This window comes from Quercus suber, unplaced genomic scaffold (genome assembly GCF_002906115.3).
Source record: "Quercus suber isolate HL8 unplaced genomic scaffold, Cork oak 2.0 scaffold_14, whole genome shotgun sequence".
In the NCBI taxonomy this organism is placed as follows: domain Eukaryota; kingdom Viridiplantae; phylum Streptophyta; class Magnoliopsida; order Fagales; family Fagaceae; genus Quercus; species Quercus suber.
Window position 1 is genome coordinate 383,222 of NW_027069479.1, and position 72,089 is coordinate 455,310.

The 72,089-nt window shown below is 37.4% G+C and overlaps 5 protein-coding genes and 1 long non-coding RNA gene across 6 annotated transcripts; 5 read left to right on the forward strand and 1 right to left on the reverse strand.

Annotated features, from left to right (window-relative positions):
• Positions 1–7,906: 7,906 nt before the first annotated feature.
• Positions 7,907–8,437, forward strand: LOC112008641 (pectinesterase inhibitor). Its single transcript, XM_024040973.1, has one exon. It carries the CDS (start codon positions 7,907–7,909, stop codon positions 8,435–8,437), a length of 531 nt encoding a protein of 176 aa, XP_023896741.1.
• Positions 8,438–12,842: 4,405 nt separating this feature from the next.
• On the forward strand, positions 12,843–13,370 carry LOC112008640 (pectinesterase inhibitor). The gene has a single exon (XM_024040972.2). It carries the CDS (start codon positions 12,843–12,845, stop codon positions 13,368–13,370), a length of 528 nt encoding a protein of 175 aa, XP_023896740.1.
• A 1,670-nt stretch (positions 13,371–15,040) lies between these two features.
• LOC136070766 (uncharacterized) lies at positions 15,041–16,198 on the forward strand. Its single transcript, XM_065781185.1, has one exon. The coding sequence runs from the start codon at positions 15,041–15,043 to the stop codon at positions 16,196–16,198; it is 1,158 nt and encodes a 385-aa protein (XP_065637257.1).
• A 483-nt stretch (positions 16,199–16,681) lies between these two features.
• On the forward strand, positions 16,682–17,722 carry LOC136070771 (uncharacterized). Its single transcript, XM_065781192.1, has one exon. The coding sequence runs from the start codon at positions 16,682–16,684 to the stop codon at positions 17,720–17,722; it is 1,041 nt and encodes a 346-aa protein (XP_065637264.1).
• A 12,968-nt stretch (positions 17,723–30,690) lies between these two features.
• LOC136070779 (uncharacterized) lies at positions 30,691–31,740 on the forward strand. Its single transcript, XM_065781201.1, has one exon. The coding sequence runs from the start codon at positions 30,691–30,693 to the stop codon at positions 31,738–31,740; it is 1,050 nt and encodes a 349-aa protein (XP_065637273.1).
• A 28,400-nt stretch (positions 31,741–60,140) lies between these two features.
• LOC112007505 (uncharacterized) lies at positions 60,141–60,862 on the reverse strand. Its single transcript, XR_010631748.1, has 2 exons — positions 60,481–60,862; positions 60,141–60,368 (listed from the first exon to the last, which is right to left on the reverse strand). It is a non-coding gene; the product is annotated as an uncharacterized LOC112007505 (long non-coding RNA).
• Positions 60,863–72,089: the final 11,227 nt, after the last annotated feature.

Below are 72,089 nucleotides of genomic sequence, written 5' to 3' on the forward strand. Positions count from 1 at the left end.
GGGCTTCTTTGGCCCGTTTGCTTTCTTTGGAGCCACTTTGTTATTTTGTGAGCTCATGGACCATTATTCCTGCTATTTGGGTTCACTGGTTTTTATTTTGCTATTTTATTTCCTCATACTTTTTTCATATTGTTGGGCTTCTTTTGCCATTGGGCCATTTTGCCAAAATAGGCATCAACAAAGTTCATATGAAAATATACATTATAAGTTCATATGAAAATATTTCGTGAAAATTAATCTTTATAGTTCATGTATAATACTCATTAGGTAATATTATACTTGAGAATTGGTTATATTATATGTTATTTTTTTTTAAAAAATGGAGAAATTACACTTTAACCCCTGTTGATGATCAAAATTTGACAAGAAAGCTCATTCCAAGAAAAGTAAGGAAATACCATAGGCCTTAACAAAAGAAGGCCAAATTCATGAACTTCGGAAGGACCATGAAGGCCCAAAGTCCAAAAAAGAAGGAAAAAGAAAGAAATAATAATAATAATAATAAGAAAGAAAAGAAAAGAAGAGGACCTAGACTTGGTCAGGCCAGAGGATATGCAGCAAGAAGAACATCAAGGCCCTAAGACCTTGATGTGTCCTTTTGAAGCCTTGAGAAGAGAATCTTGGCTAACACATGAGAAAACCAAGATGTATGTTTAGATTTCCAGCAAAAAGCCATTAAAAATCCAGCAAAACTAGGTATTATCTTTGTAATCCATAGTCCAAGCCCGTAGGATCCCGAGTGGATAGTAAGGGAGAAGTAGTTTGGTCAGTAAGGGAGTGGTTTCTGGTGAAAGAAGGATCCCAAAGGTTTCCCTTGGTTCATATATTTGCTTGGAATACATGAATCAATGGAAAACTCAGTTTCCCCATGTGCATGACACCTCCCCACAATTTTCTCTCAATTGTCATTTTTAACTAAAAATGTCATCCATTGCATTGAGTAGCCCACCCATTCCTTTGACTTTCCAAGAAGGAATCTTTCATTTATAGTTAAAGCCAAATGCCCCTTTTGAGTTATAATTGCCTAAATAAGTTAAACCTCTGCCCAATGCACTTTTTCAGGTTCTAGAGGACATGGTTTTACCCAGCAGACTAGGGATGTCCTCGCTCGGGGTACCAGACCATGTCCACTATAAAAGGAATACTAAGGCATAGCAAGGGTGGGGGTGGGGGGTGGGGGGGAGGAGAAAAATGGGGATTCAGATGAAAGGAAAAAGGAAGAGTTCAAAGGTTCAAAAGGATGACTTTTAGAGCTTTAATAGCCCAGCAAGGAAAAATGAACAATATAAGAGAGCCAAGGTGGAGGAATTCGTCCCATATCCTTAAGATCATTCAAAATATCACTTAGCCTCCAAAGAAACATATGCCAAAACATGCACACATCAGACATCACTCTCTCCCACAAAATCCTCCTTACCTAACTATCTTGGAAGGCAATGCCCAAGCAAAGTTACTTGGACTTGAGTTCCAAATCCCACAAGTCTTGTGCAAAAGCACTAAGTCTATGAGAATTGTGGCCAGGATCCTTGTAGCTGAATCATTCTCATGAAATTCATTTACATATGTGTATATGTATTAAAATGTATATCTTAATCTAAGAAAACTAACAATTATTTGAAGATATGTGTATTGTATAGTGTATTCTTATGGAGGACCTATAGAGGTAAAGGGAAAAGGCAAAACTCCATTACATATTAAGCATGGAGAAATATCTTATAGTTCAAAGAATCAGCATTTTGGGTTCCATGGATTACAGGCCTAGTATCCCTAGGAATCACGACATCTCGTTCGGGGTACCACGATGTCATGCTCAGGGTACCACGACATCATGCTCGGGGAACCAAGTGAAGGAACTCTTTTAAATGTTCACATAATAAAAGATAAACCTTAAATATTCTATTTCAATCTCCTTCTCATTGTGAATATTATGAATAATTATTTTACTTATTTTGTAAGAATAAAAGTGTAATTTTATGACACTAAAACACTTATAATGATATTTTATTGCTTAGGAGGAATCGCTTTTTTTTGCCTTGAGAAGCTTTATGTGACTTGCACACAAACTGGTTCATATAACGACCCTAATAGGCCGTGGAGAACCTTACCCAGTCCAACCATCCATCCTTGGAGGCCCAAGATCTGTTGTCATCAATGGACTTGGGTACTTTCCAAAAAAAAAGGAACCCACACAACCCCTTAAACTATACCTCATTTTACACGAATCCTCCCTAAACTACGAGAATGCACACTTACCCTCTAGTCTATACTCTCTTTTACACTGACTTACCTAAATTATAAAAATGCACACTTTTAACCCCTTAAAGTATACCCTTTTTACATTTACTCTCATAAACTAAGAAAATACACACCTACTTTCCTAAACTACTATCTATGGGATGATGTTCAATGTATTACACGAGTGATAGTCTAAGGGGGGGAGTGCGCACTCTCATAGTTTAAGGAGATAAATATAAAATGTGGTATAGTCTAGCGGATAAAGTGTAGTTTAGAGTGGTAAGTATAAAAGAGGGTATAGTTTTAGTTAAACTTGCTCCGTTTGTTTTGACGTTAATGTATTTTTCAAAATGTTTTTTTTTTTTTTTAAAATATCTCATTATACTATGTTTGGTGGCAATTCTAAAAATGAGTTGGAAAACTATTTCTTGACTTTCCTTATTTAGCTTAGTGTGAGATAAAATTGTTTTCTGGAAAATTTTAGAGAAAAATAATCTCTAAAAACCATACCCATTTTTTTGATACTACCAAACATAAGAAAATTCGAAAAATTATATTCTCATAAGGTTTTCATTGAAATAAACATAGTACTCTAGTTTCAAGTAGAGTTTTAGTTAAACTCTAATATAAAAGGTGAAATTATTATAAAAATAAGATTAGTTCAAAAATTAGTTAGGTTATAAGAGAAGAAGAATTATTGACAATAAAGGAGGTATATTATGATTGAAATTTGTCACGCTTAAAAGAAAAAAGAAAAAAAATAAAAGATGAAGAGTTAAAAAAGAAAAAAAAAAGTTCATATCAATAAAATGCAAAAATCAAAAAAGTAAAGAAAGAAAGAAAAAGGTTGGTATTAATAAATAAGCTTTTGCGTCTATCCAAAGAATTGATTAAGCAGTAGAGAAAAATGAAAAAATAAAAATTAAAAAAAAAAAAGAAAAAAAGAAAAAGAAAAAAGAGATAAGAACAATTAATCTATTGTTCTTATCTGAAAAATTACTGCAATTTGGTTCATCCACTTGTCAATTAAGTATGGTACCTATTTGAGCAAACATGACTTTTAAACCCAACATTTATTATATAATATAATATATGATATTTCAAAGATCGCTCCTTTCTCAAAAAAAAAAAAAAGAAAGATCGCTCAAATTTAGACAAATATCAACACCTTCCTTGTGGTATAATGTGGTTATAAGAATAGAAACAATGAAGCGATAGACATAACAAAACTGTACAAAATTCTCAAATTAGCCTACCATCCAAGGTCGGTTTAACTATATAGACAACTTAGAAAATCGTTGAAGGCCCCCCTCTATTAGTTAATATAATATTGATTTATTTATATTAATTTCTAAATTAAGGTTGTTTCACCCTTTTTTTTTTTTAAGCTCCCTATATTGGTTGGAAAATTATTGTGTACTCCTGGAGTATCATAAATACGTACTTCCTCCTCTCACATGAATAGTGGGTCCAACTAATTAAATTCATGGCAAGACCCCACATTTATGTGAGAAGAAAGAGTACACATTTATGATATTCCAAGAATACCTAATAATTTTCTTGGTTGGCTAATAGAAAGCACTTAAGGCATTGTTAATAAACACATTTACAACTTATCTTTTTAAGGAGCGCTAAGCGTACTTCAACTTTTATAGCTTATAAACTTATATGTCATCAATCACAATTGGTAAGTTAAATATTCATTTATAACATGGTTGAAGCTCACCAATTACGTTTATTGTTACATCAATTTGTTAGTCTTATGCAATAAAACACATAGTATCTTTAGCATTTACTTGTATTCTTTTTCAACTTTTATTCTTTATTCTTTATTCTTTTTTCCACCGGTTTACAACTGCTTCTATGAACCTATTAATTAGGCATCGCATCATTTTTAAATAGAACTTATAACATCAAATAATCAACCCACACGATTTCCTTGTTACTTTGTTGTACTTTAAAAAAAAAAAATTTAATTATTTTTTGACTTTTCCCGATAGCCATTTGTACCGAACTAATACAAAGTCATTATTCTAAATTAAATTTACGCAAATATTTAGATATGATTAAAATATATATTATTTAAGAAAAAATAGGATAAATATATACTTTCATAAGTTATCCTATTTTTTTTCTTAATTAATATATATTTTAATCAAATCTAAATATTTTTGTGAAATTAATTTAGAATAATTACTTTGTATTAATATTTATTTATTAACTTATGTGATAAATAAATTTTTATTCGTGAATATTTAGAATATGACACGATTGTGTCATTTAGAAAAGTGGCAATATTTTTTTGACAAATAAAAAAAAAAGTTTCTATTATTATATACTTTAAGTTTTATTTTAGTTAAATTATAAATTTCTATTACAAATCATGTTTCATTTGTTCAAAAGTATTTTATATCATAAATCGTGTTAGGGGAACTTGAACACAAAAACTTCAATATTGCATCTCAAAAAACAAGGAAATTAGATTTAAATAAAAAGTTACATTAAAAATTATTTAAATATTTAAATATAAAAAGGGCACAATTTAAAGATTTCGCCTTTAGTCCGAAAATTTGTTGAGCCGGGTCCTGTTACCACCACACACATGGGCCCACACTATTTGCAATTAAATTTTTTTTTATAGTACTACGAACACAATATTTTTCTCAATAATTTTACAACAAAGACTAGTTGACAAGTTGTTATTAGTTCTCATTTAAGTCTATTACTAACATCATCTTTTTACATACTGTTAAACATATTGCCACCTAGGCTTTGTTGTGGAAATTTTGATAAAAAAATTTTATACATGGATTGAGGTATAATTAAAAAAATATGAGTGAAGTCATGCATTTTTTTTCCCTAAAAAAAAAAATAGATATAGAAGAATTGTTTTGGATGATAATTTAATAAGAGAAATGATATACGTTTATAATATTTTCACAATACTTTCACTACAAATCCTAAGTGGCAGGTTATTAGTTGTTGTAGATGGGCAAAAAAGTAATTTGAGTTGTAGATTCAAATTAAAACAGATAATAACTTACTACATATGATTTGTTGTAAAAATATTGTGGACATAATACATTTCATTTTCAATAAACATCTTAGATAAGAGGTTTGGCTTACCTTTAGTACGTTTTTAACTAAAATCTTCTTTTGTTTTAATAAGAAACTGTCACATTATCTACTAACTAAATAAAAGGTGGAGATTAAAACTCACTACAACTTGCCATTGAATATTTAAAATAAAATGACATATCTAGTTTAAAAAAAGTACTGGAGGTAAGCCAAATCCTTAAATAAGAACCAGAGAATTTATGAATCTAAACAAGAACCTGTTGTTGAATGAATCTAAATAAACGACAACTAGAGGTTTAATGAATCTAAAAAAAGTAACCCCCACCCAAAAATGGTACTAGTTTTTATTACAGATAACCAGTTTGGGGAAATCTTATCTAACCAACAATAAGGCACTTGATAAAACTATCTAAAATGGAGAATCTTATCTGTACTAACTTCTAATGTACCCATAATTCAATACTACAAATATATAAGGTAAATTACATATTTGGTCCCTAACTTTTTCGCTACATGTTACTTTGGTCCTTGACATTTTAAATGTGTCAATTTTATCCCTAACTTTTTGGTATTGTGTCAACATGGTCCCTGCCGTTAAGTGATGGATAAAAATACTGACGTGACTAACTATCAAAATAAAATATTATTTTCATGTTACATAGACTATCACATGTATTCCAAATGGACTAATTAAAACTTACCATCTCAATTAAAAATCCACCTCAGCCAATATTAATGGCGAAAATGGCCTACTACCACTATTTAACAAAAAAATTAGCAATCTATCACTGTTTTGGAAATATGTAGGGATTTACCGCATTTTTAAAACTTGAGTTTGCTGTGAAACTTGAGTTCTAAAAACTCGAGTTCTTTGAAAAAATATACTTCAAATTTGCTGGAAATTTTTTTATGATACTGAAGTTCTTTGAACTCAAGTACTATGGAAAACTCGATTTCGTTAAATTCAAGTACCCAAAAAGTGGTAGATACCTGCATATTTTCGAAACAGTGGTAAATTACGACATAGTATGCAAAAATGTGCAATCTGGTTATTTTCGCCCGATATTAACAAAACCCAAATTTTATAAGCATTGTTATCTTTCTTCTCCAGATCTCCTCCTCCTCCTCTCTCTCTCTCCATGTAATCACCTACACCCTCCACCATCCACACCATTGGCAACCTCATGTTCCTAGACTTCGATAATGGGATCTTGTAAGAATCCAAGGAATGACATGGAGAGGGAGTTACCGAGTTACCATATGGGAAGAAGAGGAAGCAATGTTTGGTGGACGCAGTGGTTGAGGAGATCAAGTTGGGTAGAATCGTAATTAAGAGAGTGGTTAGACTGTGCAAAAAGCTAGGATTGGCAAGCCTTTGGGTCGCTGTGTACGTGTAGCTCAGCAAGGGTCTTTGGGTTGTTTGGCTGGCGAGAAAATGAAGGTTTTTACATAAAATATTTTTTTCAGTTTTTATTTTGATGGTCTGGACAGATCTATCATTGGTGTTATTATCTGGTTTTAATGAAAATCTGGCATTACATTTTTGAATGGAGAGGTGTAATGATTCTTGACTGGAGAATAAAAGCTTTATTTGGGAATTTTATTATCCTTGTGATATTTAAACTTTTCAAGCTCTGGATATGGATCTCAAGCAATCAATTTTGAAAGCTCTTAGCCTTTGCAGGAGGATTGAAAGACGAGTCTGACTTAGTCTGCTTAGAAGAAGAGTGTAGGCATGGGATAAATGATAATGCAATAATGGAGAGATAAAAAATTATTTTGGGTTCTATTAATCTAATAAAAATCCACCTTACTCTCACCTAACATTTTTTTAAAGTTTATGTTGAGATGGCAAAACACGTGACAATTTATGTTACATAAAAATAATATTTTATTTTGGCTGTTAGTTAGGTCAATATTTTCCATCCATCACTTAATAGGGATCATTTTGACACAATTTTAAAAAGTTAAGGACTAAACTAACACATTTGAAAGGTTAGGGACCAAATTGACATTTTTTTCGTTTTTGAGAGAGTTTCAACTTATGATAAAGAGCTATTATCAGAAGCGGACGCTATAAATAGAAACCAAATTGATATTTAACCTAAAGGATTATGACCAAATATATAATTTACACAAATATATATAAAAACTAACTAACCACATAGAGAACTATATAAGCAAATTACATGCTTACATGACTCATTAAATCTGACTAAAAAAAACATGTAAATAATCTTTTTTTTTTTTTTGAGAAGGATGTAAATAATCATTTGGCCATCATGTAATGAGTTGGACTGTTGGAGTAATTTCCTTACAATAACCAGCTTGACTTGCGGATTCATTTTTAAATTTGGAAAATTTTAAAAATGATTTGTGATATTTATTTTAATACAGTCGTCTTTTTTCTTTTTCTTTTTGAGGAGATACAGTTGTCAAGTGCGTAAATGGCGTGAGGCCTTACTCTTGTTGCCATGTATAACAGAAGGTAAATACCTTTCCAAAAAAAAAGAATGGTTTCTTTCCCTATAAAAATAATTTGATTTTGAGTCTTCTTCTTCACCCATCATCATCAACCTATTACATGACCAATATGGACTTCCAAAGTCATGTTCTAGTAGTGACTTTAACCTTTTACTTGCTCTTCTTGTTTTTCCATTCTCCGTTACAAACAAATGCATCATCATCAACTAAATTAATTGAAAATGTTTGCAAGAATACTATAGACAATGCCAACTGCTTAAAAGCTTTGGAATCTGATCCTCGAGCTGTAAAGGCATCTCGGTTGAAAGATCTTGCTAAGATTGCTCTTGAATTAGCTGTAGCCAATGCTACAGAAAGCAAAGCTTACATTGATGATTTGCTCACCAAAAACCACACTGAACCCATTAAACAATGCTCTTTTTGGTTCGAAGCAGTAGTTGGATCATTCCGCAGTGCACTTCGAGAATTAAACGAGGATGTTTTGAGTGCCAACTATGACTCCAAAATCGCTGGTGACGATGCTGATAGTTGTGAGAATGCCTTGGCTTTGGGAAAGGTTCAAATTCCATCCATTTCGACTAGAAACAATTACGCCAAGTTGTATAGTAGCATTGCGTTTGAGATTACAAATCTGCTTTGAAATTATTCTTTGAGTAGGAAGCCATCTATAAGGTGATGCAATGAAATAAGTGTGCATTTGGAATTTGTTGAAATTATTATTTTTTTTTTATTATTTTTTGCTTTGTCTCAATTTTTTTCTTCAAACAATAATCCAACTTTTAGTTTTAAAAAAAAAAAAAAATATATATATATATATATATATATATACTGGTTTTTAACTCTTTTTTTTTTATACATTTAATATAAAAGTTAAAAAAAAAAAACTATATTTATTGATAAACAATTGACCTCTTTAAAAGCACTACTCCCGGGGTCACAGACTCACTGGTTTTTTTTTTTTTTTTTTATATATATATAAATATTTTTAAATTCAAATTAAATAATATGAGAGTTGAATTTCTTATTACAACGACCAAATCTTCCAATATAATTGAAAGGTTGGGACTTGGGAGTGGGCTTGCTAATTGTCGATACCGTTTTTGTTCAACCTGTTAAATGTCGATACCGTTTCTGTTCGACCTCAATTTGCGTACTAAAATGTCAAATTAAGCCTTACAAATCCAAAAGTTATATTTTTATATGGAAAACTTCTATTTCAATTTAAAGAAACTGAAATAAAATCATGGAAACATGGGAATAGGAGTTTGAATAAGATGGAGTGAATTATATAATATGAAGAAGATAAGACTAGCCTCTTTGCAAGCGTATTGTGAATGGTAAAAAAATCTTATATTTTTTTCTTCTAATGGACAAAACTTTCCATTCATAAAATTTGGAGTTGATGCATTTTTCAATCACCAAACTCCCTAAGGAGTGTGATGAGATGTAGCACAAAATATAAACACATCAAAAAACACATAAATCTCATTACAGCTCTTAAGTATTTTTGTGATTGGAAGATGCATCAACCCTAAATTATAAGGACTGAAAAGTTGTCATTTTAGAAAAAAAGTAGAAGAGCCTTGAGCATGCACAAAGCACATGCAAAGAGTCGGTGTTTGTGTAAATATATATATTTCATATTATCAAAATAATAAATAATTCAAATCATAGCTAATAACAATCAATTGAAGAGATTATTTTTCTCAAGAAAAAAAAAATTGAAGAGATTAATCTAGTAAAAAGTGGTAAAAGTATACTAAAATTTCAAATATGTAATTTGTTTTCCCAAAAAAAAAAAAATCAATGTAAAAAGTGGTAGCAATATAAATGGAAAATAGTGTACCGCGCCATTTTCTTGATTGCTTTCATAAAAAAATTTCAAATTTCAACTTTCTTAATCTATTCTTTTTAGGGTTTGATTTACCTCCAGTACTTTTTTAATTGGAATCTCATTTTGTTTTAATGAGAAACTGCTACATCATCCACTAACTAAATAAAAGGTGGAGATTAAAACCTACTACTACTTGTCATTGTATATTTAAAATAAAAAAACATGTCCAATTAAAAGAGCATTGGAGGTAAGACAAAGCGTTATTTTTATTATTTAAAATTTGAGTTTATATAAAAAATTTAGAGCTTGAAATTATGTTAAAGTTTGGAGATTGACAGAAAAATACTAGTGGAGAGATAGAGGCAATATATTGAGATTTAGGGCCCGTTTGGTAAGAGATTTTTAGTAATATTATTTAAGTGTTGTGAAAATACATGTGGGTGAAAAAATTATTGTAGAAATACGTGTTATATTATTTAAATAACGAAAACTGTTGTTTAAACAACATTAACAAACAAGCCCTTATCGTTGTGTGTGTTTTATTTTAATAATTATTTTAACGCGAAACTACAGTAATGATCCCTCAAGTTTACCTTGTATGCGCAATTGGTCCCTCAAGTTTTTAATATAAGCAATATAAGTCTTTTTACTAACTGTTATTAATGGTGTTACTTATGTGACTAACGGAACAATGACTTGACATTTTATTTTAATGACGTGGCATATTTTTAATTAAAAAATTACAAACTAAAATTACACTTGAAAAACATTATTTAACAAATTAAAAAACTATTTTCTACTGATTGTAAACACCCCGTCACGGCTAAAAAAAAAAACAGAGAAGGGGAGAGAGGGAACAACAAGCCTTAGCTGCCCATCAAGCTCAGATACTGGACTGGGGTTCAATGCAATCACAGTCGGGTCATTGAAATCAACGTGTCCAGGTTGAGATGAAGCTGTTTTGGGATTCTAAATCAATAGTTCGTTGTGGACTCTTTGGCCAATTTGACAAAGTCCAAATCTTCAATCCCACTTTTTTTACTTTACTTTATACTCCACTAATAAATACTTGTCATATGTTCACCTAATTAATTAAATACTACTATTAATTAATAATTGTAGTATTAATAAGTCAATAATGATAGTATTTAATTAATTAGGTGAATATATGGCAAGTATTTATTGGTGGAGTATAGAGTGGAGCAGGAAAAGTGGGACAGAAGATTTGAACTCAATTTGACAAGCTTGGTGTTTTTCAACGCTTCTGGGTTTTTGCTTCTGGGGCCTATTCCTGACTAGTTCGGCCAAAGACTTAATGCACTCCAAGTGCTCGATCTAAGGTCTAGCTCAGTTACTAGGTCATCCCTCCATCGCTCGTGGATTGAGTACATTGAGGTATTTGTATCTGTCAGGTAATAACCTTATTGGTATTATATCTACTTCATTGGGAAATTTATCTGAGCTGTTAATTCTTGATCTTTCACGGAATTCACTTACGGGGTCATTGCCTTCTGGTTTTGAGTCTCTTGCCAAACTCACAAGGCTTGACATTTCTTCAAATTACTTAATTTGAAGCGGAGATGAGGAAATTGAAGGAGGATCTCAACCGTCGAATCCACAATCAAAAACTCGTCGTTGATATCCACAACATCCCGGACTCGTAGTGTTTCAGGTTGTATTTCAAGGGCTTGGTGAGCGAAGAGAGGGTTAGGGGCATAATGGTAAATGTGGCTGGTGCTGGGGCTACCATGGAGAAGAGAGTGTTGGGGTCGTGGCCAGCAGCATATAAGGAGAGATTGAGAATTGGAGGTGGCATATAAGCGTCACCTTTTTCTGTGACGATTACAATTGGTGAGTGGAGGAGTGCGTGAAGGGCTTGCGTGTAATTTTAGTTTGTAACTTTTTAATTAAAAATATGCCACATCATTAAAATAAAATGCCAAGTCATTGTTCCGTTAGCCATATAAGTAACATTGTTAATGGTAGTTAGTAAAATGACTTATATTACTCATTTTGAAAAGGGACCAATTGTGCACGCTTCAAACTTGAGAGACCAATTGCACGCACAGAGTAAACGTGAGGGATTAATATTGTAGTTTCACCTTATTTTAACTTTAAAATATGGGTCAACTACTTTTTTTTTTTTTTTTTTGAAACTAGGGTCAGCTACTTTGAGTTTGAGTTATACTGTTATATTGATTTTTTTTTTGAGGGGAAAGATAAATTTAATTTAAATTAAAAAAAAATGTCATTATATAAGAAGATTGAATTTCAATTGTTATTAAAGACAACTTGCATGAGTCAATTAATTTTTTATCCAAAAATAATGCCTTGAGTTCCTCATTTATGTATTTATTTGGTTGATTTTTTTTTATAAAAAAAAAAAAAATTCCACATATATTCTACTTAATTTTTTTTTTCCCAAAAAAATTTCCGTGATTCCCTCATTTATGATTAATCTATTTGGTTGTTTGATTTTTTAAAAAAGCAATATATATATATATATATATATATCATACTTATCTTTTTTTTTTTTTTTTCTTACCATACGGATCTTTTCTTTTCTATTCTTTTTTTGGAATCAATATTTGATTTTATCTAACCATCTATTAGGAAGGGGATATGCGGATATTTTCTTTTCTTTTCTTTTTTTGGAAACAATAATTGATTTTATCTTACCATCTATTTAGAAGGGGACAAACTAATTTTTTAGGGAAAATTTATTGCCTATATTTAAGGAGTTTATTTGGGAGGTTACGGGGGCGGTTCCCCTTTATTTCCGCCCGCAGAGCAAGACATGATTGTAATACAAATATTTGTGCTATATATACAAATAAATATATGTGTAGTGCAAGGCAAGAAAAGTGGACATATCCTATCCAAAAAAGAAAAGAAATGTGAGCCCATTGAAACTCTTATTTTATTTTTATTTTTTGGGGTTGAGAAACTAAACCATGCCAACCTTATTTAACTAACAACAAGAAAAGAAATACTCCATCTCCATCCATCTAGGCAACTACAGAAACAGGAAACGTTCCAATTAATACGTGATACTAATGATATTAATACAGTTGTCAAGTGCGTGGATGGCGCGAGGCCTTATATATATAATCGAACGTAAATATAGCTTTCCAAAAGCAGACGGTATATTTCTTTCATTATAAAGCCCTTTGTAAACTATTATTACTACTACTACTACTACTAATACTACATGGATTTCCAAGGCCATCATCTTCTGGTGGCTTTAACCTTTTCCTTGCTCTTCTTGTTTCTCCATTCTCCATTACCAACAAATGCATCAACTAATAAATTAGTTGAAGGTGTTTGCAAAAAATCTATAAACAATGGCGACTGCATAAATGCTTTGGAATCTGATCCTCGAACTGCAACGACATCCGAATTGAAAGATCTCGCAAAGATTGCTCTTCAAATGGCTGTAGCCAATTCAACCAAAAGCAAAGCTTACATTGATGATTTGCTCAACAAAAACCACACTGAACCCATTAAACGATGCTCTTTTTGGTACGGCGCAGTGGTTGGATCATTCCGAAGTGCACTTGACGAATTAGACGTGGATGCTTTGACTGCCAACTATGACGCTAAAGTCGCTGCCGACGGTGCCAATATTTGTGAGAATGCGTTGGCCTCTTCTGGGGTTCAAGTTCCATCCATTTCCACTAGAAACAACTACGTGAGGTTGTACAGTAGCATTGGGTTTGAGGTTACAAATGATCTTTAGTTATAAGGTGTGCACGTACGTGATGCAATGCAATGCAATCAAACAAGTGTGCATTTGGAAGAATTTGGTTGAAATTAAAATGTTTTACTTTTTGCTTTTCATTTTAGCATTTTTCCTTTTCTATGATTCAGACTGCACTAGCCCATGATGTATTGAATTTATTTTACAATTTTCTTATGTAAAAACGAAAAAAAAAAAAAATCTCTTGAAATTTTCTTAAACCAAAACCTTATGAAAATTAAAATTTCCTTTTTAGTTATGTTTTTCTTTATTAAACCTTGATTTTAAATGTTTTGAATTTGGTATGAATTTTGCTAAACTAGATTGCCAACATGCAAATCAAACCTAGTTAATGAGAATCGAGCAATCTAAATATATTCTAACAATTTAAACTTATCCTAATAGGTATTATATATGCTATTTTTTTTAATACCAAAATTGAAATTTTAATTAGTTCAATTGCTTTTTTGGATAACTATGATTTTTTTTTTTTTTTACATTGAATTAATTAATTTTTTTAATGAAAGGAGTTTTTCATACTTTTATCAACTTGTTTAGTAAATTAATAGGGAACAAATATTTTGTTGGGTGGAGTTGGCGAGATTTGGTTTGTCTTAGAGCTCACCGTATGTTAATCTCCAATAAGAAAATTTTGAAATCAAGTGGAAGAATCTTTTTTTTTTTTTTTTTTTTATAAATAAATTTTTATTGAAAGAGGAAAAGACTAACAAAGACAGTCATCTACCGTAAGAACCTCTAAGAGAGTTTCAAGCAGGCTGTGATGATGAAAGCAAAAAGACTTAGACAAAAGATACATCCTAGCTGCTTTATGAGCAGCAAGGTTACAAAGCCTACTAGTCCAAAAGATACATCCTAGCTGCTTTATGAGCAGCAAGGTTACAAAGCCTACTAGTCCAGCGAAAGGAACAAGAAACAAACACCTTTTTCAAACTTAAAAATTACAATTCATATTTGAAATGGAGAAAATACACGCTAGGATACCTATTGTGATTGTACGGGCCGGCTACAGTCCGTGAACGTAAGAATGGACGAACCCGTCATTTGCACGGGCCCTTAAGTGGACGGATTTCATGTGGACGGACCTGATATGGACTGATCGAAGAGATGTGGACTGGTTAGCCATGGGCCTGTTGGGCCCCTTTAGTGGGGATATTTTGGCCCATTCTCATAAGGCCCTAAACAGAATCCTTGCGCTACTTGGACTCTAGAAATCTCATATATTTGGTAAAGATCTTCCCTATAAGGAGAAGATCTGTCCATCACATTTGGGATTCTACAAGAGGAGTCCTATAAGGAAAAGACTTCCGCGCCAAGGAAGGGATGTTAACCTTCTACTACTATAAAAGCCCCAATACCCTCACAAACCAAGGTACGCATTATTTTACCCTCTCTAGCACTCTAGAGTTGTGAGAATACTTTCTGACTTGACCTTCGGATTGTATTTGGCCGGCACCACACCGGTGCCCTTTGATAGGTTTTCTTCTTTGTCTTGTGTAGGTTAACACGCGAGCGTGAAGGCATTGTGTTACTCATTTGGTGAACTTCTCAGCTTCATCAGTTGGCGCTGTCTGTGGGGAAACGTAAGAAGAAAGCGGTCAGACGTTGCTTCATCCCTGAGACAGAAGAGTTGCATGGTGCTCACTCGCTCGATGGCAATAACCAACGACATCCAAGGAGAGGAACTACCTGCAACCGCACTCGAAAGACAGGTACGGACCCTCACTGCGGCCGTGGAGCGTCTCACCAAACAAAATAATGACCTAGAAGAACAACTGCGTCAAAGAAACACAGCACCCCACAACCAGAGGGAGGATCAAGAAGGTACCAGCCCCATGCAAAGAGAAAGAGAAGGGCCTGAAAGGAGTAATGCCCCAAGCAGGCCAGAACGACAGAACATGAACCTCCCATCCCTCACGGATGCGACTCCTCCGCCTATGTTCACGGAGGTGCAGGCGATGAAAGAACAGATGGAAGTCATGATGAACGCCCTAAAGGGACGAGTGTCCAGCGACCTGGATGACCTAGTGAACCGGACTGACTCTCCATTCACCGGCCCCGTCAATTCCTTCCCCCTACTACACAAGTTCCAGATGCCACAAATAGAGAGCTATGATGGGGTCAAGGATCCTCTAGACCATTTGGAGACATTCAAGACCTTGATGCATCTACAAGGGGTACCGGACGAAATCATGTGTAGAGCCTTCCTAACCACACTGAAGGGTCCCGCGAGGATTTGGTTCAGTCGGCTGGCACCGAACTCCATCAACACTTTCAAAGAATTAAGCGCTCAGTTCACCTCACACTTCATAGGGGGACATAGGTACAAGAAGTCCACAGCATGCTTAATGAGCATCAGGCAGAGAGAAGACGAGACACTAAGATCCTACATAACCCGCTTCAATAAGGAAGCGCTCTCGATAGATGAAGCCGACGACAAAATACTGGTGGCAGCTTTCACGAACGAATTGCGGAAGGGCAAGTTTTTGTTTTCACTATACAAAAATGACCCCAAAACCATGTCAGAGGTACTCTACAGGGCCACCAAGTACATGAACGCGGAAGACGCACTACTTGCACGGGAGGAAAGGCCCAGGAAAAGGGAATGCCAGGTGGACGTGCATCGGGATCAAGGGCAGAAAAGACCAAGGACAGGAGACAGAAGGGACGAAAGGCGCCCTAAGCCCCCGGGCGGAAGGTTCACAAGTTTCACCCCCTTGAACGCCTCAATTGACCAAGTTCTGATGCAAATCAAAGACGAGGAGACACTAACATTCCCGGGAAAACTAAAGAGCGACCCAAGCAAATGACCGCGAGACAAATATTGTCGTTTCCACCGAGATCATGGCCACGACACAGCCGATTGCTACGACCTAAAGCAGCAGATTGAAGCCCTCATTAGACAAGGGAAGTTGCAGAAGTTTGTCAACAAAGAGAGAGTGGATCATAACCGCCAAGAGCTGGCCCCCCGACGGGATAACGAGCGTCCTAGACCCCCCATCGGAGACATCAGGATGATAGTAGGAGGGACCGCGCCTACCGGTTCTTCCAAAAAAGCTCGAAAAACGTACCTCAGATCGGTCCTGAACGTCCATCTAATAGGCTCGAGGCCTAATACCACACGGGTGGAGAGCCCTATCATTTGATTCACTGAAGAAGACGCAAGGAGACTCCATCATCCACATGACGATGCGCTGGTCGTCAGCATACGTGTGGGGGACTACAACGTCCATCGAGTACTAATCAACAACGGCAGCTCAGCAAACATTCTATACTATCCAGCATTCCAGCAAATGGGGATAGACAGAGCGCGATTGATGCCGGCGAGCGCTCCACTTGTCGGTTTCGGGGGAATCAGGGTATTCCCAATAGGCTCCATCACACTCCCTGTGACGGTGGGCGATTACCCGCAAGAACTCACTAGGAATGTAATGTTCCTCGTGGTGGACTGCTCCTCCGCTTATAATGGTATTCTCGGACGACCCACACTTAACTCATGGAAAGCAGCAACATCAACATACCACCTGATGATCAAGTTCCCAACGGACTACGGGATTGGGGAATTACGAGCGAACCAGGCAACCGCCCGAGAATGCTACATTGCCATACTAGAAATGGAAGATCATCATCAGGCAATGTGCATAGAAGAACAGCGGACGGTCGCAGAACCGGTCGAAGAGCTGGAGGAGGTAACACTCAACGAATCCAAACCAGAACGGACAACCAGAATAGGAACATTGGCCTGCCAGCCTGTGCGCCAGGCCCTCATAACATTCCTCAGGAGGAACCAAGACATTTTTGCATGGAACCACAAAGACATGCCCGGGATCGATCCCTCTGTCATAGTACACAAGCTGAGCGTGAACGCTTCAACCCCACCAGTCCGACAGAAAAAGCGAGTGTTCGCTCCCGAACGGGACAGAGCAATAGCGCAAGAGGTCGGAAAACTACTCGAGGCGGGTTTCATTAGGGAAGTATATTACCCGGAGTGGTTGGCGAACGTGGTCATGGTCAAGAAGGCCAGTGGAAAGTGGCGAATGTGCGTCGACTTCACGGACCTTAATAAAGCATGCCCAAAGGATAGCTACCCCCTCCCGCGGATAGATGCACTGGTCGACTCCACGGCCAGACACCAGCTCCTAAGTTTTATGGATGCCTTCTCGGGCTATAACCAGATCAAGGTGGAGGAATCTAATCAGGAGAAAACGTCCTTTGTCACCAGCCAAGGCCTCTTTTGCTATAAAGTGATGCCATTCGGACTCAAGAACGCTAGGGCAACGTACCAAAGGTTAATGGACAAAATGTTCGCACACCAGATAGGGAGGAACGTATAGGTCTACGTCGACGACATGCTGGTCAAGAGCCCATTCGAAAAAGATCACCTGAGGGACCTCCAGGAGACGTTCGATACCTTACGGTCATACAACATGAAACTGAATCTGGGCAAGTGCGAATTCGGGGTAACAGCAGGAAAATTCTTGGGTTTTATGGTGTCCCAAAGAGGGATAAAGGTCAATCCAGAGAAAATACGGGCCATCATGGAGCTTGAACCGCCTAGGACAGCAAAGGACGTACAGAGCTTGAACGGCAATGTTGCTGCTTTGAACAGGTTCGTCTCAAAAGCAACAGACAGGTGTCTACCGTTCTTCCGCGTCCTAAAGAAATCATTCGAGTGGACGGAGGAGTGCCAGAAGGCATTTGAAGATCTGAAGAAATACCTTGCCTCGCCACCCTTGCTCAGCCCGTCCAAACCAGGAGAAGACCTCTACTTATACCTAGCAGCTTCGCAGGTGGCAGTAAGCGCGGCCCTAGTAAGGGAAGAGGAAGGGACTCAGCGACCCGTCTATTTCATAAGCAGGGGGTTCCGGGGGGTTGAAGAAAGGTACCCCCACATGGAAAAGCTCGCCTTCGCACTAATAACCGTAGCCCGAAAACTGAAACCATACTTCCAAGCCCACAGCATCATCGTCCTAACAAATCAACCCCTAAAAAGGGCAATGAGCAGCCCCGAAGCAGCCGGACGAATGGCCCTATGGGTGATAGAGCTGAGTGAGTAGGACATATATTATCGACCACGAATTGCAATAAAGGGCCAAGCAGTGGCTGACTTCATCGCCGAATACACGCAAACGGAGCAACAGGAGGCACAAGCCCTCAGACAATGGAACATCCACACGGATGGATCATCAAACAGGCAAGCTGAAGGCGCCGGGGTAGTAATTCAAACCCCTGATGGAGATAAAATCGAGTGCATGATCCGATTGGACTTCCCGACAACCAATAATGAGGCCGAATATGAGGCATTATTGGCAGGATTAGACCTGGCGAAAACAACAGGCGCCGAGGCCGTGGTTGTACATTGCGATTCGCGGGTAATAGTCAGTCAGATTAGTGGTGCCTATTAGTGCAGGGGGGAAAAGATGAAGAGATATTTGGAAGAAGTCAGAAGACGGATCGACTCCCTTCAGGTCACATTCGTCCAAATCCCAAGGGAGGAGAACGAATGTGCTGACCGACTCGCGAAAGCCGCCTCCGCAGAGGTCATGACGACCCCCGACCGGGTGATGTCGTTCATCCAGAATTCCTCAATCATTAACAGTAAGGCTGAAGTGCAGGAAGTAAACCCAGAATACGATTGGACTACGCCACTAACGGCCTACCTGAAGGAAGGCATGCTCTCAGACAACAAAGACGCAGCAAGAAAATTGAAAGTCCGGGCTTCGCGGTTCATAATAATCAATGACGTCTTATACAAAAAGGGATTCTCACGACCATACCTAAGGTGTTTGGGCCACGAGGAAGCAGACTATGTAATGAGAGAGGTCCATGAAGGTATCTGCGGAAACCATTCGGGGGCGCGGTCTTTAGTACACAAACTGATCCGGGCAGGATATTGTTGGCCTACAATGCAGAAGGACGCACAAGCCTACGTCAAGACTTGCGACAAATGTCAAAAGTTCGGTAACCTAATTAGGCAACCAACCGAAGAACTGACACCCATGACGGCCCCTTGGCTGTTTGCCCAATGGGGGTTAGATATCATGGGCCCTCTCCCGACGGCCGCGCGACAGCTGAAATTTTTGGTGGTAGGGATCGACTACTTCACTAAGTGGGTTGAGGCGGAAGCTCTAGCAATTATCACGGAGAAAAACATCAGAAGTTTCGTATGGAGAAATATCATATGCAGATTCGGGATACCAAGGGTACTCATCTCCGATAACGGAAAACAGTTTGACAACAAGGCATTCCAAGATTTCTGCTCGGAGTTAGGCATCAGAAATCACTACTCATCACCCGCACATCCGCAGGCGAATGGACAAGTTGAAGTCACGAACCGGTCCCTGCTCAAAATCATCAAGACCCAGCTCGAGGGGGCAAAAGGCTTCTGGCCCGATGAGTTACCAAGTATCTTATGGGCATATCGCATAACTGCAAGAACACCCACGGGAGAAACACCATTCAGGCTGGCATACGGGAGCAAGACTGTCATTCCAGCGGAGATAGGGCTTACAACTTATCGAGTGGAGAGCTACAATGAAGACAAGAACGAAGGGGCTTTGCGGCTACAGCTAGATCTAGTCGACGAAGTCCGGGCTACAGCTGAACAAAGGATGGCCCGATACCAAAACCTCATGGTAAAATACTACAACTCCAAAGTCAGACACTGAGACTTCCAGATCGGGGACCTTGTGCTACGGAAGGTAATGGGAGCGGCTAAAGATCCTTCACAAGGAAAACTTGGCCCAAACTGAGAAGGACCTTACAGGATCTCATCTTGGCAGAGGAAGGGGACCTACCACCTCGAAACCATGGACGGACGGAAATTGCAACACCCGTGGAACACAGAGCACCTACGGAGATACTACCAATAAAGACGACATAAAAGGGCATCAACCCCCCCAACTTTCCAGCTTATTTCTTAAGTTTTCAGTAGTTTTGCTTTGAACAACTATTTTTATTTATTTTTCTTTACCTTTACTTTGAACAAATCTCTCTACCAGTGCCTTTTTAAGCCCAAGGGGGCAGACACCTTTTTCCTATAAAGATTTCTTTCAGACTCAACTAAATTTTTCCTGCTTAATCTAGTGAATTCAATATCAGACGGTTAAAAATACTGTCCACAAGATGGACGGATCATCCCAAGAGGATGAAAACCTTAAGTCCAGATGATGGACGGACCAGTAAGACTATCCACAAGATGGACGGATCATCCCAAGAGGATGAAAACCTTAAGTCCAGATGGTGGACGGACCAGTAAGACTGTCCACAAGATGGACGGATCATCCCAAGAGGATGAAAACCTTAAGTCCAGATGATGGACGGACCAAGACTGTCCACAAGATGGACGGATCATCCCAAGAGGATGAAAACCTTAAGTTCAGATGATGGACAGACCACTAAGACTGTCCACAAGATGGACGGATCATCCTAAGGATGAAAACCTTAAGTCCAGATAATGGACGGAACAGTAATATTGTCCACGTGGTGAATGCCCAAAAAAGCTGGTAGCTAAGTCCAGATAGCGGACGGACAAGTAACAGCGTCCACAAGTGGACGGATCAACCTAAATGGACGGTAACTTCTAAGTCCACATAATGGACGGACCCAGAATAACGTCCGCAAGTTGGACGGATCATCCAAAAAGGATGGAATAAGCTAAGTCTACCCAATGGACGGGTTTAATAAGCTAAGTCTACCTAATAAACAGACCAGTCTAAAACAAATGGTATTTCTATAAGTCACACAAATAATCGTGAGAGATGACGACCCTTGGTTAAACGATTAATGAACGGAGGAATCGTATAAGCGGAACGGAATTCATTTTAACATAAAAATACGCTTTAAAAATAAAAACATGCATTCCACAAAATAAACGTACTGAACGATCAATGTATATACAAACCCCACAAACATGACGGGTATTAAAAATTGTTCCACACTTTTTTTTTTTTTTTTTTTTTTTTTTTTTTTTTTTGGAATAATTAAACAAGACTAAATTGTTACAGATCAGCTCCCTCTCCCTCTTCAGCTGGACGGTCCCCAACATCCCTGGCCTGGCTGTCCGCAGCAGTTTGATCCATAGGAGCTTCGCGGACAGGGACGTTCTCGTCGAAAAGAGCATCAGTATCTTCCGACTGAACGGGCTGGGCGGTTGACGGCTCGGGGGCAGTGACGTTGACGGAGGATAAGTCTATCTCTGGGTACAACGGCCTCACCTGACGGAGTGCATCGTTGAACCCGTCATTAAAAACAAGGCTCAGCTCCGCAATTAGGGCGTCGGAGTCGCGGTACTCGCGTACAGCATCTTCCTTGGCCTGACGGACCTCATTGCCTTTCTCCACCAGGTCTCTCTTCAGACGGTCCGTTAGCTGGATGGCCTCGTTCCGGGCCGTCTCGGCCATCTTTAGTTTCTTTTCCTGGGTGACCTTCTAGGCCCTGAGGTCGAGCAGCTCCTCTTCCATCACCTTAGCCTTCCCATGAATCCGGCCAATGGTCGTCTCGTGGTTGAGACACCGTCCCATCAAGCCTTTCATCATGATCATAGCCTGAGGGACAACGAAAATGCGTAAGCAAAATATTTAAAGGCAGAAAATGGTCAACGGATGGACTAAGGACGACGGAGTAATTACCTGGGCAATGTTGAAGAGGCCCGTCTCCCCCATCGCCTCCGTCGAGTGATTCCCCAGATCTTCGTAGTCGTTGGTGGTAATGATCGACGACAACCTCTCCAGGGCGTACTTGGAGTCCTCACGGAGCAAGACGGGTGGCTTCTTTTGGTCGTCGGACGGACCCGTCATCAGACCCTTGCCCGCACCGTGTTTAGCCGGAGTGACTGACTTGCTCCCCTCAGCCATCAAGCCGACGACCGGCTCTAGGGGGACCTTGGTCTGCTTTGGAGGACGGTTACTCTTCACGGGCAATTTCCTCTTCAGATTAGGCTTGCTGGGGCTCGTCCCCATGGGGTCCTTCCCAGCCTCTTTGTTCTTCGCGGCCTGGAGTCTTATAGCAGCTCGCCTTTTTGCATCTTTCATCTCTGAAAAAAGTAGACGGATTAAGAAATAATAATGATAAAGATGGTAAAAACAAGTCATAAGCGTCGACGGACTCACGTAGACGGGTCTGCTTCTCGTACTTTAAAGCCGCTAGGGTTAGCTCGGGACCGTCACAGTACCAGTAAATGGTGTTGAGGTTGACGAGCTTGGCCCACGTCCGCTCCTCAGGCTTTGTCTTTGAAAAGATTCTTTCAAGGAAACTGAATTCCTCAAGTGTAATCTGGGGGCGCCGTCGAACTGCATCAAAGAGGATGGGCGTTAGAAACTTTACAAAAATTATTGAAACTGCACGGAGTCATTTACAACGGGCCATACCAGATGGGTTTAAAATGCCCCAAACTGTGTCGACAGGCATAAAGTCCGTCTCCCCTGGATGACACATCCAACTGTCTCCTTCTATGAAAAAGTAACGGCTCTTCCAGTCTCTATTTGAGTCTGGGGTTTCAAAAATGACCTTCAGGACGGGGCTCCTAGGGATGAAGCTATACATGCCCCTCGACTTGTCTATCTCGTCCGGACAGTAGCAATGGAGGAACTCTCTTATCGTAAGCCTCCTCCCACCGTCCGACATGGCTCCGTACAGAACCTCCATCGCGATGAAAACTCTCCAGGCATTAGGGGACACCTGGCTGACGGATATACCTAGGTAGTTTAAGAGTTCGCGGTGTAATGAACTCAACGGAAATCTAAGGCCAGCTTTAAGCACCTGTTCATACACACCTACTCCGTCTACTCCTTCGTAATAACATTTTTCTGACATGTAGGGTAGACGGATTGGGATGTGGTCTGGGATTTGGTAGCGGGCCCTAAGTGTGTTAAAATGGCCTTCCTTGATAGTAGATGTGAAGGCGTGTACCGTCCACTCTGGGGGCATGATGAACTCCCTAAGTCCATCAGCTCCCACGACGGACCTAACTAGTGGCTCTTCATCGTCAGCTGATCCCTCTTGGATTTCGATCATCTCCAGGCCCTCATTTGTTGAGGACGAGGAGGATGATGACGGACTACTCTCGCTCGGGACGTCGTGGTCTTTGGGACCTGACGGGTATACCCCTTCATAATCCGCCCCGTCACGAACGACCGACTGATTACTCGATGCACTAGACATGGCCTACAGGTAATGACAAAACCTAAGACTCTGACGGTTTGGAAAGAACGACGGGTGCATAGAATGAAAAGAAATAAATAAGAGCTAAAAATTAAAAGAGGACGGTAGGAAATAACTCACCAGAAGATCGACGCGAGCAAAATGTGGCAGGCGACGGGTATGAAAGTGAACGGACTGATCTCTGACAGGTGTGACGGACTCGCTCTGACAATTTCTTCCAGCAACAAGTGGGGAAATGAGGGGCGGAGGATTGATATTTATAAGGCATGTGCACGGAAGACGAAGCGACGCCTCGTTCCAAAACAATGGCCATTGACAGGATGACATTTGGCATAGCTCATTAATGAGTTAACTTCTGACCCAGCAGTGTACGGATGAAGGTTCACGGACCTAGGTGTCATGGAGACATGATTGAGATTTTAAATCTGTCACCCCATAGGTCCGTTCTCTTATGTGTGACGGACCCATCGGGTGAGGGGGCAACTGAAAGGGAGAAAATACACGCTAGGATGCCTATTGTGATTGTACGGGCCGGCTACAGTCCGTGAACGTAAGAATGGACAAACCCGTCATTTGCACGGTCCCTTAAGTGGACGAATTTCATGTGGACGGACCTGATATGGACTGATCGAAGAGATGTGGACTGGTTAGCCATGGGCCTGTTGGGCCCCTTTAGTGGGGATATTTTGGCCCATTCTCATAAGGCCCTAAACAGAATCCTTGTGCTACTTGGACTCTAGAAATCTCATATATTTGGTAAAGATCTTCCCTATAAGGAGAAGATCTGTCCATCACGTTTGGGATTCTACAAGAGGAGTCCTATAAGGAAAAGACTTCCGCGCCAAGGAAGGGATGTTAACCTTCTACTACTATAAAAGCCCCAATACCCTCACAAACCAAGGTATGCATTATTTTACCCTCTTTAGCACTCTAGAGTTGTGAGAATACTTTCTGACTTGACCTTCGAAGGGTATTTGGCCGGCACCACACCGGTGCCCTTTGATAGGTTTTCTCCTTTGTCTTGTGTAGGTTAACACGCGAGCGTGAAGGCATTGTGTTACTCATTTGGTGAACTTCTCAGTTTCATCAATATTACTAATAAATCATACAGGCATTCGGGTGAGGAACTGTTCACATTAAAATTGCAAATATTAACTGGCTAAAGTAGATGTTAACTAGCTCAGTTATTAAGAGAAATGCAAGGGATCTAAATTTATTTGGAAAAATATCGTATTTCAAAAAACTCATTAAAATTAAGACCCTATATTTTTCAAATTGATTTTTAAGATTCAAATCCCCAAAATGGATATATAAGGAATAAATATATTATGTCAACTACATTCAAGACATTTTCCCAAAAAAAAAAAAAAAACTACATTCAAGAAGGAAAGAAAACATAATGAACCATTTGACTCGACAGATTTATACACTAATATTAATGTCAAACTTTTATGGAAAATACATACTATGCAAATTTGAAACTAGAAGTTTTCCTGTTAGAAATGCAATTAGAAAAGTAGGACACGCGGAAAAGAATATGAATTACACCCTAAATATATATTTATACACACACACACACACTAAAACAGAGACCTAATTGAGGCCGATTTACCTGCCCGAGACCTGACCCAACCCAGCAGTGCAGTTTCGGGTTAATAGGATTTCAAGTCATCTCTATAGGATCGGGTTGCCAGTAAAGTCTAAACTAGACCCAACCCGATCTCAGTCCTAGGTTTGAGATTACAAATCTAATTTGAATGTTCTTGAGTAGGAAGCCATTTATAAGGTGATACAATGAAATAAGTGTGCATTTGGAAATTTGTTGAATAGTGTTTAGCTTTTTGCTTTTTGTCTCTTTTTTTTTTAAACTAGTTTTTAGCATTTTTGTAACAAATTTAACATAAAAATTGCCAAAAACTATATTTATTGATAAACACTATGCAAAATAAGTTATTAAAAATAAGCAATTCCCCAAACTAACATAACCCTCTTTACATGCACTACTCCCATGTTCATAAGTTTTTTTTTTTTTTTTCTTTATAAGAAATACTTTAAAATTTAAATTAAAAAATATGAGAGTGTAATTTCTTAATACATCTTATCAAATCCTCAAATATAATTGAAAGATTGGGGCTTAGGAGTGGGCTTACTAATTGTTGATACCACTTTTGTCTGGCATCGATTTGTATGCCAAAATGTCAATTTGAGCCTTAAAATTTCAAAGATTATATTTTCACATAAAAAAAAAATGAATTATATGAAATAGATTAATTTGCCCCGATTGGACGTTGGATAAATTATTTTGATGGTTCCAAAGCCTAAAATCCCAAAATTATCAATTTTGACCAAGTTTGGCTGAATATATGAAAAATTAATCAATTACTTTGACATAATCCTCCATTTAAAACCATTTGACTAATTTTTAACTAAGTCTAACCAACCGGAATCAAGGTTTAATCAAAGATTTGACCAAAAGTCCAACTATTTGATCATGACAAATTTCTGCTCATGTTAAAGATTATGAAATGTTCTTTAAAATGACAATTCATAAACGCTAATTAGAGTTGAAATGGATAAGAAATCGCAAACACATTAAATCTTTTATAAAAAGACATCCATTTTTGTAAAGTTTTATTATAGTTTAATCTCGGCTGAATTATAAATTTATAATTAAATGATCTCATGTCGAACTTCAATTTGGTTTTTTTTTTTTTTTTTTTTTACAAGATAGAATTCTACTTTAGTCTAATTTAAGTGTATATGTGTGTAAAACTCCTTCCTGGAGACTTGAATCTCGATTCTTGCCCCTCACACCTCACAAACATTTATACTTGTGAAGTGACCATTGAACTAAGGGTGTGCGGCGGTCAATTTGGTATATTTGGATAGCAAAATCTCCACTTAGAATAAAAAGAACTTACCAAAAATATTAAAGTGCAAATTTTATGCAACAACACGATTTTATCACCCCTTTCCAGGGCCTCCAACTCACATCATCAAAAGATTGGGACAATAAAGAATGGAGATCTACAAGACCATAAAGTAACCTCACAAAGTTAGAACAAATTGCACAAAATCTGTTTTTAGGTCAAAAAGTGGTTTTTAGGGCTGTCTTCACTCAAAAAACTGTTTCATTTCAGGCACGATTGATGTAAAAATCTTGAACTTTCATGAACAAAGATCAATTATCTATTTCACAGAACAAACAGCTTGAAAACATTATCTTCAGATTGAGAGATATCGCATGCACAAGATAGGCAAAATGTCATCTTTGCAAATTTCTGCACATAACCACCTTTCTTCCGCCTGAAATATCTTCGCATCCGCTACTCTAAATAGTATAATGCAGGTACCTTTGGAAATTAGATTGCAAGACCTTTCTGATGACAGCAAGAATGCAAAAATTCGAGTTCGAAAGGCTCTCAAATAATTGCTCAAAGATAGAACTAGAGAGAGGGAAAAAAATGGGACCGGAATGACATCTAAGCTTCTAGAAATGAGCAAGAAGGCAGGCCCAACCCAGCCCATTTCCCTTTAAATATTTCCCCTTTCCCCCATTTATTTCATCATCAACATTAACTAATAATAATCAACTATCATCCTCCATCATCTTTTTTTTTTTTTGATAACTCATCCTCCATCATCTGTTTTAACATAGTCTAGGATTCCAAAGTCCTCATTCTTAAATATTTTCCAGCACTAAAGTAAACCTCCTTTAGCCTCTTAAATACCCCCTAAGAGAATGTTTTTCGTAGATTAAAAATGCTTTTAAGGGCAAATGGTAATCTCCTTACATTTAAAGTTTATTGTTTTCACATATTATATATTTTGTTATTATGTATCCAAGAGTTAGGTTCTTTTGGTAAGCTATGTATGTGTAGCATTCTATCGTAGTAATATTTAACATTTACATGTTAGGCATGCGTATATTATATTACGTGTAGTAAGAAGTTATTCATCATATTTATAAATATATATATATTCTCCCATGTTATATATATTTATTCACATACTTACTTATATGTAAATAATTTCACATAGTTATCTATATAGTATACCCATATGTTGATTGCATATAAACCTTTTTTTCCACACACACACACAAAAAAAAAAGGTCAAATATCTTAGTTATTTTCCAAAATGTAAATTGTTAAGATTAAATCAAAATGAGGTACCATCATTTGGATAGTCATCTTCACTGCATGAATTCGAGCTTTCGAGTTTAAGTCCTTTAGTTTGACACTTTACCTACCTTATTTAGTTTAAGAGCCCTTAGGATGACCTTTAGTTAATTAAGTAATTAAAATTAATTAGACAATAGGTGATCAATCACACCTAGAAATCCAATGGCTGCCCGGTTTAGTTTGGATTGAATGACATGTTACTGACATGGCTCAGCCATTGAGTGACGCGTGGCAATTGACGTTAGCACAAAATAGATGTGGCGCATGGACGACCATAAGAATCTTCAAGTGGCGTGTGAGGGCACATTCGACATCTAATGACTACGATTTTTTATGTGGTTGGGTTGATCAACAAGAGATCTATTGTTTGGTAGTGGCGATTAGATGATTGAAGCACAGTAGACAACGGTGTTGATAGTGGCCATGGTCTATGGTGTTCAGGACTCCTTGTTGTGGTGGCTGAAACATGTATTTTAGATAATACTGTAGTACAAAATCACCAAAATATACCTATATTTGGTTATGTATCACTGTTCACATTTTTACATATTGCTACAATATCATCTAAAAATGCATGATGTAAAAATGCATGATGACTCTTGCTTATGCATTTTATTCTTTTCTATTTTTTATTCTTCTCTCCTAGTTTTCATCTCTCTCTCTCGGTGATAAAGTAACATTATTTTAATGTGATGCATTGTAAAATAAAGAAAGAGATTTAGAGTGTATTGTAAAAGTGGCAATGTAACATACATAAAGAAATAGCACCAAAGAAGTTGTGGCAGTGGCTACAAGGAGAAGTAACACCAAAGAAGACAAGCCGCTAGGAGTACTAAAGGGTCAGAGCGTTGGCTTTAATTGCTATAATGTTAGAAATACTAATATTTCATAGAAATAAACTTTACATGATTGTCTTTATATAGAATGCAGTGTGAGTAGTGGCAAAACTTGGATTTTAGTTCAGGAGGGCAAGATTCAAAGACAATCTTGAAAGCAAAACTAATCCAAAAAATATCAATAAACAATTATTTAATAATGTATTCGTCAATATAAATTATTTTTTATACATAGAAATAGATCTAGACCCATGCTTATGCTTAGATTTCTTCAAAATCTTAATAAACTTCAAGTACATATGTAAATATTTGATTTGGATCCAAACCCATGCTTATATTTCATATGATCAATATAAAAAATAAAATAACTCAAATCATAGCTAATAACAATCAATTTAAGAGATAATTTATGTATTAAAGTTTAAATATTTAATTTGTTTTCCCAAAAAATAAAATAAATAATGAATCAAAGTAAAAAGTGATAAAAGTATAGTAATATACATGGAAAATTTTATATTGCTTCATTGCCTTGATTTATTTTAAAATATATATAAATTAAAAATTTCTTAATCTGTTCTTCTTATTATTTAAATTTTAAGTTTATAGCTGAAAGGGAGAAAATACGCGTTAGGATGCCTAGAGTGAGTGTACGGACTAAAGAATAGACGAGCCCGTTATTTACACAAGGCCTTAAATGGACGGGGGCAATAAAGGTGGGCTGGTTGGCCATGAGCCTGCTGGGCCCCTTAGTGGGAACACTTTGACCCATTCTCGTAAAGCCCAAAGAAGAGTCCTTGCGCAACTTGGACTCTATGATTCTCATGTATTGGTGAAGATCTTCCCTATAAGGAGAAGATCTGTCCACCACGTTTCGGACTCTAAAAAAAGAAGACTTCTACAAGGAAAAGACTTGGATGCCAAGTCTAAGAGGGAAAACTTTCGACTACTATAAAAGCCTCAATACTCTCACCAATAGAGGTACGCATTATTTACCCTCTCTAGCACTCTAGAGTTGTGAGAATACTTTCTGACTTAACCTTCGGAGGGTATTTTGCCGGCACCACACCGATGCCCTTTGATAGGTTTTCTTCTTTGCATTGTGTAGGTTTACGTTCGAGCACGAAGGCATCGTGTGACTCACTGGTGAATTTCTCAGCTTCATCAGTTGGCGCCGTCTGTGGGAAACTGAGAAGAAAGTAGTCAAACGTTGCTTCATCCCTGAGACAGAAGGGTTGCATGGTGCTCACTCGCTCGATGGCAACAACCAACGACATCCAAGGAGAGGAACTACCCACAACCGCACTCAAAAGACAGGTTCAGACTTTCACTGTGGCCGTGGAGCGCCTCACCAAACAAAATCATGACCTAGAAGAACAGTTGCGTCAAAGAAACACAGCACCCAACAACCGGAGGGAGGATCAGGAAGGTACCAGCGCCATGCAAAGAGACCGAGAAAGGCCTGAAGGGAGCAACGCCCCAAGCAGGCTAGAACGACAGAACACGAGCCTCCCATCCCTCATGGATGCGACTCCTTCGCCTATGTTCGCGGAGATGCAGGCGATGAAAGAACAGATGGAGGTCATAATGAACGCCCTAAAAGGACGAGTGTCCAGCGACCTGGACGACCTAGTAAATCGGACTGACTCTCCATTCACCGGCCCCGTCAATTCCTTTCCCCTACCACACAAGTTCCGAATGCCACAGATAGAGAGTTATGATGGGGTCAAGGATCCCCTAGACCACCTGGAGACGTTCAAGACCTTGATGCATCTACAAGGAGTACCGGACGAAATCATGTGTAGGGCCTTCCCAACCACACTGAAGGGTCCCACAAGAATTTGGTTCAGTCGGCTGACACCGAGCTCCATCAGCACTTTCAAAGAATTGAGCACTCAGTTCACCTCGCACTTTATAGGGGGACACAGGTACAAGAAATCCATGGCATGCTTAATGAGCATCAGACAGAGAGAGGACGAGACATTAAGATCCTACATAACCCGCTTCAATAAGGAAGCGCTCTAGATCGATGAAGCCGACGACAAAATACTGGTGGCCGCTTTCACGAACGGGTTGCGGAAGGGCAAGTTTTTGTTTTCTCTATACAAAAATGACCCAAAAACCATGTCAGAGGTCCTCTACAGGGCCACCAAGTACATGAACGCGGAAGACGCGCTACTAGTAAGGGAGGAAAAGCCCAGAAAAAGGGAATGGCAGGCGGACGTGCGTCAGGATCAAGGGCAGAAAAGACCAAGGACAGGAGACAGAAGGGACGAAAGGTGCCTTAAGCCCCCGGGAGGAAGGTTCACAAGTTTCACCCCTCTAAACGCCCCGATTGACCAAGTTTTGATGCAAATCAAAGACGAGGAAATGCTGACGTTCCCGGGGAAACTAAAGAGCGACCCAAGCAAACGGCCGCGAGACAAATATTGTTGTTTCCACCAAGATCACGGCCACGACACAGTCGATTGCTACGACCTAAAGCAGCAAATTGAAGCCCTCATTAGACAAGGGAAGTTGCAGAAATTTGTCAACAAAGAGAGAGCGGATCCCAATCGCCAAGAGTCGGCCCCTCGACGGGATGACGAGCGTCCTAAACCCCCCATCGGAGACATAAGGATGATCGTGGGAGGGACCGCGGCTACTGGTTCTTCCAAAAAAGCTCGAAAAACGTACCTCAGATCGGTCCTGAACGTCCATCTAACAGGCTCTACGCCTAATACCGCACGAGTGGAAAGCCCTATCATCGGATTCACTGAAGAAGACGCAAGGAGACTCCATCATCCACATGACGACTTGCTGGTTGTCAGCATACGTGTGGGGGACTACAACGTCCACCGAGTACTAATCGACAACGGCAGCTCAGCAGATATTCTATACTATCCAGCATTCCAGCAAATGGGGATAGATAGAGGACGATTGATACCGACGAGTGCTCCACTTGTCGATTTTGGAGGGACAAGGGTATTCCCAATAGGCTCCATCACACTCTCGGTAACAGTGGGCAATTACCCGCAAGAGCTCACTAGGAATGTAATGTTCCTCGTGGTGAACTGCTCATCCGCTTACAATGGTATTCTCGGACGACCCACACTAAACTCGTGGAAAGCAGCAACATCAACATACCACCTGATGATCAAGTTCCCAACGGACTATGGGATTGGGGAATTGTGAGGGAATCAGGTGACGGCCTGAGAATGCTACATTGTCATGCTAGAAATAGAAGATCATCATCAGACAATGTGCATAGAAGAGCAGCGGACGGTCGCAAAACTGGTCGAAGAGCTGGAGGAGATAACGCTCGACGAATCAAAACCAGAGCGAACGACTAGAATAGGAACATTGGCCTGCCAGCCGATGCGCCAAGCCCTCACAACATTCCTCAGGAGGAACCAAGACGTTCTCGCATGGAACCACGAAGACATGCCCGGGATCGATCCCTCTGTCATAGTGCACAAGCTGTATGTGAACCCCTCAACCCCACCCGTCCGGCAGAAAAAGCGAGTGTTTGCTCACGAACGGGACAGGGCAATAGCGCAAGAGGTCAGAAAACTACTCGAGGCAGGTTTCATTAGGGAAGTATATTACCCGGAGTGGTTGGCGAACGTGGTCATGGTCAAGAAGGTTAGCAAGAAGTGGCGAATGTGTGTTGACTTCACGGACCTTAACAAAGCGTGCCCAAAGGACAGCTATCCCCTCCCGCGGATAGATGCGCTGGTCGACTCCACGACCAGACACCAGCTCCTAAGTTTTATGGATGCCTTCTCAGGCTATAATCAGATCAAGATGGAGGAATCTGATCAGGAGAAAACGTCCTTCGTCACCAGCCAAGGACCCTTTTGCTATAAGGTGATACCATTCGGACTCAAGAACGTTGGGGCAACGTACCAAAGGTTAATGGACAAAATGTTCGTGCACCAGATAGGGAGGAACGTACAAGTCTACGTTGACAACATGCTGGTCAAGAGCCCACACGAAAAAGATCACCTGAGCGACCTCCAGGAGACATTTGATACCCTACGATCATACAACATGAAACTGAATCCGGGCAAGTGCGTATTCGGAGTAACGGCGGGAAAATTCTTGGGTTTTATGATGTCCCAAAGAGGAATAGAGGTTAACCTAGAGAAGATATGGGCCATCATGAAGCTGGAACCGCCAAGGACAGTAAAGGACGTGCAGAGCTTAAACAGCAAAATTGCTGCTTTGAACAGGTTCGTGTCAAAAGCAACGGACAAGTGTTTACCATTCTTTCGCGTCCTAAGGAAATCATTCAAGTGGACGGATGAGTGCCAGAAGGCATTTGAAGATCTGAAGAAATACCTTGCCTCGCCACCCTTGCTCAGCCCGTCCAAGCCTGGAGAAGACCTCTACTTATACCTAGCAGTTTCGCAGGTGGCAGTAAGCGCGACCTTAGTAAGAGAAGAGGAAGGAACTCAGCGACCCATCTATTTCATAAGCAGGGGGTTCCAGGGGGCTGAAGAGAGGTACCCCCACATGGAAAAGCTCGCCTTCGCACTGGTAACCGCAGCCCGAAAACTCAAACCGTACTTTCAAGCCCACAGCATCATCGTCCTAACAAATCAACCCCTAAAAAGGGCAATGAGCAGCCCTGAAGCTGCCGGACGAATGGCCTTGTGGGCGATAGAGCTGAGCGAATTTGACATACATTACCGACCGCGAACCCCAATAAAGGGCCAACCAGTGGTGGACTTCATCGCCGAATACACGCAAACAGAGCAGAAGGAACCACAAGCCCTCAGACAATGGAGCATCCACACGGATGGATCATCAAACAAGCAAGCTGAAGGCGCCGGGGTAGTAATTCAAACCCCTGACGGAGAGAAAATTAAATGTATGATTTGGCTGGACTTCCCAACAACCAATAATGAGGCCGAGTATGAAGCATTGGTGGCAGGATTAGACCTGACGAAAGCAGTAGGCACCGAGGCCATGATTGTACATTGCGATTCGCAGGTAATAGTCAGTCAAATTAGCGGCGCCTATGAGTGTAGGGGGGAAAAGATGAAGAAATACTTGGAAGAGGTCAGGAGACGGATCGACACCCTCCAGGTCACATTCGTCCAAATCCCAAGGGAGGAGAATGAATGTGCTGACCGGCTCGCAAAAGCCGCCTCCGCAGAGGTTATGATGGCCCCTGATCAGGTATTGTCGTTTATCCAGAATTCCTCAATCATTAACAGTAGGGCAGAAGTGCAGGAAGTAAATCCTGAATACAATTGGACTACACCGCTAACGGCCTACCTGAAGGAAGGTACGCTCCCAAACGACAGAGACGCCGCAAGAAAACTGAAAGTCCAAGCTTCGCGATTCATAATAATCAATGACGTCTTATATAAGAGGGGATTCTCACGACCATACCTAAGGTGTTTGAGCCACGAGGAAGCGAACTACATAATGAGAGAGGTCCATGAAGGTATCTGCGGAAACCATTCGGGGGCATGGTCTTTAGTACACAAACTGATCCGGGCAGGATACTATTGGCCTACAATGCAGAAGGACACACAAGCCTACGTCAAGACTTGCGACAAATGTCAAAGGTTCAGTAACCTAATTAGGCAACCAACCGAAGAGCTGACACCCATGACGGCCCCTTGGCCTTTCGCCCAATGGGGGCTAGACATCATGGGCCCTCTCCTGACGGCTGCACGACAGCTGAAATTTCTGGTGGTAAGGATCGACTATTTCACTAAGTGGGTAGAAGCAGAAGCTCTAGCGACTATCACGGAGGGAAACATCAGGAGTTTTGTATGGAGAAATATCGTATGCAAATTCGGGATACCAAGGGTACTCGTCTCTGATAACGGAAAACAGTTTGACAACAAGGCATTCCAAGATTTCTGCTCGGAATTGGGTATCAGAAATCACTACTCATCACCCGCACATCCGCAGGCCAATGGGCAAGTTGAAGTCACAAACCGGTCCCTACTCAAAATCATCAAGACCCGGCTCGAGGGGGCAAAAGGCATCTGGCCCGGTGAGTTACCAAGTATCTTATGGGCATATCGTACAACGGCAAGAACGCCCACTGAAGAAACACCATTCAGGCTAGCTTACAGGAGCGAGGCTGTCATTCCAGCAGAGATAGGGCTTACAAGTTATCGAGTGGAGAGCTATAATGACGACAAGAACGAAGGGGCTTTACGGCTACAGCTAGACCTAGTCGACGAAGTCCGGGCTATAGCAGAACAAAGGTTGGCCCGATACCAGAACCTCATGGCAAAATACTACAACTCCAAAGTCAGACACAGAGACTTTCAGATCCGGGATCTTATGCTACGGAAGGTAATGGGAGCGGCTAAAGATCCTTCACAAGGAAAACTTGGCCCCAACTGGGAAGGACCTTACAAGATCTCGTCTTGGCAAAGGAAGGGGACCTACCACCTCGAAACCATGGACGGACGGAAATTGCAACACCTGTGGAACACAGAGCACCTACGGAGATACTACCAATAGAGACGACGTAAAGGGCATCAACCCCTCCCCCCCCCCCCCAACTTTCCAGTTTATTTCTAAAGTTTTTCAGTAGTTTTACTTCGAACAGCTATTCCCATTCCCCCCCCCCCCCCCCCCAACTTTCCAGTTTATTTCTAAAGTTTTTCAGTAGTTTTACTTCGAACAGCTATTCCCATTATTTTGCTTTACTTTGAACAAATCTCTCTACCAGTGCTTTTTTAAGCCTAAGGGGGCAGGCACCTTTTTTCCTATAAAGATTTCTTTCAGACTCTACTGAATTTTTCCTGCTTAAACTAGTTAATTCAATGACGGACCGTTAAAAATATTGTCCACATGATGGACGGATCATCCCAAGAGGATGAAAATCTTAAGTCCTATGACGGACTGTTAAAAATATAGTCCACATGATGGACGAATTATCCCAAGAGGATGAAAATCTTAAAGTCCTATGACGAACCGTTAAAAATATTTTCCACATGATGGACGGATCATCCCAAGAGGATGAAAATCTTAAGTCCTATGACGGACTGTTAAAAATATGGTCCACATGATGGACGGATCATCCCAAGAGGATGAAAATCTCAAGTCCTATGACGGACGGTTAAAAATATAGTCCACAAGATGGACGGACCATCCCAAGAGGATGAAAATCTTATGTCCAGATAATGGACAGACCCAAAACAACATCCGCAAGCTGGACGGATCATCCTAAAAGGATGGTAACTACTAAGTCCAGATAATGGACGAACCAGTAATAACGTCCACAAGCTGGACGGATCATCTTACGAGGATGGTAAGTACTAAGTCCACATAATGGACGGACCCAAAATAACGTCCACAAGCTGGACGGATCGTCCCACAAGGATGGTAAGTACTAAGTCCACATAATGGACGGACCCGAAATAGCGTCCGCAAGTTGGACGGATCATCCTAAAAAGATGGTAACTACTAAGTCCACATAATGGACGGGCCCAAAAATAGCAACCACAAGATGAACGGGTCATCCCTGAAGGGTGATAGCACTTAGAATCCAGGCTAAGCCCACGTACTAAACGGACCATTCTAAAACGAATGGTAATTCTAAAAGTCCCACGAACGGACAAATCATCTTAAGGGATGACGACCTTTGGTTAAACGGTTAATGGACGGATAAGTTAATTCCGCAAGGCTAGACGGATTATCTTCAAAAAAAAAAAGAGAGAAGAGAGGACGGAAGAATCGCATAAGCAGAACGGAGTTCATTTTAACATGAAATGTACTTTAAAATAAAACACATGCATTTCACGCAGATAAAACAAAGGTCAACGGACCTTGCAAAATGTAAACATACTGAACGGTCAATGTTCATATAAACCCCATAAACATGACGGGTATTAAAAATTGTTCTACACTTGATACCAAAAAAAAAAAAAAGAAAGGAGATTAATTAGTAAAACTAAGTCATTACAAGTCTGCTATCTCTTTCTCTTCAACTGGATGGTCCCCAATGTCCTTAGCCTGGCTGTCCGCAACAATTTGATCTACAGGAGCTTCGCGGACAGGGACGTTCTCGTCGAAAAGAACATCAGTATCTTCAGACTGCACGGGCTGAATGGTTGATGGCTCAGGGGCAGTGACGGTGACGGTGGATAAGTCTATATCCGGGTATAACGCCTTCACCTGACGGAGGGCATCGTCAAACCCGTCGTTATAAACAAGACTTAGTTCTGAAATGGGGGTGTCGGAGTTGCGATACTCGCGTATCGCATCCTCCTTCGCCTGACGGACCTCATCGTCTTTCTCCACCAGGGCTTTCTTCAGACGGTCCGTCAGCTGGATACATTCGCCCGGGCCGTCTCGGCCATCTTAAGCTTCTTTTCCTGGATGACCTTCCAGGCCTTGAGATTGAGCAGCTCCTCTTCCATCGCCTTGGCTTTCTCACGAACCCGACCAATGGTCGTCTCATGATTGAGACACCGTCCCATCATGCCTTTCATTATGATCATAGCCTGAAGGACAACAAAAATGCATAAGTAAAATATTTAAGGGCAGCAAGTGGTGAACGGATGGACCAAAAGACGACAGAAGAATTACCTGAGCAATGTTGAAGAGGCCCGTCTCCCCCATCGCCTCTGTTGAGTGATTCCCCAAATCCTCGTAGTCGTCGGTAGTAATAATCGATGATAGCCTCTCGAGGGCATACTTGAAGTCCTCACGAAGCAGGACGGGTGGCTTCTTCTGGCTACCAGACGGACCCGTCATCAGACCCTTACCCACACTGTGTTTGATCAGAGTGACCAACTTATTCCCCCCAGCCATCAAGCCGATGACTGGCTCCAAGGGGATCTTGGGCTGTTTTGGCGCACGGTCACCCTTCACGGGCAGTTTCCTCTTCAGACCTTGCTCACTGGAGCCCGTCCCCATTGGGTCCGTTCCAACTTCTTTGTTCTTTGCGGCCTGAAGTCTTATAGCTGCTCGCCTTTTGGCATCCTCCATCTCTAAAAAGGTAGACGGATTAAGAAATAAACAATAATAATGACGGTAAAAACAGGTGCTAGGGTCAACGGACTTACTTAGACGGGTCTATTTCTCGTACTTTAGTGACGTCGGGGTTGGTTCGGGCCCGTCACAATACCAATGGATGGTGTTGAGGTTGACGAGCTTGGCCCAAGTCCGCTCCTCGGGCTTTGTCTTTGCAAAAATTTTCTCAAGGAAGCTGAATTCCTCGAGGGTAATCTGGGGCCCCGTCGAACTGCATCAAAGAGGACGGATGTTAAAAACATAATAAAAATTAGTTAAACTGCACGGAGTCATTTACGACGGGCCATACCAGATGGGTTTAAAACGCCCCAAACTGTGTCAACGGGCATGAAGTCCGTCTCTCCTGGATGACACATCCAATTATCTCATTCGATGAAAAAGTAGTGGCTCTTCCAGTCTCTATTTGAGTCTGGGGTTTCAAAAATAACCTTCAAGACGGGACTCCTAGGGACAAAGCTATACATGCCCCTCGACTTATCTATCTCATCTAGACGGTAGCAGTGGAGGAACTCCTTTATCGTAAGCCTTCTCCCACCGTCCGACATGGCTCCGTACAGAACCTCCATCGCGATAAAAACTCTCCAGGCATTAGGAGACACCTGGCTGACGGATATACCTAAGTATCTTAAAAGTTCGCGGTGCAACGAATTTAATGGAAATCTTAGGCCGGCCTTAAGCACTTGTTCATACACACCTACTCCGTCAACTCCTTCATAATAACATTTTTCTGACATATAGGGTAGACGGAGTGGGATGTGGTCTGGGATTTGGTAACGGGCCCTAAGGGTGTTAAAGTGGGCTTCCTTGATAGTGGACGTGAAGGCGTGTACCGTCCACTTTGGAAGCATGATGAACTCCCTAAGTCCATCAGCTCTCACGACGGATCTAACTATCGGCTCCTCGTCGTCAGCTGAACCTTCTTGTATTTCGATCATCTCCAGGCCCTCATTTGTTGAGGATGATGAGGATGATGACGGACTACTCTCCTCGCTCGGGCGTCGTGGTCTTTGAGACCTGATGGGTATACCTCTTCGTAGTCCACCCCGTCATGGACGACCGACTGATTACTCGACGCACTAGACATGGCCTACAGGTAATGACAAAACCTAAGACTCTAACGGGTTTAGAAAGAACGACGGGCGTATAAAGTCTAAAAAAGAGATAAAGAAGAATTAAAATTAAAAGAGGACGGATAGGAGACTACTTACCAAAAGTTCGGAGTAAGCAAGATGTTGCAGACGATGGGTATGGGAGTGAACGGACTATTCTCTGACAGATGTGACGGACTCGCTCTGACAATTTTTTCCAACAACAAGTGGAGAAATGAGGGGCGGAGGGGTCGATATTTATAAAGGATGTGCACGGAAGACGAAGCGACACCTCATTCCAAAACAATGACCATTAACAGGATGACACTTGGCACGGCTCATAAATGTGTTAGCTCCTGATCTGACAATGTACGGGGTTAAGTTCACGGATCTAGGTGTCATGAAAACATGATCGAGGTTTTAAAACCGTCACCCCATGGGTCCGTTCTCTTGTCTCTGACGGACCCATCGGGTGAGGGGGCAACTGAAAGGGAGAAAATACGCGCTAGGATGCCTAGGGTAAGTGTACGGACTAAAGAATAGACGAGCCCGTTATTTACATAAGGCCTTAAGTGGACGGACCTAATGTGGACGGAGGCAATAAAGGTGGGCTGGTTGGCCATGAGCCTGTTGGGCCCCTTAGTGGGAACACTTTGGCCCATTCTCGTAAAGCCCAAAGAAGAGTCCTTGCGCAACTTGGACTCTATGATTCTCATGTATTGGTGAAGATCTTCCCTATAAGGAGAAGATCTGTCCACCACGTTTCGGACTCTAAAAAAAGAAGACTTCTACAAGGAAAAGACTTGGATGCCAAGTCTAAGAGGGAAAACTTTCGACTACTATAAAAGCCCCAATACTCTCACCAATAGAGGTACGCATTATTTACCCTCTCTAGCAATCTAGAGTTGTGAGAATACTTTCTGACTTAACCTTCGGAGGGTATTTGGCCGACACCACACCGGTGCCCTTTGATAGGTTTTCTTCTTTGCATTGTGTAGGTTTACGTTCGAGCGCGAAGGCATCGTGTGACTCACTGGTGAATTTCTCAGCTTCATCAATAGCAAAAACTCAAAATTTGAAATTATGCAAATGTTGGGAGATTGACAAAAAAAAATACGAGTGGAGGGATTGAGGCAATAGAGATTTATTGTTGTGAGTGTGTGTGTGTGTTTCTATAGTTATTTTAACTTTAAAATATGGGTCAACTACTTTGAGTTATGGTACAATGAGAAATATGGATTTGATTTAAATTTTAAAAATGTCATGATATAAGAAAATTTAATTTCAATTATTATTAAAGACCTACAGTTCAATGAGTTTATTAATTTTTTAACCAAAAAGAATGCCTCAAGTTGGTCATTTATCTATTTGTTTGTTTGATTTTTTTTTTTATAAAAAAATATATTCTACTTATCTTTTTTAAAATTATTCAAAAAAAAATTGCGAGTCCCTCATATATAATTTATCTATTTGTTTGTTTGATTTAAAAAATAATAATATATCATATTTATCTTTTTAGTTTTTTTCTTGCCAAACGGATCTTTTCTTTTATTTTTTTCGGAATCAATATATCATTGTATCAAACCATCTATTTGGGACGGGACAAACTAATTTTTCAGGGGCAAACTTAATGCCTATATTTAAGAAGTTTTTTTGGGGGGCAATCAAGGGGGCAATTTCCTTTTAGCTCTGCCCCGGTATATGACTGCAGTGCAAGACATGATTCTAGTACAAGTATGTGTGCTATATTAATATGTTTGTAATGTAAGACAATAAAATTGGGTCTAGAGCCCAATGAACCTATATATACATTAACAAGAAACGTTCAAATTGTTATAGAAGGTTTAAATGAAACTTTTTTTAGAAAAATTGAGATTTAAAAGATACAGTTTGAAAGTTTAAAATTTAAAATTTAAATGAAATGTATAAAAATCTCTAAGATTTACTAAAAATTAATTTACCTTTTTTATTTTTTTAAAATTTGGAGGAGTCTTATTTACATGGAAGAGGATTCCTAATTTACAATGAATTTTTTTTATATGGCTGATTTTTTGGAATTTGTAAAGTTGTTTTGTTGTTTGTATTTGGAGAAGTTTTGGGTGAGATGTTTTTGTTCTTTTTAACCTTACAAGAGTTACACATTTTCTTGATCATTGATCTTTATTAAAATCTAAGGGTGGAAAAATACTTGTGTCATATCATAATTGTCCTAGAAATAAGTAATCAAACCGCATTAACTTTCTCCCATATTTATCTTTAAATAATAATAAAAAATTATCTAGCCTAATGTTCAATTTCTTCTTCATCTCCTCTCTCGTGGAAGACACCTACAGAAGAATTTACCTTTGTATTTCTTCTTCACCAGTGTAACTTGAACTCATCTCATATATATATAGAAACCGAACAAGAAACCCAAGCAGTAGGGAAGATATCTCTATGGGCCCATCTCACATACAAAAAGCAACCTAAGTAGCAAGATTATAGGCTAAGAAATTAAGGTCTCTATTTACAAATCAAAAATCTCAACAAGAGAGGGGGATCAAGGATGCTAAAATAGAAGTTAAAAATGGGGAAAGGAATCCTAGGTATGAATAGAAGGATTTTGAAGGACTTCTATCATACTAAGGGAATCCTCTTCAATATGGACGAATGAGATACAATGGAATGTTGACATCTTGAGAGCCAAAAGGGCGGCATGAGCTTCACCAAGGAGGGGGTCCATATACTAAGGTCCATAGTATTCTATCACATTTTGTTTGGGACATGGAGGCTTGACTTTAAAGAAATTATGCGAAGGTCTGTTGAATGTAACTTCTCAGACTCCATAAATCATGATCTTGAAAAGAACATTTTTACTCACCAAGGAGGTTGGCATTTGTCTAGTCATGTACCGGTATCAAAGAATATACTATTGAGTATTGGAAAAGGTTTGACTCCAAATATATTTGGAGTCTTAGATCCTTGGGTTCCAACTATTAGAAAGAAGATAAAGGTGGGGTTTGAATACACATTAAAACGCAACTGGCGATTTTTGCGTCCCCCCCCCCCCTTTTTTTTTGTGTTTGCTGCAGCACGCATTTCAGGGAAACAATAGCTACGGTTCATACTACTGTTCATGAACAGTAGCCGTATATTTCTGACTTTTCAACTAATTTTCATCAGTTTGTGGGTCTCGTGTACTATTTACAGGACTAACAAAATTCACTTTTCCGCAATTTTTTTTATTAAAAATGGGTCCTATTATACTATTCACATATTTAAAAATTATTTTGCTATAATGTTTTTAATTTTCAGTTTCAACAAAATAAATTCTATCCAAACGGACCAAAAATGTGTTAATTTATGTGTATTGTATATGACGAAGACAAATGTTATTTTCCTATTAATGGTTTGAACATAAAGTTTCAAACATGTTTAAAGTACTTTATTCTAAAATATTAAGGATGATGAATAGTAGTAATACTGATAAAAAAAAAAAACTAAACAATGATGAATAGTACTCTAAAATAAAACAAAAGAGAATTGAAATCAAAATTCAGCGGACCGCTTGTTTAAGCCCAACTTGTACCCGTTCATTTCAATTAGGTGGCAGGTGCAAAACCAATTTGTGGACCTGTCTTTTCATGGCCAATCTATCCTGTAAAGCTAATGCATGATCAACCTAGTTTGGTTTGGGTCATTTCCTGAGGAACATTATGAAAAAGTGACCTCACAGTTTCGGTTGCTAGCCTCCTATTAGTCCTATCTGCCCTATAATTTCAGGACATGAACCAACCGTTGAACATCCGGAACGAATGAATGGCATTAAAGAACTCTTGTTAGCCTGGCTAAAGCCACGTTTAGTGCGTGTTTGGTATTGGCTTACAAAACTAACTTTTTTTTATTATTTAATTTATTTTTATTATTATTTATAAATTATATTGTACTTTTAGTACTATTTATGAACTTTACTGTACTATTTTAAATACCTTTTAACTTTATTTACCGTATTTTCAAGAAAAAAATTTCAATTTTAGTTTCAACTAAAGTTTTTAGTTTCTGTTTCAGTACTATAAATAAAGTTAAAAAGTAGTTAAAATAATACAATATGACCCATAAATAATACTATTAAAAAGTGTAATAAGACCTATAAATAGTAGCAAAAATAAGCTGAAATTTTCAAATTGTCCCAGACACACAGTTAATACAATTAAAAAAAAAAATGCTAAACTCACTCAAAACTTCCACATATTAGAGCATTAGTATCAAGGGATGCAAAAAAAAATGTTTATTATACATTCTCAAAACTTACTTTATCTATTTTACCATCTCATTTTACAACTCACCCAACATTTAAGTTTTCATTTTTACGTACAACTCATTAAAATAATATAAACTATATCAACAAATGATATAAACAAATCAACTCTATCTAGCTCTCTTCTCTCCCATCTCTCTCTTCCCTCTTTTCCTCTCTTCCTCTCTCACCCCATTAAATTTTTTTTTTTTTTTACAACCCATGAACAGTAGGATTGTATATATACAACCTTGTTGTTCACTGATGCTAAAAAAATTTATATATCCAAATCGGATTATGTTTTATTTTAGTGTCTTGGCTGTTAAAATGGCAAAAGGGGGGGGGGGGTTTAGTTTTTACACCCCAAATAAAAATCTTATTTTATTCACTCCTTGAGAATGATGGATTAAAAAAATTTGTTTAAGGAGAAAGAAAATGCTACAATATTAAAGTAGAATAGTGATAGAGTACTAAAACTATTGTAATTGTTTATAAATAGTAGGTTAGCTAACCTAACAAAAGGGTATATTTAGACTGAATTTGACTAAAAACTTTGAGGTTGATGTGTATGCTCTTATCCCCAAAAACTTTGGCTGGTTTTGCTTTTCACAATTTTGAGTTTTTGATTGTACAGTGAGGCATTTGCACTTCAATAATTCCAAGAACAAATTGGCAAATACCGTAATAGGCCCTTCTTTGTTCATAACATCTCATTGTTGAAAATTTTCACTTTTGATGAGAATTAAATTATTGATCCCCAATTTTTTAATTACAATTCTTTCAGCTAAGAGCGTTATAATTTAGTTGTATTACTTATTTTCTTTTACAAGAAAACTAAGGGCATATTTGAAACACTTAATGAAGATTAAGTTAGTATAAATTTTTTTTTTTTTAAATTTATAATAGTAATCTTTATTACTAGGAATAAAAAAGTTGTAATAACCATAAGTTTGATTGTTACACATAAAAAAGTTTGCAAAAAATAATACATATGGAGGTTTATATATTTTTAAAATATATTAATTTAAAATTTTTGTTACATATATTAAAGAATAGCTAATATAGTAATTTAAAAAATAATAATTTTCCTCAATTTAAAGAATAATTGTTACTGCGAAATAATTATTCTATATATATTAAAGATGTAATCAAATAATTATTACACATGAATTTTTTTTGTTGCTTTAGATTCCTTTTTTTTTTTTAATAACCTAAAAATTCATTAAATCAAACAGAAGTGATTACAATAATGCAATCAGCCTTGCAAGCATTCGGGATGATTTTAGAGGCTTCATGCTTATTACAAGAAAATTGGCTTTTAAACCTAACAACAATCTTGGCAATAAAATGAGCTGTAGATAATGAACCAAAAAACAATAATAAACAAAATGGTCTCTTTATAAGAAATGAGATAAATAAAAAATAAAATAATAAAATAAAATTTATGGCCAGATAAAATCCAAATGTAAGATAGCCTGAAAAGTGCAAACTAAGTTTAATGGATGTTGACGCAATGAATTGGATTTGGATGTGAAATAGCAGTGTTCGAGAAGACCAACTTGGAATTTGGCTTTGGTGTTTTTTTTTTTTTTTTTTTTAATTTTTTTAATGAAGGAAAAGATGAAAAGAATTGAGGTGGCAGAACCGTAAGAGAATCCAGTTCCTTCCACTATGCTTTTGCTCTTTACCCAAAAAAATGGGTAGGTAAAAGCAACCAATCCCTCCCACCACCATTCCCATTTCCCAACCTCAAAAAACACATTATTTTAATTTAATTTAATTTAATTTTACACCTTACAATACATTATTGCTAGGCATTTATTTAATATATATAAAAAATAAAATAAAAAAGCCAGTAGGGAAAACAAATTAGAGCACGTGTCCGTAATTATCGTTATTGTATGAATTGAACATTCAAGAATCAACTCGTACTCTTCAAACCTGACACGTCTGTGCCCCATCCCTATCCCCTGATGTCGACGCTTCCGCATTTTCGGCTATTTTTTTTTTCTTCTTTCTCAACACTTTTATATACACACAGCAAATTCCCAAAAAAACCCTTTTGACAAAATTTATAATGAGAAATGTTAAAGTCTTAGAATCCAAATTGAGTCTAAATAATTTTTAATTATTATTTAATTTTATATTATTTATCTAATGTATTTTTTCATTTTTTTAAAGAAAAATAACTCCTATATAATACTAAGCTTAAAAATGATGACTATTTATGTATCATTTTATTATTATTGTTGTTGTTGAATATTTTTGTATATATACACAAATTATAATGTACAGTAAAAATAAATAATTATCGCATATATAAGGATCTCAAATATTGTGAAATTTACTATATAAATATTTTTTTTTTATGGGCATTGTGAAATAACATAGGATTATTGTGTCATTTTTTTATTTGATTTGATTTTGATGCATTGCATCATCTACCAATTACCATGTATGAATGGCGGTGCCACATGTCGAAGGTGGGGTCCACGTCTGGAATGGGTTCTTCGTCAAGTGTGCCACACGTGGGCATGATCTCATTAAGAACTGAATAGATCTTTTCCTTTTCTTTTCTTAAAACGTATCCTCCAGAGATCAACAGAATGATGGAAGTGTTTAAGTGAATAAAACGTGAACTTCAATCTCAAGTAACCTTTAACCAAAAAAAAAAAAATCTCAAGTAGCCCAAAAAAATAAAATTAAATATTTTATTAAAAGTTTTGTTATTATTATTATTTTTATTTTTTAAAAGCAATAGGAACAGACGTGAATTTAATAATAATAGTATTAGTGTGCGTTTGGATTATGATGAAAAATAAAAATTATTTTATTATTCAGCTTATTTTTTCTACTATTTATGGCTCATATTGTACTTTTTGACATTATTTATAGATTCTATTATACTATTTCAACTAAATTTTACCTTTACTTACCGTACTTTTAGTAATAATTTTTTAGTTTTAACAAAACAAATAATATCTAAACACACCCACAGTAATCCGGATATTGATATGCAGAAATGGTGTTCGATGCGTTTTTCCAGAGAACTTCTTTTCAAAATAAAATATTGTAGTGGATGGTTTTGGACTTAATCCAATTGTCTTCGTATGGTTGGAATTGGAACTTATAAAAATATAGGAGTATGGGCATATGCATAAAGGGCCTCCAGAAGGACGCCAATGTGAACGGGAAGAGCTCACCAAAAATATAAAGCAATCTGAAAAATATAAAGCACGTTTTTTGTCTTCAGAAAACGTTTACTTATTTATTCCCAAATAGGGAAAAGGCATGCTTCACGAAACACAAGGGATGCTAACGATGAGAGCAAGAAATATTGTGAACCAATAACCATTCTCCACAAATATAAATATTTGTAAAGGTATGTTTACTTATTTATTCCCAAATAAGGAAAAGGCATGTTTCACGTAACACAAGGGAAGCTAATGATGAGAGCAAGAAATATTGTAAACCAATAACCATTCACTTCACAAGTTTAAGTATTTGTTAAGTGTAAGAACAATAGTCGGGGTTCAAGTTTTCAACAAGAAACTTTATATATATATATACATTTAGATTAAACTAAAGTAGAAATTCTATCTTATATAAAAATAATAATAATAATAATAATAAGATAAATTGTAAATTACACCCTTGAAGTTTGAGATTATTTGGATTTTACATTCTAAAATTTCAAAATTTTGGTTTTACACCCTAAAATTTTGTTCTGTTAGCAATTCACAGTTCTCGAATAGTTTCTGCTGTTAATTGACACATCACAGTGCAGACATATTTTATTTTTGTCATATTAACAGACATGGCAAAACGAGTCAGAATTTTCGGACTTGACCCAACCCTAAGTAAAAATAGGTTAACCTGTGACCCAACCTGTGTTTTTTGCAAGTCTACCTGACCCGAGACCTAAACCATTTTTTTTTTTTTTGGGTAAAAAAATAATAAAATTAAGATAATATTGGTTTAATTGTTTGTTGTGAGTTTTAAGGAAACAATTGAGACATTTACATAACCACATGCAAATGAACTAAAAGATCAATGGTTGAGCATTCTATAATGAGTAAAGATTTTTAAATATCAAATAGAAAAATACATGTCAAGATAATTTAGTTACAGTAGAGTTAAAAATTTAAATTTAAAATTGTAGATATGTGTAAGAAACATTCATAAGTGTGAAAATAGTGAAGCCAAAATATCAAATTAGTATTGTGGGGACTCAAATTGGATTGACCCTGAGTGACGGGTTTACAGCCCAATAAGCCCAAACAATAAATTTATAGAGAGTGGGGTGAAAGGTTTAAGTGCTGACCGTCGATCACCAAGTAGGAATTTTCTTACAACGAAGAAAAATGCTAAGAGTTTTTCTTTCAAGGGGGGAGATGCTCCTCGGCCTGTGGCCGAGGAGGCCTTATTGTTCTCCTTCCCCCCCCCCCCCCTTTTTTTTCTTAAATTAATAAACCCAATAGTTATTTTATATATTTTTATATAAATGATATATATACATCAGATGATTTCCTTCCAAGGTTTGATTCTTAAAACATGAATAATAAAAATAGGACAGAAGGACTATTTAATATTTATCATAAGAAATCTCTCTTTAAAAGAATAAAAATTAATAAACTCAATAGATAAAATTTAAAAGTTCTTTTTTTAGAATCACTTACCATAAAAGTTAAAAGTTAAAACTATTTATTACTTGGTTAAAATAATATGATAAATCTTTATTGGGCTTTCTGTCAAGCTTAGGCCCTTTACGATGATAGTCTTTTCGGAGCTAGTTCTATAACTCAGTTTTCTTTCATTACCCATGTGAAAGGAGCAGACCTTTGAAGGTAAAGTGTGAATGAGAACTTACATGAAAGAGGAATGAAGAAAAAGGGACTGACATAAATGAAAAGGGCAAAGAACAATTAAATATTGTCGTTTGAAGAAACTTTGGTTGGATGGGAACTACAAATCAACAACTAGGTCAAGGATTTGGTCCAACGAAACTGCACAGCCAAAAAATGCTTTTGCAAATTCCCCCACTAGGGTCCTTCCTGATTGAAATTTGGGAATATATAAATAGGAAACTTTGGCAAAAATAATTTAAGAAACTTTTTATGATAAATTGAAATGTTGTAAAAAAAAAAATTTATAAAAATTTCTTAAAATGGTTTATTAATGATTTAATGTATGCCTTCCATTGCATTTTTTATTTTTATTTTTTATTTATTGAAGGGAATTTGAACCATGTTATAACAAAAATTTGCACAATTTTTGTCACAACTGGTGAGTTTTTTATTTTATTTTTATTTTTTATGTATACATGTTGAGTTGCGAGTAATGGGTAAAGTTGCATAATATTTTTTGTAATCCTAAGAGCACACACATCAATGGGTGTATAATATATATATATATATATATAATTTACATATTTTTGTATAAAAAATGACCCACATCAACTAGTGTATAATTGTGTAAGTTTATAAGTTTGTTACAATGTAAATTTACACTGACAATATTCATTTTGCAATTTTTTTTTTCTTTTTATGTATGATGAAAGAAGATAGTGGAAAGAGAGTGGATTATGATTGTTATGTGTGAAGAAAGAGAAACAATTAAAAATCAAGAAAAAATGATTTTTTTTTTTAATGAAATGTAGTGTAAAATGGATAATATAAATGAGTGTTTTCAAAAGTGAGTATGTAAAATAGAATAGGTTCTTATGCTAAAATAGACACACAAAAAAAAGTTTACACAAACTAATGCAATTCTAAAGTAAATTTCCCATAAAAATAGGGGCTATAAAGGGTTAGGAACAGGATGAGACAACAACAAAAAATAAAATAAATAGAAAGACATAAAGTGGTTTAAGAGCATTCACATTAGTCTCACCAATTTTATATTTCAGCAAAAATTTATCTAAACTCAACAGAAACAAGTGTGCATCAACCTCACTTAATTATCTAAAATTTTAAAAAATGATAATCTCATCACTACTGTAGGGACTCAATTTGGATGGACCCTGAGTGATGGATTTTCAGCCCAATAAGCCCAAACAATAAATTTATAGAGAGGGGTTTGACAGGACTAGGTGCTGGCCATTGATCACCATGCAAGAATCTTGTCTTATAAAAAATGTTAAGAGTTCCTTTACAACTGGGGGATTCTCCTCGGCCACAGGCCGAGGAGGCCATAATGTTCTTTATTTTTCCCCCCTCCCCTTTTTTGCTTTACTAGCTTTTCTTTTATAGTCTTCATCTCCCTATCCCCTGCTTCCATCTGTTGATCATCTATTTGCCTTTCTTCTGGTCGTCTGTCCCATCAGAGGCCTTATCGGTACTCAAGTGGTTCACTCTAATCAACGTTATCCTGCCAAGGGGTTACCTCCCCATTAATGTGGCCAGGGGGGTTAGTTGAGTGCATTAAATGCGAGAGTGACAACTTACTTTGGGGTTAGCCTCTCCCCAAAATCACCTTTTGTCAGGCCGAGGATAAGGTAGTCCTCGGCGTGGATTGGGAAAATAGACCTTCCCCTCTCTAGTCCCAAATAGCTTGTGCTCCTCGGCATGAACCTTGAGCCTGCTGCATGATGGGCCGAGGCTATCAGGCCTATGGGCCCCACAATAGCCCCTCAAAACTCTGCTGCACGTTCCCTCGAACGAGAAGGAGGGTTTTGATACATGCGGGTCCATTGGACGAATTGCTCCACTTCGGCTTATGCTGATGCTGGCGGCTTTTTGACTGCCCGATGCGCGTTTCTAGCGTTTCAAGACTTAATGGGTGCCCACATTAAATTTTGGCGGCACCACGTTTCCCACTTTCAACGGCATGATCTTTTGCTTTTATGGGAAAACGGTTTCATTTGGGGAACTTAAGGGAGAGCATAAATACCTGTTTGAATCGCCTGGTTTCATCATTTTTGTGCTTATAATTTATTGATGCATATAGTCTGAATCTGGTTCGACTTACATACTATCTGAAGGGTATCGTCATACTTCTGTAAGTTCTCCTTTTCTAGTGACCCCAAATTTCCTTGATTTCATTCTTCTTTTTCTCTTTTTAGAACTTTTAGTTGCCTTTGGGAAATGGGTAAGTTTAAGAAGTTGGTCGAGTCCGATGAAATGATGAACAAATTCATTGTTGACTATGGAATACCCAATAATGTGAATTTGTAGTACTGCGAAGAAGGAGAGTGGTACCTTAGGAGGAGAGAGGGTGAGGTTGTGATCCCAATAGTCGCTTTTGTAGAAGGAGGGATGAAAATCTCTATGAGGCCGGTGACCCTCAATTACCTTAGGCATTTCCGCCTGGCTCCTACTCAGTGTGCTGTGAATGTATTTAGGATACTGGGGTGTGTAGATACCCTGAATGAGAAAATAGGGCTGAGACTGACTCACCATGATGTGAATTGGTGTTACAACCTTCATCATCTGAGGGGTAAGACATATTATATGAAGATAAGGGACGATAGGGTTCGTCTCATCCAGTGTCTTCCTGATTCCAATAAGGGGTTGAACCAAGACTTCCTCATAGTGTCGGGAGAGTGGCACGACGGCTTTCATTGCCCAATCGTAGAGGGGGAGCCAGGTAGGGCATCCGAAATATAAGATAATCTAGGCCTCAACCTTTTCAAGTTTTATACCTGTATACCCGATTTGATTGACTAACCATAGGAATTTTGCTTTTCTTTTCACAGATCCATACGCCTTTGCACGTCACTTTCACCTGGTTAATAAAGCGGATTTGGAAACCGTTCTCAGGTCGGAACTTTTCTTAAACGAACCTGACAACCAAGTCAGAGCTGCTCATAAAATCCTCGGGTGCGACCCAGCTCAGACGTCATTCCCTGTTCCGCAGCATGTAATTAGAGCTCGTGATCCTCGGCTTACGCAGATTACCGTGGTGGAGAGCGGTTTTTCTTTTACTGAGGGGTCTTACATACCTGAAGGTATTCCGCTATCAGGTCCTTCTTCATCCCGGCAAGTAACGGTGGCCGAGAAAGGACCATCTAAGAAAGCAAGGGAGGTGGTTGAATTGAGTTCCTCCGAGGACGAGTATAGTGTGTTTGACTTAGCTGATCAGCCCGAGGATCCTCCCGGTGACCTAGGAGATCCTCACTTGTCCGAAGCCGATCTTCAGTCCTTAAAAGTTGGTACCCAGGCTGAGATGGGTCTAAAGAGACAGCCCCAAACCAATCTTCTCGACCTGCTTGAAGGCGGTTCCAAGAAGGATGTACCAAGGGAGTCGCAGTCCCAGCCCCCAGCACCTCAACCCCGGACTCCAACCATGCAAACCAGGTCGTCCTCCATTCCTACAGTAACTGCCCCTCCTACTGAGTCTCCTGATCCGAAAAGGAAAAGACTTTCTAAGGATAAGGAGCCAATGGAGGGGAGCAAATCTCACTCTTCGCCCGAGGAGGGTAGGACTCGCAGGCCTCCAAAGCAATTGAAGCTCGGTGATCAAAGGAAGAGCAAGAAGGCCACCCAGCAATCCCAGGCTCAAGCCTGGCTGCCTGCTGCCATGCTCCATGATCAGCCCCTAATGGATAATGCGTCGATACGAGAGTCTCAAGGAGACGAGGGGGCTCTCGTGGCCGAGGCCCTAGAGAAGTCTCTTCTTCTTCCCACAGATATGGCTGAGTTAGAGAAAATGAGTGGGGTAGAGGTTGTCCTCGACCTTAAAAAATATCTAGGCATGGTAGGTCCCTTGGCACTTAATCATTTTACCAAAAATTTTTGTCGCTTAGTATTTTTCTTTCTCTTTACAGAGCTGCTTGTTTTTGCTGGCAGGCTATCCAGACCCTTTTTAGGTTGGGCGAAGAGGTTGATGACCATAGTCATGCCTTAGCGCAAGAGCGCGATAAGTTCCTGGAGGCGGCCAAAACTCTTAAGAGATCTGAGGCCGACCTGAAAAAGGCGACTGAGGACCAAACTGACCGCTTGCAAAATGTTGAGGGTCAATTACAGAAGGCCATTACCTATATGAAGGGAAATTTGACCAAGGCAATACATGACAAAGGTGTTGCCGAGTATGCCAGGGACGAGGCTGTGAGAGCCAGAGACGAGGCGGTTTTTGCGAAAACAGACGCTGAGCGCTCTGTGGAAAAGGCAGAGGAAGATGCTTTCGCAGAAGGGGTGGCTAAGACTGAAGCCACCCTTCGGGCTCAAGTTCCTGCTGTGTGCAGGCATTATTGCTCTCAAACCTGGCATGAAGCCCTCAACCAAGCAGGGGTTGATGCTTCGTCTGATCTTAGAAGGGAAGACAGGGTATATTACCCTATTGCCATTCGCGAGGTTGCACCTGCTACTCCTGAGGAGGGATCCTCATTACCATCGGTTGAAAGTCAGGATAGGACCACTGAGGATGTGCCGTTAACTGGTCAACCATCCGAGGAGGTTGAGCCCCAAAGAGTGTTGGGGGAAGTTGCGACCGAGGGTTAGGGAATGCCACAAGACATAGCAAGTCCTCCGGCGGACCTTTTGAAATCGAGCCCTTAGGCCTTAGCGCAGACCTTTTGATTTATTTATTGATTTAATTTGCTCATTGAATTGAGGAGACTAGTATACGGCATAGGATGAATTTGTTTATCTTCTCTTTTGTCTCATTTTGTTTCTTGCCTCAGTGGCGTTGTAAGGGAATTGTATACTTTCTTTTTGAATTTGAATACGTAATACTTCTCTTCCAACTAATGATATTTTCTTTTCTGTTGTTCACTTTACTATTGTGCTCTGCTCAATATTCGTACTTTATTCTGGAGTTTGCCTCATGAAACCATCTGTTATCCTTCGAATATAAATCTAAATACCGCAGTATAGCTTGATCCTAAGTAACGCTCTAGTTTTTATCTAGATGGTTATTTTCTCTATGGGTTTGAGTCCGAGGACCATGCAACACTCTGGTTATGCCCAGTACTTCTATTTTTCTATAACTATTTAGTTTTCCATAGGCTTGGGTCCGAGGACCATGCAATGCCTTGGTTCTGTCTACCACTTCTATTTTTCCTGTAAGTATCTAGTTTCCCCATAGGTTTAGGTCCGAGAACCATGCAATACCTTGGTTCTGTCTAGTACCCAGGTATAATGGTGTGTGTAGTTTTACCATAGGTTTGGGTCCGAGGACCATGCAATACCTTGGTTCTGTCTACCACTTCAATTTTTTGTGAATGAGACATAATGGTGTGCGTAGTTTTACCATAGGCTTGGGTCTGAGGACCATGCAATACCTTGGCTCTGTCTACCACTTCAATTTTTGTGAATGGGAAAGGTGCTAGTTTACCATAGTTGGTCGAGGCTGACTGCTTGTCTACCACATTATGGCAAATATGCGGTCGATTTTACCATAGGCTTGGGTCCGAGGACCATGCAATACCTTGGCTCTGTCTACCACTTCAATTTTTGTGAATGGACATAATGGTGTGCGTAGTTTTACCATAGGCTTGGGTCCGAGGACCATGCAATACCGCTCTGGCTCTGTCTACCACTTCAATTTTTGTGAATGAGACATAATGTGTGCGTAGTTTTACCATAGGCTTGGGTCCGAGGACCATGCAATACCTTGGCTCTGTCTACCACTTCAATTTTTGTGAATGAGACATAATGGTGTGCGTAGTTTTACCATAGGCTTGGGTCCGAGGACCATGCAATACCTTGGCTCTGTCTACCACTTCAATTTTTGTGAATGAGACATAATGGTGTGCGTAGTTTTACCATAGGCTTGGGTCCGAGGACCATGCAATACCTTGGCTCTGTCTACCACTTCAATTTTTGTGAATGAGACATAATGGTGTGCGTAGTTTTACCATAGGCTTGGGTCCGAGGACCATGCAATACCTTGGCTCTGTCTACCACTTCAATTTTTGTGATTAGGGATTTGCCCTCAGATCGCTTTACTGGAGATGATTACTCTTTGCGTCAGATTATGATCTTTACACGTGGCATTGATCTCACCTCTAACTCAAGGCCCCATCTTTTTCATTTATGAAGCGCCCTTTGTCTGTTCGTATTCCGCGCTTGACGCTCCGGTGCACGAAACGTGCCTTCATTACTGTCCTCGTAAATTGACACGAGTCCAACCGTCCGTGGTCTCCTTGGAAATTGGCGATTTCATTACTGACCCCGCTGATAATACCCTCTTCGAACTCTGCATGAATTAACTCTCACCAAACTTCCATCCCCTGTATAAAGTAAGGGGATGGTTCCCCCACTACCCATGAACCTCTCAACACCAACAGAGCAAAACACTTTCTTGCAACTTTCCGTTCCCTTTTAACAACCCCGCCGGAATTGTCACCGGGACTGATAAAAACCGGCATGGCCGCAGCCCCCACTGGGCTTTCGGTGCGGCAGAGCCTAGGCGTAACCCTGATGGCGCCCTTCGAGGTATTCCAGAGGGGTGTTGTTAGAGAACCTAAGGTCCTTCCCCGGAGCACACCTCCGACGAGGAAGACGCGCGAATTCACCTCATGGGCGGTGCTCGAGTGTTGCCGTCTCCAATGGCCAACACTTGAGAGGAACGGAGAGAATCGAGGGAACATCATGGGGGAGGGTATCCCGGAGCCCCTGTATCTGCTCCTCTCTTTGTTCTAGCTCTGCCCAGCCGAGGAGGGAGTGGTTGGGGGCCTGAGGGCATGATTGTCCTTCACCTCCTCCACCGTGTGTCAAGCTCTCCCATTCTCTTGGTGCCAAATAAAAGCACGGGTTGACACTTCCCTCCGGCTAGTTTCCTCTTGGGGCGGCCCCACCTGGGCCTCTGATTGTAGGAGTAGCTAGGAATAGCAGGTGGCTATTAGCTCGTAAATTTACTTGTAAAATAGGCCTACCTGAGCCTCTGATTGTAATATGTAATTTTTCTATGTATGAATTAATAATATCAAGATCTTTTGTTTTTCGCTCTTCTCTTTCTTTTCTTTCTCCTTTTATTTTTAAAATGAATACTTAGAACTTAGAACTCTTATCTTATTCAATCCACTGAAAAACAAATACTTAGAACTTAGAACATCTACCTGGTGCACCGGCCAGCACCCTAATTCCTTCCCCACAGACGGCGCCAATTGTGGGGACTCAAATTGGATTGACCCTGAGTGACGGGTTCACAGCCCAATAAGTCCAAACAATAAATTTATAGAGAGTGGGGTGAAAGGTTTAGGTGCTGACCGTCGATCACCAAGTAGGAATTTTCTTCCAATGAAGAAAACTGCTAAGAGTTTTTCTTTCAAGGGGGGAGATGCTCCTCGGCCTGTGGCCGAGGAGGCCTTATTGTTCTCCTTCCCGCTCTCCTCTTTTTTTTACTTTACTAACTTCTCTTTTATAGTTTTCATCCTTCTATCCCCTCTCTCCATCTGTTGATCGTCTATTTGCCTTCTTATCTGGCCATCCGTCCCATCAGAGGCCTTATCGGTACTCAAGTGGTTCACTCTGATCAACGTTATCCTGCCAAGGGGTTACCTCCCCATTAATGCGGCCAGGAGGGTTTGTTGAGTGCATTAAATGCGAGAGTGACAGCTAACTTTGGGGTTAGCCACTCCCTAAAGTTACCTTTGTCAGGCCGAGGACGAGGTATCCTCGGCGTGGATCCTAGGAAAATAGGCTCTCCCCATCTCTCTCAAAAATAGCTTGTGCTCCTCGGCATAGGCCTTGGGCTTGCTATATGATGGGCCGAGGCTATCAGGCCTACGGGCCCCACAAAAATCATTCAAAAATTATGCTTATTATGGTTTACTTATATTGGATTTCTCTTTTTTACACTAAATTAACTCATTTGATACAAAAATTAAAAAAAACTTAGATTAGATGGAATATATGTTACAAAATTAAACTCTAATTGAAATCCAATTTTTACATTGAATTAACTCACTTGGCACAAAATTTTTAAAACTTAGATTAAATGGGACACATGGTGCAAAATTAGACTTTAATTGAATTTCAATTTGAAATATAATTGGATTTTCTCTCAACTTCACCTATTATACATACATACATATATATATATATATATATATATATAGATTTGACAAATACAGTGAATGTCAGTAAGTAAGAGCATCTACAACCAGTATTTTCAAACAATTCTATTTTATCATTTAATAACCTACTTTATCATTTATACCCTACCATTTTACGACACTCTCAACATCCCTAAACTCTATATTTTTTGCTCCTTTATTTAAATATTATTTTTTATTCTTTTTTTACTATTTCTCTTTCACCACCAAACAACCTCCAAATAGCAACATAGTGAACACACTACCTCTCTTACCACCAAACAACCTCTAAATAGCAACACAATGAACACATTACGACCCTCATATATCCTAGCACAACCACCAGACCATCAAACCAAAAGCAAAACCATGTTAAAAAGAAACCATCAAACCAAACCAGACTTTCATATATACCAGCAAACCCAGAGAGAGAGAGAGAAAACCCATTAACAAAGCCATCGGAGCCAATCACAATGCCACACCAATTTGCCAAAACCCACCACCAATGTGCCACAATCTCCACAACTAACCCATCACAAACCCACTCGATCTTCACCCATAAACAAAACAAATAGCCACTCGATCCTCCACACCACACTGATCCCCGTGAGAGACCCATCACGACCCTCCACGCCAATCAACTCCCATGCCACGCTAGGCCACCACTAGACCACCACATCTACGGCCACCACGATCCACCACCAAAACTCAGCTCCAAACCCACGGCCAAAACCGATTAGTAAACCCATCACCCATAACCAAATCCATGGAGCTCCGTTGGTGCTTACCTATGGGTTGATGATCACGGTGGAGCTTTGTTGATTGTAGAGAAGAGGGAGAAAGAGAGGAAAGTGAGTGAAAGATAGAGAGATGAGAGACGGTGTGATGAGAGAGAAAGAGGAATAAAATATAATCCAATGTTTTGATAAAGTGCTAAAATACCATTTTACTTTTGGGATAGTACTATAGCACTATGCCAAAAAAAATTGGATTTTTACACTTTCCCACTTTCAATTGCTGAGCATGTTTTGAGCACGTTTTGGGCTTGAATGCCAAATATACTTTACATATGGCATTTTGTAGGCTGATGCTTTAACGCTTTAAAAATATGGGTTTCTAAAATATGAACAATAAATTATAGAGGTTTTTTCCCTAAGAGCATCCACAATGGGACATGGATATGCCAAATGTCCACAAAATTTAAGCCTTGAGCAACAATTAGACCCAGCAGCTGGAATGCTAAAAGTGGGAAAGTGTAAATTTTTTTGGCATAGTGCTACAATGCCATCTTATATCCATACTATCTTTTACACTTTCCTAGTGGGATACGTGATTTACCAGTTTTTGTAATTCCTCTATTTTATAACTAATATTATGCCAAAAATAATATTAGTATTTTATTCCACTATTTTCTCTCTCATCTCTCTCTGTCTCTGTCTCTGTCTCTGTCTCACACTTTCCTCTCTTTCTCCTTCTTCTCTATCACACCTTCGGTCTGTCTCCGATGCAAGGTCCAAAAACTAGACGTCATTGATTTCGGTCCGTTGCCGCCGTTGAGTCCGTGCAGATCGTTGGTGCTCGGAGCGACACGAGCCGATCTCTCCATGACATGAGACAATCTCTCTGTGATGATGCCATTGGATAGCGTGACGATGAACACAGTGAATAGGAGGAAAGCGATGAACGCGAGTTTGTAGGCGCTGAAGTGGAGAATCTGGTGTCAAAAAGCGCTGCCGAAGTGGGTTGCGATCCGGTTCTTCTAGGTTGCGATCTGGGCTCTGTGTGTGTGTGTGTGTGTGTTTTTTTTTTTTTTTTCGATGCCTAAAGGAAGAGGTCTGGGTTCTTCTGGGTTGCGATCTGGTTTTTTTTTTTTTTTTTCCTTCTATTGTGACTGATGGCTTAAGGAAGAGGTGGGTATGAGTTTGATATGGATGGTGGCTGAATTTTATCTCTGCTCTTTCTTTCTTTGTGAATATGGCTGAATTGGCCGTGAAGAGAAGAAAAAAAAAATCAAGGATTTTTTCAAGTTGCAGGCGTGTATTGGTGGGTGGTTGTTCTGGGTTTGGGTTGGTGGATGAGAGAGGGAAAAACAGAGAGACAGAGAACAGAGATGAAGAGAGAAGAGAGAGAGATTTTTTATATTATTTTATTGTGTAATTTTTATTATTATAATAAGTAGAACGAAAAAATGAAATATGAGATGTTTGATGTATTGTAAAATTGTATGATATAAGTGATAAAATAACTTTTTAAGATGGTAAATGATATGGAAGAATTACACGCAGGTACCATGAACCCAACCCGTCAGCTTTTGCTCTGGCTGACGGGTCCTCTATGACATGCTAGTCGCGAAGGAATGCATGCTAACTAGGTTAAAACAAAACCGACGGGCTGAAGTCCCCTAGGCTGCTGAACAAAGCATAAAGGCTGACGGTAACTTAGCTGAAGGGAAGTACAGGCTGACGGCTGAAAGGCTGACGGTTCCATAAAGAACATAACTTGGTCATCACGCATGGGTCTTAGGGAAATTACTTGTATTCCACGCCCAGTATCAGAGTCCTATAAGGAAAGGATTCCGCAATCTACGCGCATAAGGATTCCTATAAGGAAAAGACTTCTACTCCAAGGAAGAAAGGTCCACCCTCTACTACTATAAAAGCCCCAATACCCTCATAAGCCGAGGTACGTATAATTAACCCCTCTCTAGCACTCTAGAGTTAAAAAAGAAGTTCTAACTTGACCTTCGGAGGGTATTTGGCCGGCACCACACCGGTGCTCTCTGCGAGGTCCTTTCCTTTTTGTTGTGTAGGTGTTGTTTTGAGCGTACAAGCGTCGTGCAACTCACTGGTGAGATTTACGGCATCATCAGTAAAATAGGATGAGATATGAGATTCGGATGTGGAATGACTCCAAATTCCAACTTTAACTATTAAACTGTTCTTTAGGACTTCAGGTTTTAAAGACCATCTTAAGGTTTTTTTTAGCGAAATTGGCAAACGTCTGACAGTTTCTTAAAAAAATTTAAGGCTCTTCAATCTCTTCTTTTATAGTGCTAACGCTCTACTTTGATTCATCCTTCAAATCCATCTTGAATTGATTTTTTTTTAAAGAAAAAAATGCATCTTGAATTGAGTTATTATCGTTAATGAAAATAGAAAAATAATTATTTTCATCTTTTTTCTTCTCCAAAAAAAAAAAAAAAATGCAGGTGTACATTTTTGAATAAGATGAAAACCAAAAACGTAAAGGTCCAAAAAAAACGTAAAGGTCAAAGAAAAATTTCGCACGACTTTTCCGAATGGAATAAAATTCAATGGGCTAGTCAAATTACATTTTTCGAACCAACTAGAAAAGCATCACATTTTCAGATACACATTGCCATACAAGTTCCACATATTACATTCCTCTCTCTCTCTCGTCATGAAATTACATATTAGATTAATCGGTGTCTAAGCACAACTAAAATTTTGACATTATCAAATTAGAAAATATTTGGGAATAGAAAATTGCTAAATGGACAAATAATTAATATTAATTAATTTCTTTATTAGTTTATATTACACAAGAATCAAAGCAGTGTAAAATCGCTCCAAGATCTCCATATTCAATACTAGGAGAAAGTACATAAAGAATTTATATTAATTATCCTAATTAAAGACACAAAATTTAAATAAATAAATCAATGGAAGAGGTATGTGATTGCAAGGGCCAGTAGTAGAAGGAAGTAAGCAATCCCTTGATCTATCGCTGCGCCTGCATCAAACAAGAACAAAAAAGAATTAATTATCACCGATCTGGTAAAACCCAAAAATCAAGCATAGAAATTTGTTTCCCAAATTTGAGTTATTATCGTTAATGAAAATAGAAAAATAATTATTTTCATTTTTTTTCTTCTCCAAAAAAAAAAAAAAAAATGCAGGTGTACAGTTTTGAATAAGATGAAAACCAAAAACGTAAAGGTCCAAAAAAAACGTAAAGGTCAAAGAAAATTTTCGCACGACTTTTCCGAATGGAATAAAATTCAATGGGCTAGTCAAATTACATTTTTCGAACCAACTAGAAAAGCATCACATTTTCAGATACACATTGCCATACAAGTTCCACATATTACATTCCTCTCTCTCGAGTCATGAAATTACATATTAGATTAATCGGTGTCTAAGCACAACTAAAATTTTGACATTATCAAATTAGAAAATATTTGGGAATAGAAATTTGCTAAATGGACAAATAATTAATATTAATTAATTTCTTTATTAGTTTATATTACACAAGAATCAAAGCAGTGTAAAATCGCTCCAAGATCTCCATATTCAATACTAGGAGAAAGTACATAAAGAATTTATATTAATTATCCTAATTAAAGACACAAAATTTAAATAAATAAATCAATGGAAGAGGTATGTGATTGCAAGGGCCAGTAGTAGAAGGAAGTAAGCAATCCCTTGATCTATCGCAGCGCCTGCATCAAACAAGAACAAAAAAGAATTAATTATCGCCGATCTGGTAAAACCCAAAAATCAAGCATAGAAATTTGTTTCCCAAAAATGAAGATTTATATAGTTAGTAATTACCATCGCTGGTTGGGCCCTGGGGTGCAGGAGAAGGAGCCAAGGACTGCGCATGGCTGAGTCGCAAAAGTGCCAAGAACATGAAGCCAATGACTGGGAGGGCGTACAATCTCATGGAATTCATTTTCAATTGGGAATTGGAGAAGAATAAATGGGAGATGAATAAAGAATTTTTTGGAGTAATTGGGAGGAATTCAAGGACTTTTTATTTTGAGAGGAAAAATTGGCAATAGGGTGGTATTTATACGGTGGGTTTAGGGTGACATAGAAGAAGAGTTAGGAGAGCATGTGCATCTTCTAAGAAAGTGAATTTTGAGTGCGAGTGAGTGTAGGGTTTGAAGGAACGCGTGATGAACGCGAGAGATTTGACTCGGTTGGCGGCTAATTGACTCGTACTCGAACACGACTTTCCATTTGGATGACTAGGATATTGCCTCGTGGCGTTTAAGTTTCGTTTCTGATAGGAATTTTCTTTTCCTTTTCTCTAGAACCACTTTGGCAGCTCATGATGATTTTCGTTTTCCTTTCCGTATATTTTTATTTATATATTTTTTATTATTAAAATTTTAATGGGTTGGCAATGGCATTAAAGTTTTCAGATTCTTTGTTTGTGAAAACAGCACGTGGGGTTGGAGTCATGGGAAAGGAGAGAAATCTTCAGTTTAGTTCATTTTGATTTTTTTTTTTTTTTGGAAAGTGATTTAATTCAGGCATTTACAATGAAAGTCTCGTGTGAATCTTCCAACAACAGCCAAAACTTGGATAAGTACATAGATGGGGGTTCATATTAATCAGATAAACAATGATTTCAAGTGTTCCTTTAGAATTTGCTTCAAAAAAAAAAAAAAAGTGTTCCTTTAGAATTTATATTAGTTTTTTTTGTCATATTTATTTATTTATTTATTTCTGAATTGAAATTCTATTTAATTAATTATTAAAAGTTGGTAAAAATACGGTTATATTTTTTGCTTTTTAAAAAAAATGAAGCTCTAAAATCGTACACATAAAACTTCTAAAAAAAAATCATTCACATAAAAAATTAAAAATAATTTTTTTAATTAAAAAAAAAAAGCCCAAACTCACCCCAACATAACAATTTTAATTTTCTTTTTGATATTGCTTTGCAGGGGGGTTTTTCTAGGACTAGGACTACCAAAGAAATTAGTGACGATGACATTTTAAGTGGGATGTGCATTATGCTTTTGGTTTTTTTTTTTTTCCTGAATTTTTTTTATCTTAATTGTTTATATATAATTTTTTTTTTGTTTTTTCAAAATATAACTATATATTTAGGGTTCATTTGGTAGAGCATTTTAGCAACATGTTTTTAATTTTTAAACAATATTACACGTATTTCTACACACTTTTTACCTACACTTATTTTCAAAAAATACAAATAACATTACTCAAATACTTTGATTTTAGCAAATAAATCAATCCAAATTCACAATTACACATAACCACCCCGGGAAAGTGCAGGTAGCAATGCAAGATGTGAACATGTTGGTCCTTGTCAAAGCAGGTATCCTGTAAAAGTCAAATTGGAATGTCAAAAAGACTGAGGTATCTGATTATGTAATGTTTTAGAATAGTCTATTCTTCAAAAATAAATAAATAAATAAGAAAGAAAGAAAATGGTCTAAAGTGGAGAGCCCCTAACTAAAATTAAGTGTCACGTGCCAAATTTCTCTGGAAGATCAAGAATACTTAGAAAAGTACATGTACGGTTCCACTTCCACATCTTTTAAAGAACGAAGTAGTTTTAAGTTACTCAGCAAAACCAAAAAAAATCAACAACAGTAATTTGAGCCAGCACTGTCTATCCCTCCCCCACTCACTTGATGGTGTTATCCAATCTTAAATTGTTTCGTAAAATAGGGTTTGATTTTTCCTCTCCTACTTGTTGGGGGAACATTTATCTTTTATGACCTCCCCAAGAGTTTGATTGATGCACGTATTATTATTATTCTTTTACTGAACAAATCATTGACCAGTTACTTGCACAAGCCCATTAGGCAAGTAATCTAGTACGTATTACAAAATTTGTTTTGTTCCTAATATGTTCGTAGTTAGAAAACGACACGGTATAGGCTCTAATATTTTACTGGTTGGTTTTAACTATTTTTTTCATAGTTACTTTACACATTTTACATTAATGTATACGTACATCACAAATTTCATAATTTTTTTTAACGCTGTTGAGTAGTAGATTATGATTAGTATGCAATATAAATGATGTTAGTAAAGTTCCATATTAAAGTGATATTACAATACTAATCACAGTATAAACAGTAAATTCTCCAATGATCTCTCTCTATTCTTTCTCTATTTCATTTAAATATTATTTTTTTCATTCTTTCTTTATTATTTTTTCATCTTTTTTTAATCAACAAGAAATAGAAAGAATTGATATAATACTACATGCTAGAATTTTTTAATCAAAAAAATTCAATTGCTAATGAATAGTAGCTCATCAGACTTAGTGAGCTACTGTTTATGAGCAAAAAAATAATTGAGATTAGAGAGATCGATAATTTCTCTTTATCTTTTCTCTATCTCATTTAAATATTATTTCTTCATTATTTCTTTTTTATTTTTTCATATGTTTTTAATCAACAAGAAAGAGAAAGAATTGATATAATACTACATGCTGGAATTTTTTAATAAAAAAAAAATTCAATTGCTAACGAATAGTAGCCCATCAGACTTAGTGAGCTACTGTTCATGAGCAAAAAAATAATTGAGATTTAGAGAGATCATTTGCTCTCAAAAATGTAAATCTCATTTAAATATTATTTCTTCATCCATTCTTTATTATTTTTCATCTGTTTTAAATCAACGAGAAAGAGAAAGAATTAATATAATACTATCTGCTGTAATTTTTTACTTAAAAAAAAATTCAATTGCTAATGAATAGTAACCCATCAGACTTAGTGAGCTACTATTCATAAGCAAAAATAATTGAGACTTATTTTTGGTTTCACTCTCTATAATAGAGAGTATTTTGGTTTTACATTTGCTCTTAAAGCATATCCAACAAACTAAATAACCCCAGAGTAATCTTTATTTTAGAGAGTAAACTCCTAATATCAAGGTCCAACAATCTCTTTATATTAGAGAAACTTTTTTGAAGAGCTACCGTGGCTTTTTTTCTTGGTGTGGAGAGTCACTGTAGCTTAGGGGTATAAAATAATGCAATAGATCTAAAGAAAATATGCATCTCTCTCTGGGTGGTGGACAAAGTGGTTGGGCTTTTAATGTTTTATTTTATTTTTTAAAAATTATAATAAACCCTAAAATTAAAATTTAGAAAGGGCTGGAAAATGTTTTTGTCATATTAAAAGATAGAAATTAGAATTGGATGGATTGAATGATTCCAAAAAAATACACCCTGCAAAAATTAATTGATTTATAGTTAGTTATGAGTTCATTTAATTCACATATATTTGATATATTTCAAACCGATATTCAATTTTATGTTATAGTCTGTGGGGTACAAGAAATCAAAAAGGTATTTGCACCACGTGTCATACCCATGGCTGAGGAGGCCACCATCACGTCGAGGAGGTCGCCGAGGAGGTTGCACGCTCAAACAATAAGGTCACGTCAGTGGCATATTACTAGAGGAGGTCATACTATAGAGAAAGAGTTTCGGAAAGGGGTTTAGCCCTGACGTAATTGAAGGGATGGTGACTGCCACCACATTTAATGCATCCCACCAAACCTCCTGATTGCATTTATGTGGAGAAGATCGTTGAACAGTATAACCTTAGCTATCCCAACTCATAAAGTGCTTGGGAAGGTATTTGATGGAACAAACACTTAAGTAATCGCCTGGACGATCAACAAATGGAAGGCCAAGATCATCTAAAAAAAGCTATATAACATAAGAAACCCTCCAGGGAGAGGGGATCGAAAAAATCTGTAGAGAATACACTGAAGCAACAAGAACTAAAATTGTATCTAAGTCCAAAAGAACTATATTCAAGAATCGTTCTCCTCAGACTTTGTCGAGGAAGGTTTTCCTTGCTTAGAACTTGTTTTTCTTTGTTTTCTTAGTCTCTTTGATCCACTGTGCGCGTTGCCTGATCTATTGAAGTCTAGTTTTTAAGTCCACTCTTTACAAATTCATTGTATGGGGCTCTTTAGGCCTTAACCCATTCATCTTTTGGGCTTAGGAGTCAAAACCTGCCCTTACACAGTCTTTTTGAAAACCTATTGATTGTAAGAAAGCATGAAAAATAAAAAGATTCGAATGGTATAATCCATTTGTTACCCCATAATGAAAAGGGTGATCTTGTAGTTTTTGTCCGTAAAGATATGTTGTTAGGTGCTAGTGCTACAACCTACATGTAATTTTTAAAGAATTTACACAAGACTAACATAGATTTGAAAATTTTCAAATTACAACAAAGAATAACATAATTAAATAATTTATTATAATAAAAAAAAATAGTTAAATAATGTGAGTACAAAAATTAAAATTTGATAATCCTATGACTAGGTATGATGCTGCCGCATGTGCTTTGTGAGATCTGATTTGAAAAATATAGCTCTTGAAAAAAAAATTGCTAGTATGAAAATTAAAATTATATGATGCTTTGATAGGATATGTTGTTAATGCAAGTGCTTCGCTAGATCCAATTCTCAAATATAGTTATTGAGAAAGAGACTATAAAGGAAGAATAAAAGAATATTATAAAAATAATAAAGAAATAATATTTAAATAAGATAAAAAATAATGTATTTGAAAAAGTAAATAGGTAAAATAAAAAAGTGGTTTTTTTCTCTCCTCGTTAATTGGGTGAGAAAATGAAATCTAGTAGAGATGTTCTAATAAATCCAAACTTTTCTTTAATAGATTTTTTTGGGAAAGAAAAAGCCAAAAGTTTTCAAATTCTTACAATATTGTTGTTATGCAATATTATAAAAATTCTTTGAAGATTTAGACCATTTTGGTAGCTTAGTGAAAACATGCATAATTACAAAAGGCGCAAAGTTTGGGTTCAAACTAGTTTGAGTTGTTTGTGATGTGAGAGAGAGAGAAGATCAGTTAATTTTTTTTTCTTTTAATTGGCAGAAATAGATGGGTGTAGTTAACTGGGGTTAACTGTTAAGTATGAAAGTTAGTCTGTTTTGTATATGACAATGATACATGTTAATTTTTTAATTAGGATTGGGGCGCAAACTTTCTCCATCGCATAAGCACAGCCTAAAAGTTACCAAGAATATGAACCATCATACTTAAAAAAAACAAAAAAACCATCATTCTACCAATGCAAGACATTAATGTTTAAACTTCAATCTGTCAGGCTGCATTTAGGGTGTGTTTAGATACTGTTTATTTTGCTGAAATTAAAAAATTATTGCTGAAAGTACTGTAAATAAAGATAAAAGTTAGTTGAAATAGTACAGTGGGACCCATGAATAGTAGCAAAAATAAGTTAAATAGTGAAATAATTTTCATTTATAATCCCAATCTAAACGCATGCTTAGTTAAGAGCAAGATGTACAAAATGAAGAGCATGTTATTTTTATTTTATTATTATTATTGTTATTTTTTGTTGTTGCTAAGAGAAGAGCATATCAAGTTAGCAACTCTTTCACTGGCCTCCCTTAATAATATGCATGGACTTCTTTCTCAAAAAAAAAAAAAAAAAATTAAAATTGTATCTAAGTCCAAAAGAACTATATTTAAGAATCGTTCTCCTCGGACTTTGCCGAGGCAGGTTTTCCTTGCTTAGAACTTGTTTTTCTTTGTTTTCTTAGTATCTTTGATCCACTGTGCGCGTTGCCTGATCTATTGAAGCGTAGTTTTTAAGTCCACTCTTTACAAATTCATTGTATGAGGCTCTTTGGGCCTTAACCCATTCATCTTTTGGGCTTAGGAGCCAAAACCTGCCCTTACACAGTCTTTTTGAAAACCTATTGATTGTAAGAAAGCATGAAAAATAAAAAGATTCGAATGGTATAATCCATTCGTCACCCCATGATGAAAAGGGTGATCTTGTAGTTTTTGTCCGTAAAGATATGTTGTTAGGTGCTAGTGCTACAACCTACATGTAATTTTTAAAGAATTTACACAAGACTAACATAGATTTGAAAATTTTCAAATTACAACAAAGAATAACATAATTAAATAATTTATTATAATAAAAAAACATAGTTAAATAATGTGAGTACAAAAATTAAAATTTGATAATCCTATGACTAGATATGATGTTGCCACATGTGCTTTGTGAGATCTGATTTGAAAAATATAGCTCTTGAAAAAAAAAATGCTAGTATGAAAATTAAAATTATATGATCCTTTGATTGGATATGTTGTTAATGCAAGTGCTTCACTAGATCCACTTCTCAAATATAGTTATTGAGAAAGAGACTATAAAGGAAGAATAAAAGAATATTATAAAAATAATAAAGAAATAATATTTAAATGAGATAATAAATAATGTATTTGAAAAAGTAAATAGGCAAAATAAAAAAGTGGTTTTTTCTCTCGTCGTTAATTGGGTGAGAAAATGAAATCTAGTAGAGATGTTCTAATAAATCCAAACTTTTCTTTAATAGATTTTTTTTTTTTTTTTGGAAAGAAAAAGCCAAAAGTTTTCAAATTCTTACAATATTGTTGTTATGCAATATTATAAAAATTCTTTGAAGATTTAGACCATTTTGGTAGCTTAGTGAAAACATGCATAATTACAAAAGGCGCAAAGTTTGGGTTCAAACTAGTTTGAGTTGTTTGTGATGTGTGTGATAGAGAGAGAAGATCAGTTAATTTTATTTTTTCTTTTAATTGGTAGAAATAGATGGGTGTAGTTAACTGGGGTTAACTGTTAAGTATGGAAGTTAGTCTGTTTTGTATATGACAATGATACATGTTAATTTTTTAATTAGGATTGGGGCGCAAACTTTCTCCACTGCATAAGCACGGCCTAAAAGTTACCAAGAATATGAACCATCATACTTAAAAAAAAAAAAAAAAAACCATCATTCTACCAATGCGAGACATTAATGTTTAAACTTCAAACTGTCAGGCTGCATTTATGGTGTGTTTAGATACTGCTTATTTTGCTGAAATTTAAAAATTATTGTTGAAAGTACTGTAAATAAAGGTAAAAGTTAGTTGAAATAGTATAATGGGGCCCATAAATAGTAGCAAAAATAAGTTAAATAATGAAATAATTTCTATTTATAATCTCAATTTAAACGCACGCTTAGTTAAGAGCAAGATGTATAAAATGAAGAGCATGTTATTTTTATTTTGTTATTATTATTATTATTATTATTATTTGTTGTTGCTAAGAGAAGAGCATATCAAGTTAGCAACTCTTTCACCGGCCTCCCTTAATAATATGCATGGACTTATTTCTCAAAAAAATAAAAGGGGTTATACTTATATAAGCAACTCTTTCTCAACGTTTTCTCTCTTTTTCCTGCGTGTGTGTTAAATACTTAATATTCCCATCCCCCCTCCTCCCAAAAAAAGTTACTAAAGTAAAGGTGGTTTGGAGCTTTCGATTTGGAATGCTATGCCATGTTTGGACTTTGGACAGGATCTCACGTTAAAGGATTTGTGAATTGGGCCGAGGCCCATGCGTCTCTTTTGATGGCTGAGGAAGCTTCAAAGCTTGAGCTCAAATATGTTTTCTTGGATGCTGAATGTCATCAATTCAATAAACCAAGTCTTAAGTTACTCTAATCGAGAAATTGAAAAAACAATGTCGCTGAGGTTCTTTTGGATTCATTTTGCTCGATGTGGCTAGCTAATTTTGTTCAGAAAAACATAGGGTATGTTTGGTAACTATTTTTTTCGCTTATTTAATTTTTTTTTTCTATTTTTGAGGCAAAAAAAACTTGTTTGGCAACTCAAAATTGACAAAAAATAAAAACTTTTCTCAAAACTTAATTTGTGAAAGAAACTGAAAACATGTAAAATGTTGTTTTCAGTTTCTAATTTTCAAAAGTTAATGAAAATACGTATTTAATTTAATGAATCTATCTCATTTAATGAGTTAACAATTAGAGTTCAAATCCTGAGAACAACATATTTTAGTATTTTCTATTTTTTTCTTTAAAACTCTATCTTTTTAATTTCAATAAACCAAACATATTTTTAATTTCAAAAATATAAAAAAATTATTTTTTCTTTATATTCCTCAAAAAAAATTTTAAAAATAGAAAATAAAATCTGTTATCAAACTCAGCCTTAAATTTTCAAGCCCATAATTTAGCTTTTTGGGCTGTTTTTTTGTTCCTCCCGGGTGCCTGTCCTCATCTCTACCTTCCCGTCTCAGTTTTTTTTTTTGGTCAAAGCTGAGATGGGCTTGGCCCTTCGGCTTTTGTATTTTCATTTATTCAGCAAAATAATTATATAAATAAATAAATAAACTCTAACATTTGAATTAAGTAAGGTGCAACAGATTAGATATCATATCAGTATCACTGTCTTCCGAATCACAAAAATAATTATAATATTCATTTATTATATTTTTAAGAGCAAAGTTTGGCTGTAAACTTGATTGTAGTTTAATGTTACAACTTCACTCAATAAATTTTTATTGGATGTAAATTTTAACAAATTAACCGTTGGATTACATTTTTATCTTATATTCTCTATGCTTGTAAAATTTTCAAAAGATTAAAGATCAATAGATATGTTATCAAGCAATTGTTTAAACTGCAAGTTTTTGTAATCTAAAATTATGCATATAAAATAAGTTTATAGATCATAAAGTAAATAATATTCGATTAGCACAAAATTTGACATATGCAATAAAAATGTAAAAAACATGCAATCTAACAGTTATATTTTAAAAATATGTAACAATGTTACTTTTTTTTAGAAAGTTTCAACCTAAGGTATCCAATCCTGATGATATTTTTTTATCATCAAATTAAAATATCAATAAATTTTTAATGTAGACGGGTGATTGAACTAATCGGTTTTTTAAAAGAAGTTTTAGCCTACAACTAACTTTTGTAACCATTTCTTATTTTTAAAACCCACTAAACCTTAGATTGTAAAGGTTATATAACATTTTCTGTATTAAATTGGATGTGTCATATCATAAGTGCCTTTCTTGGCATCTCTAATGTTATTTCCCAAAGGGCAAGTGGCACTGCTTTACAGCCACAGTGTTAGTTGCAACTATCCAAAAAGGAACCGAACTAAGGTTAAGAATCTGACTAGGAAAACCATCAGGTTTCTTCTCCCTAAAAGTAAAAGTAGAGCCTACGTTCATCCTTCACCCACCTAAAAGTTTCATCCCCTTGATTGAAAAAAACGTTCACTCTAACCTAAAATTGGCAGTTTAGAAATTAAGCTAAAAGCATTTACTGATTTTATTAGTTTTAAGAAATGCTAGCTCACAATATTTTCATAATATTTTTACAAAAAAATTTTAAATAGTAAGTTATTATTAGCTGTTATTAATAGGTAAAAAAATAATTTTAGTGGTGGATTCAAATTAAAAATAATAACAATTTACTATGTAAGGTTTGTTGTGAAATTTAAGGCCCATTTTGTAAGAGATTTCTAGTAACATTGTTATTGTTTTGTGGAAATACGTGTGAGTGAAAAAATATGTAAAAATACGTGTAATATTCTTTAAACACTGAAAACTATTGTTTAAACAACATTACCAAATACCCTTATATTGTTGTGAAAATACTGTGAATATATACTTTCTTTTAGTTTTACTTTCCTCCTTAAAAAAGAAAAGAATTTTACTTTCCTATAATTCTAGATTCTAACTAATCTCATATCAATTTCCTTTGCCAATTACCAAATCAAGCCATGCATGCAGGCATCTCGGGAAACCAGGGGCTCAATCATCCAAGTCAAAAAAATAATCAGCTACAAACAAGACCTAATGAAGAAGCTACGCACCTTAGCAAATACGAAGTGGCACTTTTATGTGCCAGTCTGCCAGACCCAGTGATGCAGTGCCAGATGGAAGCACTGACTGTATGTACCTAACCTACGTGGCACCCAATCTTTGATGGGAAACATGGGAGGCCAGTGCCTTATCTTATTTGGCAATGGTATGGACAGGTGTACGTGTGAGTGTCTTAACCATTTCTTATTTTTAAAACCCACTAAACCTTAGATTGTAAAGGTTATATAACATTTTCTGTATTAAATTGGATGTGTCATATCATAAGTGCCTTTCTTGGCATCTCTAATGTTATTTCCCAAAGGGCAAGTGGCACTGCTTTACAGCCACAGTGTTAGTTGCAACTATCCAAAAAGGAACCGAACTAAGGTTAAGAATCTGACTAGGAAAACCATCAGGTTTCTTCTCCCTAAAAGTAAAAGTAGAGCCTACGTTCATCCTTCACCCACCTAAAAGTTTCATCCCCTTGATTGAAAAAAAAACGTTCACTCTAACCTAAAATTGGCAGTTTAGAAATTAAGCTAAAAGCATTTATTGATTTTATTAGTTTTAAGAAATGCTAGCTCACAATATTTTCATAATATTTTTACAATTTTTTTTTTTTAAATAGTAAGTTATTATTAGCTGTTATTAATAGGTAAAAAAATAATTTTAGTGGTGGATTCAAATTAAAAATAATAACAATTTACTATGTAGGGTTTGTTGTGAAATTTAAGGCCCGTTTTGTAAGAGATTTCTAGTAACATTGTTATTGTTTTGTGGAAATACGTGTAGGTGAAAAAATGTGTAAAAATACGTGTAATATTGTTTAAACAATGAAAACTATTGTTTAAACAACATTACCAAATACCCCTATATTGTCTATATTGTTGTGAAAATACTGTAGAAGTATACTTTCTTTTAGTTTTACTTTCCTCCTTAAAAAAGAAAAGAATTTTACTTTCCTATAATTCTAGATTCTAATTAATCTCATATCAATTTCCTTTGCCAATTACCAAATCAAGCCATGCATGCAGGCATCTAGAGAAATCAGGGGCTCAACCATCCAAGTCAAAAAAATAATCAGCTACAAACAAGACCTAATGAAGAAGTTAGGCACCTTAGCAAATACGAAGTGGCACTTTTATGTGCCAGTCTGCCAGACCCAGTGATGCAGTGCCAGATGGAAGCACTGACTGTATGTACCTAACCTACGTGGCACCCAATCTTTGATGGGAAACATGGGAGGCCAGTGCCTTATCTTATTTGGCAATGGTATGGACAGGTGTACGTGTGAGTGTCTCCTCTCTTAGACAGGGGTCTCGTCACCTTAACGAACGCATACATAATTGATCCAAAAGAATACAACCATTGCCATATCAATTTTAACGATTATTATAAGTGGCAGGTTTACGGTGGAAAATTATTGTATGCTTTGGAACTATGCTCGCCTGTTTATGAATGGTGTATATTATTTTTATATAAATTTATAACTTTTTATTATTATTTATACTCTGTTATATTAAATGATTGTGAAAATAAGTATGATTTGTAGTACCAGAATTTTTCACCCATACACTACACATTACACACACAAAAATGACAACTCCTTCTTAAAGCTTAATTGGGAAGGAGCAAATATATATATATATATATAACCTTTGAGGGGAATAACTAAAAAAGCTCTTTATGCCAAAACTTTACTTAGTCGCCTCTCCTTCCTTTTCTTTCCTT

What these genes read in the sequence shown, in the direction of transcription:
- LOC112008641 (XM_024040973.1), top strand. Translation starts at nt 7,907, where the DNA reads ATGGACTTCCAAAGTCATGTTCTAGTAGTGACTTTAACCTTTTACTTG.
- LOC136070779 (XM_065781201.1), top strand. Translation starts at nt 30,691, where the DNA reads ATGTCAGAGGTCCTCTACAGGGCCACCAAGTACATGAACGCGGAAGAC.
- LOC136070771 (XM_065781192.1), top strand. Translation starts at nt 16,682, where the DNA reads ATGGGGATAGACAGAGCGCGATTGATGCCGGCGAGCGCTCCACTTGTC.
- LOC136070766 (XM_065781185.1), top strand. Translation starts at nt 15,041, where the DNA reads ATGGCAATAACCAACGACATCCAAGGAGAGGAACTACCTGCAACCGCA.
- LOC112008640 (XM_024040972.2), top strand. Translation starts at nt 12,843, where the DNA reads ATGGATTTCCAAGGCCATCATCTTCTGGTGGCTTTAACCTTTTCCTTG.